The sequence below is a fragment of the Phocoena sinus genome, chromosome 3 (genome assembly GCF_008692025.1).
Source record: "Phocoena sinus isolate mPhoSin1 chromosome 3, mPhoSin1.pri, whole genome shotgun sequence".
Lineage (NCBI taxonomy): Eukaryota > Metazoa > Chordata > Mammalia > Artiodactyla > Phocoenidae > Phocoena > Phocoena sinus.
In genome coordinates, this window is record NC_045765.1 from 10562497 (window position 1) to 10624315 (window position 61819).

General features: G+C 42.1%; 2 protein-coding genes and 1 pseudogene across 4 annotated transcripts; 1 reads left to right on the forward strand and 2 right to left on the reverse strand.

Moving 5' to 3' along the window:
- The first annotated feature begins 3816 nt into the window (after positions 1-3816).
- ZNF317 (zinc finger protein 317) lies at positions 3817-33573 on the forward strand. 3 transcript variants are annotated; one of them, XM_032626127.1, is made up of 7 exons: positions 3828-4014; positions 22902-23027; positions 23613-23752; positions 24234-24360; positions 24934-25029; positions 25521-25603; positions 26094-33573. In XM_032626127.1, exons 2-7 carry the CDS (start codon positions 22997-22999, stop codon positions 27411-27413), a joined length of 1797 nt encoding a protein of 598 aa, XP_032482018.1. In that variant the 5' UTR covers positions 3828-4014; positions 22902-22996; the 3' UTR covers positions 27414-33573. The 3 variants fall into 3 exon arrangements, with proteins under 3 accessions (XP_032482020.1, XP_032482018.1, XP_032482021.1); XM_032626129.1 differs by lacking the exon at positions 22902-23027 and having other exon boundaries at positions 3817-4014; XM_032626130.1 differs by lacking the exon at positions 23613-23752 and having other exon boundaries at positions 3858-4014.
- Positions 33574-40566: 6993 nt separating this feature from the next.
- On the reverse strand, positions 40567-43560 carry LOC116750846 (olfactory receptor 7D2-like). Its single transcript, XM_032626131.1, is given in 2 exon segments — positions 40567-41976; positions 41978-43560. Coding segments are annotated over 2 exon segments (963 nt in total). The 5' UTR covers positions 42718-43560; the 3' UTR covers positions 40567-41753.
- A 13051-nt stretch (positions 43561-56611) lies between these two features.
- LOC116750847 lies at positions 56612-58068 on the reverse strand (annotated as a pseudogene).
- Positions 58069-61819: the final 3751 nt, after the last annotated feature.

Consider the following 61819-nt stretch of genomic DNA (forward strand, 5'->3'; position numbering starts at 1 on the left):
TCAGTTTTCTACTCTTTTTTTTTTTTAAATAAATTTATTTACTTATTTTTGGCTGCTTTGGGTCTTTGTTGCTGGGCATGGGCTTTCTCTAGTTGCGGCTAGCAGGGGCTACTCTTCGCTGTGGTGCTTGGGCCTCTCATTGCAGTGGTTTCTCTTGTTGTGGTGCATGGGCTCCAGGCATGTGGGCTTCAGCAGTTGTGGCTCACGGGCTTAGTTGCTCCGTGGCATGCGGGATCTTCCTGGACCAGGGCTCGAACCCGTGTCCCCCGCATTGGCAGGCAGATTCTTAACCACTGTGCCACCAGGGAAGTCCCAAGTTTTCTACTCTTGCACCAATCCCAAAGGAGAGAGGCTTGATTCTACTTACATAAAGTTCAAGAAACAGGCAAAACCCTTCTATGATGTGTAAGAGAGGAAAAATCCCAAAACTTTTCTTCTACATTTATAGGTTCTTGGCTGGGGCTCTGTAGCAAAAGTAACGAGAGAAAAGCATACAAATCTGTTTTACATGACCCTAAAACCTTCATAAGGAAATGACGACACACGAAAAAGTGGTTAAATCTGAGCACTTTTTTACGCTAGGTTTGATGCAGACTGGAAAGCCATAGAAAAATGTGATTGAACAAAAGGATATGAGCTAAGGGTAGTAAACTGAAGGAAATTTAGCAATCTTGTCCAGTTGGATTCCTTTATGTGTCCCTCCATCTTCAGAGATAAGGACACTCCTTTCCTCTTGTGTAGGAAGGACAGCTATCACAGGAGGGTCTTATGACCTGCTTCAGGGGAAGGTCAAAGAATCCTCCCTGAGTCATTTCTCTGATTCCCTCAGCTTAAAATATTCAATATGCTAAGGTGCCATATTTTAGGGTAGTTGTGTCCTGAATCATGTCAGATATTACTGTTTTTAAAATTTTTTTGGCTGTGCCACGCGGCATGCAGGATCTTAGTTCCACAACCAGGGATCAAACCCATGCCTCCTGCATTGGAAGTGCAGAGTCCTAACCACTGGACGGCCAGGGAATTCCCTTTTATTTAAAATTTTATTTTATTTTATTTTTTGGCCACAGATATTATAATAAGTTAAAATGATCTCAGTGGCCTTGGCTTGCAGTGGCTTGAAGCAGGATTTTGGTTCCCTGGCAAGAGATTGAAGTCAGGTTGTGGCAGTGAGAGCCCTGAATCCTAACTGCTAGACCATGAGGGACAGTGACAAGGCCCTGGCCTGTCGGCTTTGTAGAATTTCCACTAAGAGATGGAAAGTAGTGCAACAAGTAAAGTGTTTATTAGAAGGAAAAAGAGTATGTGTGAATAGACTCACATGCGAACTCAGAGAGAGAGTCACATCCTGCTGGTAGTTTGAATCACTTTTATAGGGCATCTTTCCCAGGTTTCCTTTGGCAAGTCACCTGGCTTAGCCTGGTTCTGAGTCCATATTTGGTTTATCTCAGGGTCCTCCGCTGTGTGCATGTGCATCTCTTAGCCAAGATGGATTCTAGCAAAGAGGCCTATGGGTAGGTTGATATCACCTACTATGAGGTGGCGCCCCCTCCCTTTTTGACCCCCAAGGAGCCTTTCTGTGCATGTGTAGTTGGGAAGGTCTCCTTGACCTGGAGAATGAGAAATATATGGTTTCTTTATCTTTTATCTGGGCAGGGCTCTGCTCCTCTCTGACCCTGCTATTTTCTTTGTCTTGGAGTATCTGTCCACAGGGGACAAACTCCAGCTGCTCAGCCTGGAGGCCATCTATCTCCTGCCTCAATAATAGGGTTTCCCTTAGAGGATGAGGAATTGTACTGACCAGGAGGGCCATGAAGGGAGCTTCTGTGTTATTGGTAATTTTCTTTTTGAAAAACCTGGGTAGTATGTGCATAGGCGTGTGCATTTTGTGGACATTTTTAATAATTTGCGCATAGGTATGTTCTCTTTAAAAATTTATTTGTGGACTTTCTGTATGTTTGTTGTAAAACAAAGAATGTTTCTCTCCATCCAAGTGCTACAAGGATTAAGTCATTAGCCACTGCAGTTGCTGATGGACAGTAGTGCCTCCTGAGAGGAATTCAGGATGAAAAACAAGATGAGGCACTCTGTGCTTTAGGAAAACAGGCCCTTTATTTTATTTATTTAAATTTATTTATTTATTTATTTTTGGCTGCGTTGGGTCTTTGTTGCTGCGCGCAGGCTTTCTCTAGTTGCAGCAAGCGGGGGCTACTCTCTGTTGTGGTGCGCAGGCTTCTCATTGCGGTGGCTTCTCTTGTTGCAGAGCACGGGCTCTAGGCACACAGGCTTCAGTAGTTGTGGCTTGTGGGCTCTAGAGCACAGACTCAGTAGTTGTGGTGCACGGGCTTAGTTGCTCCGCGACATGTGGAATCTTCCTGGACCAGGGCTCGAACCCGTGTCCCCTGCATTGGCAGGCAGATTCTTAACCACTGCGCCACCAGGGAAGCCTGAAAACAGGCCCTTTAGATAGTATATTTCAAGAAGAAATTTAATGAACCCAGATTCTTGGATCTTCCCATACATAGAAAAGCACTAAAATCATTAACTGAGATATCTGTTCCTTGTGAGTAGTAATAATCTTTTACCGAGATATTTGCTTAACTGCATGTATTCCCTAGCCAAAAATCATATATATACTGGCTTCTCCCCCTACCTCTTTGAAGCAGTCCCTTCAGAGCTACTGAAAGGCTATTGTTGCCGAACACAAGTTCTTGTGCCTAAAGCACAGTGAGACCAAACAAACCAAAACATTGGAGTTTGGAGCAGAGGCAGGTTTATTGCAGGGCCAAGCAAGGAGAATGGGTGGTTTATGCTTGAAAACTCTGAACTCTCTGGTGGTTTCCTGGGAGACGTTTTTATAGGCAAAATTTGGGGGTGAGGGCTGCAGGGTTTGTGACTTTCTTCTGATTGGTTGGTGGTGAGGTAACAGGGCGGTGTTACAGGAATCTTGTGCTCAGCCAGAAGTTACCATCGTTCACTTGGGTGGGGGCCTTATTGGGGACCTTAGTTCGTTCAGAAGAACTCAAAGATATTGTTATGTGTATCCCTTGAGGAGGACCAGGATCTTGCTTTAATCGCTGCACTATAGTTTCTTGACTATTCCTCCATTGTTTCTGCATTCCGTTTCCGTGATTAGCAGCTGTTTGAATCTGCCATTTGGAACTCAGGGAAAGTCTAGGAGGCTGAAGCCTTCATCCTACAAATAAGAAATGGGGGACCCAGAAAGGGTTTTTTGCCCAGGAGGGCCAGTTTCAAGTCCTGCTGTGACCTTTCATGACTCAGAAACAAGAAAAACATTTCTGGCAAAGCAATCAGATTCTGGATTGATGGTCAAGGTAGAGCTGAGCGTTGCCTGTTGGATCAATGGGACAAAGAAGGGTCCATGATGTTGCCAAGGTTTACAATGGACATGTGGAAAGATGGGGTTGTTATTATTTGAAGTTGATAAGGTGGAGTCAGGAGTTTGATTTGTGGACTTTAAATGTGTCTCTAAAAAACCCAAGTGGAGAGAGAATATCGCATTCTGTCTGGCATTCAGGGTACAGGTGTGGGACTGTGGATGGAATTTTGACTCTTGAGTGTATACACAGAACTTAAAGAGGTAAGATTCAGTGCTACCACAGGGATTATAAGACGAAAAGAGGCCTGAGAACTGAGTCCCGAGGCACTTGAACAATTAGAAGTTGGGGGGAAATTAGCGCCATCCGCAGTTTCCACCGAGGTACCCCCGCCATGCCCGTCTAAACTCCAGAACTACATTTCCCAGAACCCTTTCCGTCTGTGCTTCCTGGTTAGAGGCCGGTTATGAAGTCCCGCGACACTTAGAAGGCGGAAGTGAAGCGGAAGCCATTACTCTCCGGAGGCGATTGCTGCTGTACACATGGGCAGAGGAACGGTCCACCGCGGCCGCTTCCGAGCTGTTGGTCCCAGCGGCAGACCGTACCTTTCAATGAGTTTCTCGTCCCTTCGGCAGCAGCTTCCGTGACCTCTGCTCCCCGTGATTCTACCCTCCGTGATGTAAGACCCGCTTTCCTCACTTAACCCTTTACTCCCCGCTTTCCTGAGGACAAGAGAGGCCCATAAGGCAGGGAGGGGTATCGGGGGACAGGGACCTGGGACCGGGAAGCCAGGCAGCCAGGAAGAGTGTGTTTTAGATCCTGTGATAAGCGGTATGAAACGCTAGTGATGAAGTTTAGGACCACGTATTTAGCGATAAGGGGGAGGCACTGGTGATCTGGTCCAAAAAAACTGACATCTTGGGATGGGGACAGAAAAGCCCGGCCGAAGTGAATTCAGGACATTATTTTTTTGGCGAGGGGAGGTGTGTGTGTGTGTGTGTGTGTGTGTGTGTGTGTGTGTGTGTGTGTGTGTGTGTGTCAGGAATTGGAGACCGCAAGGATAAACTACCTACCTTTTGCTTTGTGGTCAGCTTTGTCTAACATTAATAGGAGCACACCTGGTTTTCTTTCTGTTACCATTTATCTTGAATAGTTTTTACACTTAAACTTTTCAGTTATTTATCTTTATTTACTTTAGTTGACTCTCGTGTAAATAGCCTATAACTAGATTTTAAAATGCATTTCAACATTGTTGTTTAATTTGAGAATTAGTCCATTAATATTTATTGTGATTACTAATATTTTGCGTTGATCTTTACCATCTTATTTGGTACTTCCTGTTTATTTTTTCCCTTCAAATAATTCTTTTGTCAGAATATAGGACATATATGTCCCACAAAAATATGAAAACACAGAAAATTAAAAGAAAAATAAAGTGAATCTGCAAACCAGGCCAAGAAAAATAAGTATTTGAAACTTCGGAAACCTGTATTCTCCTAAAATGCGTCTTTCTCTTTCCCCATGATTTTCTTCCTGGATTTTACTGCTTATATGTTTTCTCAAAAATGTATTTACTAATTTTGGTAGTTACTTGTAGGTGGACTTACACTAAAGTATTTTCAGAGACACTCTCTTTCCATATTGATGGAAGTACCCATTTTAATTCAGATATTTCCAAATATCTTGTAGAAGATTACATGCACCTACCTACCTATTCTTTTTCAGGTATTTTGTGACTCAAATTTTAGTCAGTTTACGAAGTTCCACATACCGGGGTTTTGTTTTCAAGTTGTGTTGAATATATATATATGGATTTTGAGAATATTGGCATCATTATGCCATTGAATTTTACAATTAATTAGTTATATCTTTTTTAAAATAAATTTATTTTTGGCTGCCTTGGGTCTTTGTTGCTGCGTGCGGGCTTTCTCTAGTTGCTGTGAGTGGGGGCTACTCTTCATTGTGGTGCACAGGCTTCTCATCGCAGTGGCTTCTCTTGTTGCGGAGCTCGGGCTCTAGGCCAGCGGGCTTCAGTAGTTGTGGCACGCGGGCTCAGTAGTTGTGGCTCACGGTCTTAGTTGCTCCACGGCATGTGGGATCTTTCCAGACCAGGGCTCGAACCTGTGTCCCCTGCATTGACAGGCAGATTCTCGACCACTGTGCCACCAGGGAAGTCCCAGTTATATCTTGTATAATGCCTTTCAATAAAGGTTTATGAGGATCAGCAAAAACGATTTAAGGGTTTGTTGTTGTTAGATTTATTCCTAGGAAAGTGTATACTTTCCTTTTGCATCACACACATTTTTTATCATTTACTTTCTTTGGTAGACAGGCTGAGGACTTTGAGTAGCATTGAATGGAGTTGGATAGCAATCTTGAAGCAGTCCTGTTTTCTTTCTGACTTTAAGGGAAGTTAACTTGAAAGTTTGCTGGAGGCTTTTTTTTTTTTTTTGAAAGCGTTTATTAGGTAAAAGAAGTCTCCTATTTCCTAATTTAAGAGTTTTTGTCATGGACAGCTGTAAGCTTTTAACAAGTGATTTCCCCCCCAGCAACTTCTTTGATATGTTGATGATTTCAATTACCTTTTGAAAACTGATAGGTCTGTGATAGGTTCTAGTTCTGTTTGTGCTTTGAATGAATAAGTGAAAACTAAGACTTTCTCATTTACCTGATAATGTGGTGAATTAAACCAATTGATTTTCTAATGTTACATTAAATTTGCTTTGGTAAAATAACTAAATTGGAAAGGATATGTACTATTTTATCATTTTTGGTTTCTGATTGCTAGTTTTTTTTTTTTTTTTTATCTTTTTATGATTTGCATCTATGTTTGAGTGAAATTGGCTTGTAATTTTCCTTTTCTGTTTCAGGTTTATTCCAGCCTCATAAAGTGGGGTGGGAGTGTTCCCTTTTTTTTTCTAAACTCTGGAATATTTTGCCTAAGAGTAGAATAACTTGTTCCTTAAAAGGGAGTTTTACCAGGAAAAACCATTGGGGTCTGAATTTTCTTTGCGGAAAATTTTAAAGCTTTTGTTTCAGTTCTATAAGAGTCATAGGGCATCCAAGTTCTCTATTTCATTATGGTAAGTAAAATTTCTTTAGGAATTTATTCATTCCATCTAAGGCTAAACCGTATAGTCAAAGTTGTTAATAATGTGCTTTTATTATATTTTTAATGCTGCTGCAAGTGTAGTGTTTTCTAGGTTTTCATTCTTGTATTTATATATTCTTTTTTTTTAAAAAATACATCCTGCCAGAATTCTGTCAATTTTGTTTTTCGTGAAGAACCACTTTATAACGTATATGTTTTCTATTTCATAACTTTCTGTTCTTTATAATTGTCTTCCTTTTACCTTTTTGGCATGTTTCTTTACAGTTTCTTACATTGGAACCTGCACATCCGAAAGGATTACAGTGGTAGTATTTTATTATACTTCAGTTCTAAATATTATCAAATATTATGACTTCTTTGGCATGTGAATTATTTAGGCCTTTTTCTTTTAATTTCCATTTCTGTGACTTTTTCGGGTTATCTTTTGGTTTTGTTTGCTAACTTGCTTGCACTATAAGTCAGAGATAGATGACATTTTCTGAGACACACATTGTGCCCCATGTGTGGTTGGAGTTTATAGTTAGGAAATACTGTTTCATCTTGTGCAATCTGCATATAGTTATTGAATTATCTGCTTGAACATATTATTGAGAGCTCTGGTAGTGGCTTTGTCCATCTCCTTAGAGTTCTGCCCCCCACCCCTGATATATATATATATATTTTTTAAATAAATTTATTTATTTAACTTTGGCTGCGTTGGGTCTTCCTTGCTGCACGCGGGCTTTCTCTAGTTGCAGTGAGCGGGGGTGGGGGGGGCTACTCTTTGTTGTGGTCCGCGGGCTTCTCATTGAGGTGGTTTCTCTTGTTGAGGAGCATGGGCCCTAGGCGTGCGGGCTTCAGTAGCTGTGGCTCGCGGGATCTAGAGTGCAGGCTCAGTAGTTGTGGCGCACAGGCTTAGTTGCTCCGCGGCACGTGGGATCTTCCCAGACCAGGGCTTGAACCCGTGTCTCCTGCATTGGCAGGCGGATTCTTAACCACTGCACCACCAGGGAAGTCCTACCACGGATATATTTTTGAGGCTATGTTATGAAATATATATAGCTTTTTCTTGGATTGTACCTCTTCTTTTTGTAATTCCTCAGTTTTCTCTATTAGCCTTTTTGCCTTAATTTATTCTGATATTAATATATTTAAACCAGGTTTTTTTAAAAAAGTATTTGCCTTGTATATCTTTTTAAAATTTCCATTCTTGCTATATCCTTTCTCTTGTAAACAACATATAACTGGATTGTTCTTACTCCATTTTGAGAATATACATATTTTAGTTGAAGCATTTTGTCCCTTAACATCCTCTTTTCTTTCCTCTAGCTTCCTTTGATTTGAGTACTTTTTTCATTCTACATTTTTCTCTGCATATTTTGAATTTATCTACATGTTTATATGCATATTGAATTTATTTATGTCTATTATTTTAGTGGTTATTTTGGAGTATTCTTATTCATGCTCATTCATGAACTTTAGATTTTTTTAATTAATTAATTTATTCATGGCTGCGTTCAGTCTTCGTTGCAGTGCGTGGGCTTCTCATTGCAGTGGCTTCTCGTTGCAGAGCACGGGCTCTAGGTGCACGTTTCATTAGTTGTGGCACGTGGGCTCAGTAGTTGTGGCTCACGGGCTCTAGAGCACAGGCTCTGTAGTTGTGGCACACGGGCTTAGTTGCTCTGCAGTATGTGAGATCTTCCCGGGCCAGGGCTTGAACCCATGTCCCCTGAATTGGCAGGCATATTCTTAACCACTGTGCCACCAGGGAAGTCCCTAGATTTTTGATATGTTATCACTCTCCTGATTTACATGGTTTTGTGATCATGCATTTTAATTCTATCTATTTTTAAACCTCAGAAGAGATTATCATTGTATACAGTCATTTTTAGTTTCATTTTACTCACACATTTTCCATTTTGTATGCTAACTTTGATTCTTGGACTCTTTGATATAAGTTCTTAACACTCTTTACTTTGGTTCCTTGATTTTTTCTTTCTCTCTAAAATAACGTATTTTAGAATTTCTCTTTTCTCTGAATGGCAAGCCCAAATATACCATTATTTTGCCATCTTAGTAGGCATTTTGGTTGCTAAAGGACTGTATATTTTATTCCAGAGCCATGAAGATGTTCCATTATCTTCTGGCTTCCATTGTTGCTGGCGAGGAGTCAGGTGTCAGGCTAATGTTTATTTCTTTAAAGCAGTGATTCTTAAAGTGTACTCTTCAGACGTACAACATCAGTATCACCTGGGAACTTATTAGAAATGCATATTCTTGCATCCCCAGTTTCTGATGAATCAGAAACTGGGGATGCGGCCTAGCAATGTGAGTTTTTTGGTTTGTTTTTATAAAATATGTTTTCAGTGTTTTTTTTTGTTTGTTTGTTTGTTTGTTTTTGCGGTACATGGGCCTCTCACTGTTGTGGCCTCTCCTGTTGCGGAGCACAGGCTCCGGACGCGCAGGCTCAGGGGCCATGGCTCACAGGCCTAGCCGCTCTGCGGCATGTGGGATCTTTCCAGACCGGAGCACGAACCCGTGTCCCCTGCATCGGCAGGCGGACTCTCAACCACTGCGCCACCAGGGGAGCCCTTCAGTGTGTTTTAACAAGCCCTCCAGGTGATTCAGATACATCTTGAAGTTTGGGAATCATTGCTTTAAAGGTAACCTATGCTTTTTCCCCTGGCTGCTGTTAAGATATTCTTTTTGCCATTGCTGTTTCTCTGGTTCAGTGTTGTTGTATCTGTGATCTGTTTTTATCTTAGTCTCTTTATATTTGCTTTTTGAAATGAGAAATCCATAGCTACTATATTTTGCAATAACTGCCTGTGCTCCTTCTCTCTCCCTTTGGAATTCTATTTAGAATCAGTTCAGCCCTTTTCCCTCTGTCCCCCATGGCTCTTTATACTTATCATCGTTTTATCTGTGTGCCCTCATGTTTATTCTCTAGAAGTGGTTTTTAAATTTAAGCCTGCATAAAAGTCACCTATAATGCTTGTTAAAACAGGTTCATCAGTCTACTCCAAAGAGTCTCATTCAGTTGGACTTGGATATGAGCTGGGCATCAGAATTATTAAAGCTCTCTAGATGATGTTTATGCAGCTGGCTGGGGGACCACACTTTGTGTGATACTCTAGAAAACAATTTTTTGGGGGCTGTGTGTAATCTGATAAAACTGTTTATCTAGTCCCTGCCATTTTACCTTTATTTCAGCAATTGTAATTGTCGTTTTAGAAATTACACATTTTTAAATTTCTGAGTATTTATCGCTAGCTTGTGAATGATTTTGAAAGATATGTCTTTTTTAAAAAATTAATTGATTAATTAAATTTATTTTTTGGCTGTGTTGGATCTTCATTGCTGCACCCGGGCTTTCTCTAGTTGCGGTGAGCGGAGGCTACTCTTCGTTGCGGTGCGCAGGCTTCTCACTGAGGTGGCTTCTCTTGTTGCGGAGCACGGGCTCTAGGCGCACAGGCTTCAGTAGTTGTGGAACGTGGGCTCAGTAGTTGTGGCTCGTGGGCTCTAGAGCGCAGGCTCAGTAGTTGTGGCGCACAGGCTTGGTTGCTCGGCGGCATGTGGGATCTTCCCGGACTGGGGCTCGAACCCGTGTCCGCTGCATTGGCAGGCGGATTCTTAACCACTGCACCACCAGGGAAGCCCTCTGTCTGTATTTTGTGTTGCACTTAAAATAGTTTTGAGTGGAAGGTTTGATCAGTATATCTAGATTGCCTGTTAATCTGCCCTTTTACCCCGGTACATTTCACCTGGTTGAGAGCTTACAGATAGTGAAGTACAGAGAGATATTAATTTACAAATGTAACACATTTCTGGAATGAGAAAAGTGGCATGCAGTGTTCTCACTGCTATTGTTACTTTGTCTATGTGTACAAGAGTAACACTGTTAAAAACAGTTCTAGCAGAGGCAGAAATATCACTCCATAAAAGTAACAAAAGAATCATTCTATCTTTAGTATTTACATCTGCAAATTCTGAATATCTTGGGGCAGTATTATAAAATTGAATGTGGGGATTTTAAATCAAATATTGGAAGAGTTATGGCCACAAAAGGAGAAGTCACAGTAGAACAATTTTAAAGGGTAAAATGTGTTTTGGACCAAAAAACTGATGTAGGAGGCAGATCTTCTGTAATTGTGGGGAGCAGGGGTGAGATTAGGGTGAGGTATGTGGGCGGAGGCATTAACCCTGCACTTGTATGATGCTGAAAGCACCTGTTTGAATTTTGTACTCCAGCAACCTCTCTTACCTCACCCTAGTGCTGATCCTGGCACAGAGAAAAACAGATCCCAATGAGAATGGGCTAAGATGTATTGAAATAGAAAAAGGGAACTGTTTTCACTGTGTTATAAAGGAAATTAAAAGAGAAATTAAACAATCTCAGTACCTCTTTGAAAATTCTCTCTCCATCGCATTTATCTGTGCTGATATCAGTCTGATCATCGTGGTTTTGTCTCATGTACTGTGTAGAAACAGGAGTCAAAACTTCTTTAATAGATCCCATAACTGTTCCTAGACTCCCCTGCTCCACTTCCAGTCACTTAGATGCTGAGGTAGTCCTGTTGCATCTGTATTCAGGGTCACTGAGTGTAGCTCAACAAGTGGTATAATTGCTCAGATGAGAAACACTCCAGAACCTTGCTCTGGCCTCTAGTTTGCATTGCCATGAGACTTTGAAAATATCCCCCAGGTTTGAAATTGATGTGAGTGCACTCTCTATCCAGGCTTGAACCGTTTGTTTACCTTGCCCCACATTGTGGGCAGTTCAGGAGCCAAGGTGTAGCTAAGCTTTATGGCTGTGTCCTAGCAGCTGGGTCAACATACATCTCATAGGACCTGAAGGGGAGCCCCCCCCACACATACACCAAGATCCATAGACCCCCTCCTTTGTGATCTTCCCAAGACCCCCAGGTTTGGGAGGGCCTTCTCAACATGAAGAGAAATGTAGATCAGCTTATTTGTCATCCATTCATTCTTTTGCTCACTATTATCCTGTTTGTGATCTGAGGTAACTGTTCCAGACACCTCAACAGTGAAAGAAACAAAGAAGTGGAAAATCTATCTGCCTGGAGCTTATTGTCTGGCTGGGCATAAGGGAAGAAAACTAAACAAGTAAAATACATAGTATGTGTGGGAGAGACAGTAATGCTTACTAGGTATTCTGTGTGCTGTCCTACACTTCCCAGGATCCCTGGAACTAGCAGGGGCATGTGACTAGTTCTGGGCAATGAGCTATGAGCACTTCAGGGCCAGAGCGTGTGTGTCAAGGTGCACAGTTCTCTAGGCACACCCTTCTAATCATCCATGGCCAGAATGACCACGGGTTTCAGTTGGCTCAGATACAAGAGGCATGCCCCTGTGTAACTGGTAAAGTTTCACCACCAGCCCAGGTTGAACAAGTAACGTGAGCCAGACATAAACTTCCGTTTCATCGAGTCATTGAGATTTGAAGTCTGTTTTTGCAGTAAAATAGAGCCTACCCTGACTTAACACGGTATATTAAGTGGAGGTTAGTGCTTTGAAGAAAAATAGAAGAAGGAGTGGGGTTTAGGGATAGACGGGCAGAGGTTTGCATTTTGACTAGAGTGGCCAGTAAATGCCATGTTGAGACACTTAAAGTTAACTAAAGATCCGAAGCAGGAGAGGGAGCAGGTACACTTGAATGTGGAGAAGCACATTTCCGTGTAGAGAACAGCAAGCGCAGAGATCCCAAGGTGGGAACATGCCTAGCACAGGCATAAGGCCCAGTGAGGAGGTTAGTGTGAGCAGGGTCACAGGGGGCCGGGAGCCAGGAGGGGTTGTGGATGAGGCAGCAGGAATGTAGGGCTTTGGCTGAGTGAGATGGGACGCCAGCAGGTTTTGAGCAACAGAGTGATGTGACCTACATTTTACTGGCAAAGTTCTACTTGCCATATAAACTAAAGGACAGAAACAGGGATACTTTAGGAAGCTATCGGAATGATCTAGGAGAGAGGTGGTGCCTTGCACCAAGGCAGTATTAGAGTAGGTGGTGAGGAGTGGCCAGATTTTGGGTAAGTTTTCAAGGTAAAGCCCATAGGATTTGCTGGTGATTTGGATCTAAAGTGTGAAAAAGGAGAGTCCAGGATGACTTCAAGGCTTTTTGCCTGGAGCTCCTGGAAGCATGGAGTTGCCATTGAGATGGGGAGGCTGGCAGGAGCTCAGTGTTAGGTGTTTACCTTGAGGTCTTATTAGATATTGCAGGGGAAATGTTCACGTGGCACTCATCTACCCATTTCTCTGGCTCATGCTGCCTGGGGCAAGTACCAAGTAGTGGAGAGTGGCATCCACTGTAAATTAACAGTTTACCGTTTAAATCGCCAACGGCCATTTTGTTTTATGATGAAAGTAATAGTGTTTTAGAGTGAACATTTATCGAGCACATACAGTCCCATAATCCAGTGTTATAACCTCCAGTTTCCAGATGAGAAAACAAGTTTAGTGAACCCATTCTTTTTTTTGTTTTTTATTTTTTTACGGTACGTGGGCCTCTCACTGTTGTGGCCTCTCCCGTTGCGGAGCACAGGCTCCGGACGCGCAGGCTCAGCGGCCATGGCTCACGGGCCCAGCCGCTCCTCAGCATGTGGGATCTTCCTGGACCGGGGCACGAACCCGTGTCGCCTGCATCGGCAGGCGGATTCTCAACCACTGCGCCACCAGGGAAGCCCCCATTCTTTTTTTTTAAATAAATAAATTTATTTATTTATGGCTGCGTTGTGTCTTCGTTGCTGCGCATGCAGGCTTTCTCTAGTTGCAGCGAGCGGGGGCTACTCCTTGTTGTGGTGCGCTTGCTTCTCATTGCCGTGGCTTCTCTTGTTGCGGAGCGCGGGCTCTAGGTGCTCGGGCTCAGTAATTGTGGTTTGTGGGCTCTAGAGCGCAGGCTCAGTAGTTGTGGCGCATGGGCTTAGTTGCTTCACGGCATGTGGGATCTTCCCAGACCAGGCCTCGAACCTGTGTACCCTGCATTGGCAGGTGGATTCTTAACCACTGCGCCGCCAGGGAAGTCCGTGAGCCCATTCTTGAATGGAGCCCCCATGGGCAAGAATGCTGGGCTTGCAGCAAGGTGGGGTCACCTGAGGTGGACAACAACCTTCATGGATGTGTAATCAGAACCTGGATGTCAGTACCCAAGGGAGGAGGGATTTCAGAGCGTGAACATGTGTGGGATGGGGGAAAGGAAGGCCCAGCAGAACCCTGGCCCTTAGGGATCCTGGCAAAGGAGGAAGGACCACGAGCAGGGGTCTCAAAAAGAGCATTGCCATTGAGATGGGAGAGAGGGAGGAGGACAACCTTGGGATATGATGCACAGTGGCCAAGAGCAGAGGTTCCCCGGGAAGAGGGAGAGAGGGGAGGTTGGTAGTGGGCAGGATCATGTATTGAGATCAAGCAAGACAAGAATCAGGAAAAAGCTGTTTCCTGATTTGGTGTCAGGGGGTTCACATGCAGAGGTCACCTTGAGAGGGGACATGTGTGGCTCTGGAATCAGGTTCATTAGCCCCTGTTTGACCTTCGTCACATGACCTAACCCTTCAGTAAGTACATGCCCCACTTTTTCCTCAGGATACTGCTTACCTCCTGGGGAAGTTGCGAGTATTAAATGAGAGTCCCTGGAAAGACTCAGGAGATACTTTGTACATAGTAAGCATGCTTATGTTGTTATTTGTAGCATTGGTATTGATGTTGGCAAGAAAAGTTGGGGGACAGAAACTTGAGCAGAAATTTGTAAATTGAGAATAGAGGAATAAGTGGGAGGTGAGGGTGGAGACCTTGTTCTTCAGTGACTCTGAACCTCTTTTTTTAACTTAACGAGTCTCTCAGTAATCTGATGTTGGAACCCAAATCCTCTACTTGAGAAAGGCAAAGGTTTGTTCCAAGTTCGACCTCAGGAGGCTTGCAATACCTCTTTATACCCAGAAGGTGGCAGCACCTGATCTCATTTGGAGGCAGGTTCCATGGTATCTAGAAATGAATGAAAGATGGTTAACATTTGTGTATTTCCTCACTGCAAAAGGGGAAAGAGAAGGGAGCTAATATTTGTTGAGAATCTACTACATCAGCTGATGTAGTATTCTTGAATCTCTGATAACCCTCACTGTTCTCACACAGGTGGTACTTATCAAATAAAACCATGCCCCCACTGCCACCTCCAAAGGGAGGAATGAGCTCAGGCTTTGCAGTTAAAGAAATTAGGGCCCAGGTCTCACCCCTGCTACCTTCTATGCAATTTTATGGCAGTTACTTAAACTCTCTGAGCCTGTTTGCGCACCTCTCATGGTGCTATAAGGCTCATCTGATTGGTTTTCTGTGGGGTTCAGGTAAACCCAACACTGGATCGTGCTTAACACGAGGTGGGACCTGGGTTCCCACCAGTGCAGTGCTGTTCACTCTCTTTGTAAACCTTTGAAAGAGAAATGCAACTACTTTTATTATTATTATTACTTCACCCAGTTTCATAAGTTGTTCCCAAGAGTATTACATTTTTCTAATTGTTTTATTACATCTGGTTTGTTCACATTTCTAGAAAATAGATAAGACGGGTGCTTGGTAACATTTAATTACAGCTCAAGGAATTAACCAGCTTGCCCCTTATTTTCCAGTTAACAAGCTATAAAATTGTGTTCTACAGTATTTTACATCCCTACTCAGTTTTTAATTTGAAAAGAACATAATTCATCACCTTGGCAAACAAGTGTTTTTTTCCTAGTGTATGATAAATATGTGTGTAGCTAAAGAGACTGCAGATAAAGCAGTTTTGGGAGCATTTTGGCAACACTTACTAAATGTTTAGTCATAAATGTTGACTAAACATTTCACTATCTAGAACTTTGTTCTAAGGAAAAACTTGAAAAAAACTGCAAAAATTTAGCTGCAAATATTTCTTCCAAGTGTTGTCTTTCTACTTGTGAAAAATTGGAAATATTCTAAACATTTTAACGTAAGATCATTTCAATAAATTGATGTGCCTATTTAGAAACACTTAGAAAATGAAGACCTTAAAATATCATAACATTAATGAAAATGAAAATTCATTATACAAATAGTATAGCTGATTCTAAATTTCATCTGCAAAAGAAAATATTCGAGAATATCCAATATTTTTGACAAAGAAAAACTGATGAGTGACACGTTGTCCTAGATACCAGAAGATACCAAAGTAATGTGATTTTTTTAAACTTTTATCATTTGAACTTGATTTTACTATTCATATATCCTTTTCTTCATTCAATATTTTAAAAATAATTTCTATGTGTGAGGTACTATGCTTGGCAAATGTATAACCGAATCACTTTGCTGTATGTCAGAAATTGCTAATATGTATAACAAGTCAGCATAAATTCAGATGAGATTTGATAATCACCTGTATGAAAAAACAAAACAAAACTGCTAAAGGATTAATTCAGCCAAACAGTAAATGACTGGGGTAACTATGACATATGGATTAGCAGTGATGGAGGTCAGGGCAAGATGCCCCAAAATATGCCACTTTGGCATATTGATTATTTTGAATTAAAGTTACATAAGAAACAGTTGGCGTGAGAAGGACACTCTGACCCTTTTTTGCTACCCTGAAAGTAGGAAATAAATCTCCCTTGTGAAAGGCACCTTCCCTGTACCAGAAGGCAAAGAGACATCCTTATCTCCAGAGATAGATATGAAGTTCAGGGCTGAGAAGGTTGTATAAACAAAATTTGTTACTTCTTTACCAATTTACTACCTCAGGCCCAAACTTTGTCATGTCAATTCTTCACAAATGTATTGTTTCTTTGTCTGAAAGGTGTAAAAGCTGCCTGCTTTGTTCACTTCTTTTAGTCTCATAGAGAACAATGTGACATTGACTGAGAACCAGACAACCTATCAGCGACATAGAGTCTAAACACCACCCCAGGCTTAACATGTATACAGGTAGCTTGGTCTCCAGGTAGCTTGGTCTCTTTAGGAGTCCAGAGGTGTTTGAGATTGTACTGTCTTGGTTTTGGTATCAGGGTAATGCTGGCCGTAAAGATTGTGTTAGAAAAATGTTACCTCTTCTACTTTTGGAAAAGTTTGAATAGGATTGGTGTTAATTCTTCTTTTAAGTGTTCGGTAGAATTCACCAGTGAAGTCATCTGGTCCTGGACTTCTCCTTGTTGGGAGAATTTGGTGACTGATTGCGCCTGTTTATTTGTTATGGGTCTGTTGATTTTCTATTTCTTCTCTAGTCCATTTTGGAAAAGTGTATGTTTCTGGGAATTTGTCCATTTTATCTAGATTACCTAATTTGTTGGTGTACAGTTGTTCATGGTATTCTATTTATTTTTATTTTTTAAAATACCTTTTCTATTTCTATAATGTTGTGGATTTTTTTTTTCTTTTTTTGGCCATGCCTCACGGCTTGCAGGATGTTCGATGACCAGGGATTGAACCCGGCCCTGGCAGTGAAAGCCTGGCGTCCTAACCACTAGGCCACTAGGGAACACCCTTTTAGAGTCTTTTTAATTTCTGTAAGGTTGGTAGTAATGTCCCCATTTTTACTTCTGATTTTAGTTATCTTGTTGATCTTTTGAAAAAACCAACTTTTGTTGATTCTAGTTTTTCTGCTCTCCATTTCATTTATCTCTGTTCTAATTCTTTTGCTGCCTTTAGGTTTAGTTTGTGCTTATCTTGTGGCTTAAGGTGTAAAGTTAGGTTGTTTGAGATCTTTCTTCTTTAATGTAGGTATTAACTGCTATAAATTTCCCTCTGAGCACTGCTTTCATTGCATCCCATCAATTTTGCTGTGTTACATTTCCGTTTTCATTTGTCTGAAAGTTTTTTCTAATTTCCCCAGTGATTTCTTCTTTGTCCTGTTGGTTGTGTGAGAATGTGTTGTTTCATTTCCATGTATTTGTAAATTTTCCAGTTTTCCCTCTATCATTGTTTTTTAGGTTCATTCCATTGTGGTTGGAGAATATATTTTGCTATTATTTGTCTTAAAATTGGTTGAGAATTGTGTTTGGCCTAATTTATGGTTTATCCTGGAAAACCCTAATTTTCTTTTTTTTCTTAAGTGTAGTTCATTGATTTTCACTGAGCTTGTCCACTTTTTTTTTTTTGTCCACTTTTTAATGTAGACATTTAACTGTATATATTTCATTCTAAGAATGATTTTAACCTCATTTCACAAGTTTTTATTTGTTGTATTTTCATGTAGTATAAAATATTTATTACATTTTCTTTGTTTCATCCTCTACATAAAATTATTTGTCTTTAACTTACAAATATTTGAGTATTTTCTAGATATCTTACTGTTATTAATTTCAAATCTAGTACATTTGCTGTCTTTTTAAATTTGAGACTTTTTTATGGTCCAGCATATATGATCCAGACTCTATTGCTGGGTGTTGAATTGGAGAAAGTTAAATGATTTGGAGACATGTGGTGTAAGAGGTAGAATTCATTGACTTTTTTTTTTCAAGAGTTTTAAAACATCTACTTATTTTATTATTGAAGTATAATTAATTTATCATTTTGTGTTTATTACTGCTGTACAGCAAAGTGATTCAGTTATACATGTATATACTTTATCATTGTTTTCCATTATGGTTTATCATAGGGTATTGAATATAGTTCTCTGTGTTATACAGTGGAACCTTGTTGTTTATCCATTCTGTATATAAAAGGTTACATTTGCTAACCCCAAACTCCCACTCTATCCCTCCCCCCAACCCCTCCCCCTTGGCAACCGCCAGTCTGTTCTCTGTTCATTGACCTTTTCTGCCCCCACCCCCCTTCATTTTCTATTTAATATCGGGTAGTGGATTAGGACCTGAGTACAGTGGTGCACTCTTCTAGTTTACTATATAGTTTAGGAAACAGTATAAAACAAGGAAATAAAAACAAGGGAGTAAAAACATAAAAATATATTGTGACAGGTTTTGTAGGAGAAAGAGAGTCAGCTAACAGAGAAAGCCAAGTTTTTTCATATGAAGATAATAAATTTTTAATGTGAAGAAGGTTGTGTGGATTTTTCTTTAGTTTGTAAGTGATTAGAGCCATGGAATGGAGCAGTTAAGTTGTAGCTTTTTTCCCCCCTCATCTTTATTGGAGTATAATTGCTTTACAATGTTGTGTTGGTTTCTGCTGTATAACAAAGTGAATCGGCTATATGCATACATATATTCCCATACCTCACCTCCCTCTTGTGAGCGGCCAGAGGGCTGGCTACTGATTCTCTTTGTTGAGCCCAGAAACACAGGCTCAACAGGCTTTTGTATGAGATGTTCTTTGGTGGCTGTTAGTAGGCAGTGAGAATATGATTTTGAATTCATATTGGACCTTGAGTGTTAGAGGTGAAAATTAAGGGAAGCCTTGGCAAAGCACAGAGTATGAAGAGCAATAGGGTAAGGGATGATTCTTGAGCAAATCCAGCCTTTAATGGTAGAAGGAGACCTTCTGAAAAAACCTTGACAGAGTATCAAGAGAAGTAGAGAGAGAACCAGGGAGAGAGTTATATAGAAGCCTAGAAAGAGAATGATTCTCGAAGAAAATAGACACCAAATTTTGCTGAGGATCTAAGACTGAAATGCACTTACTGGATTCCACTGACACAGGACACAGGAGTAATTGTATTTTCTGTGAAGATGGAGATGATGGTAATTGACATTAGGTACACTGAATTAGGGAGATAGTGTGGACTGTCTTTATAAGCTTTTGCTCTGGAGGGAGGACTAAGTGTAGCCGAGGCAGATCTGAAGAGGTTGGCTTTAGAAGGGAGGGAGGGCAGACATCTTACTGGTAATAGGAGTCATAGGTCAGTTGTGGGAGGAATTTTTGTGTAACTGGAGACATGAAAGTAAGAAAGACTCCACTTAACTTTTTTAAAGTAGAGTATAATTTACGTTCAAGAAAATGCACATATCTCAGATGATCAGTTTGATGAAATTTTTGACATGGTGTACATTGTATAGCCACTAACTGAAAAAAATAATAAAATATTTCAGTTGCCCCAGAAAGTTCCCTCTTGCTTCTCATTCTACCACCATATCATATTCCTGCAAGGAGGCAACCAACCTTTTTCCTTCTGTTGACTTAAATAAACACATTTTACTATCGACCTTAATAATTTGTGGAATTGGAGTTATAGAGCTTTTTTTTTGTCTCGCTTCTGTTGGTCAGCATTATAGAAGTTCATCCATGTTGTGTGTCTCAGTAGTTTCTTTTTGTTGATGAGTAGTATTCCACTCTGCATACCACAGTTTGCTTATTCATTCTTTTGTTGATGGATATTTAGATTGCTTACACTTTGGGGCTATTAAGAATCAGATTGCTATGACCATTTTTTTTTTTTTTTTTTTTTATGACCATTTTTATATGAATCTTTGTGGACATGTTTTAAAATTTTTCTCTTGGGTAAATATCTAGGAGTGGAATTGCTGAGTCAAATGATAGGTATACTTTTTAAGAAACTGGCGCATTGTTTTCCAAAGTGATTGAACCATTTCACACCCCCACCTTTAGTATGTGAGAGTTTTGGGTATGCTGTATCCTTGCCACCATTTAGTGTTTATAGTCTTGTAATTTTGGCTGCTCTGGTGGGTTAAAATATTATACCATTAGTTTTAATTTGCATCCATCTGATGACTAATGATTTTGAGTAACTTGTCATGCTTATTGTTCCTCACTCATTAAATTTTGTGAAGTGTCTAACTGTAGCCCTTGTTGAGTTTTTTTTAAATTTTTTATTATTATTGTTTTGTAAGAGTTCTTTATGTAGTCTGAATGTGAATTCTTTGTCATGTGTACGTACTGCAAATATCTTTTTTCCCCAATCTGTGGCTTGCCTATTTATTTTCTTTCTTTCTTTTTTTTTTTTAGTCTTTTTTTTTTGTTTTTTTGTTTTTTTTTTTGCGGTACGCGGCCTCTCCCGTTGCGGAGCACAAGCTCTGGACGCGCAGGCTCAGCGGCCATGGCTCACGGGCCCAGCCGCTCTGCGGCATGTGGGATCTTCCCGGACGGGGGCACGAACCCATGTCCCCTGCATCGGCAGGCAGACTCCCAACCACTGCGCCACCAGGGAAGCCCTTTCTTTCTTTTTTTTAAAAAAATAAACTTATTTATTTATTTATTTTTGGCTGTTTTGGGTCTTCGTTGCTCTGCGCGGGTTCTCTAGTTGCGGCGGTGTTGCCCAGGCTTCTCATTGTCATGGCTTCTCTTGTTGCGGAGCATGGGCTCTACATATGTAGGCTTCAGTAGTTGTGGCATGTGGGCTCAGTAGTGTGGCTTGTGGGCTGTAGAGCTCAGGCTCAGTAGTTGTGGCACACGGGCTTAGTTGCTCCGCAGCATGTGGGATCTTCCTGGACTAGGGCTAAAACCCAAGTTCCCTGCATTGGCAGGTGGATTCTTAACCACTGTGCCACCAGGGAAGCCCCTATTTTCTTAATAATGTCATTTGATGACTAAAAATTTTTAATTTTGGTAAAGTCTAATTATTGATTTTTTTAATGTTTAGTTCTATTTGTGTCTAGTCTAAAATGTTGTGTAACTCAATGTTGTTAAAGTGTTCTCTGGATTTTACTTTTTGGTGTCTGAGTTATCTCAAAAAGGTTTTTTTTAATTCAGTTTGTTGTGTATGCAGTGATAATGGAGGTCAAAGTTCCTTTTTGTCCACTAAGTTCTTGCAGCACTTGTTTTTTTCCTAATTTGAAGATCTAATTGGCTTTCTTAGGCGATTTATGAATTGGGCAGCATCCCATCTATCAACTATAGAAGGGTGCTGTCTCAGCACTATTTATTAAAAAGACCACTTTCCCTAATGAATTTCTTTATTCCCTTATTGAAAATCATTTGACTATGCACATGTAGGTCTATTTCTGTTTTGTTCCATTGACTTTTTTTTTTTTTTTCCCCCGGCACGCGGGCCTGTCACTGTGCGGCCTCTCCCGTTGTGGAGCTCAGGCTCTGGACACGCAGGCTAAGTGGCCATGGCTCAGGGGCCCAGCCGCTCCGCGGCATGTGGGATCCTCCCGGACCGGGGCACGAACCCGTGTCCCCTGCATTGGCAGGCGGACTCTCAACCACTGCGCCACCAGGGAAGCCCTCCATTGACCTTTTTGTCTATACTTATTCCAACAGCTCTTCATTACTGTAGTAAAGTTAGTAATAGGAATCTTCCAAGTTTATTTTTCTTTCTTAACATTCTTCTGGCTCTTCTAGATCTTCTGCATTTTGGTACCCATTTCAGATTTGGTTTGTCAATGTCTAGAACATAACCTGCTGAGATTTTGGTGATGACTGCGTTGTATCTGCAGATGAATTTGGGGAGAGTGAATACCTTAGTAATATTGACTCTTGCAGCCCATGAAAGTGATATAGCTCCTCACTTATTTAGGTTTTTTATTTCTTCCAGCACGGTTTCACAGCTTTTATTTGGTTTATTCCTATATGCTTTATATGTTTTATGCTGTTATAAATGAAAGTATTTTTTACGTTTCATTTTCCAGTTCTTTGCTGAGTTATGTTTTTTTAGTTGTGATTACTGTGAAATGAAATGCAAGATTATTTGCTGAAAGCAAGGGTCATGTAAGACAGTTTTGGGTTTAGAAAAACTGGTGAGATTTTTACATGGTTTTGGGGAGATTGGATTACCACTTATGCTTTTCTTTAGTATAGATGCTCCTTCAAGGTTAGTGACTGTGGTTTGAAAACTGCTAGTGTGACTGGGTGTGTGCAGACTGGTCTTTCCAAGTACCTTCAGGGAGGAAACAGATGGTTGGAATCATCCCAGACTGGTCTTCTGCTCGTTGGGGGTATACTAGGTAGAGGATTAAAGGAATTTGGACAGAAATTTGTAGAAGTGATGGAACATGATGGATCTCTCAGCTGAATAGGTGGGGCAGTGAAGAAGAATTTGCTGTTAGGGAGCAAGGTGGTAGAAGCCTGGGTGGCCTGGAATCCCCTCTAAGTGGTAGAGTTTATGTGAGAAGCATGTTGTGTAGGAGGTTTTGTCTAGAGAGCAAATTTCTGAATCATTGTGAAGTGAATCTGATTCTGGTGATGACAAGGCCTGGGCTGTGGCCCACAGGTGTGTATGTTGGTGTGGAGTGGGGGGCCAAAAGGCATTGGCGATCAGAACACATGGTCCAGATGGACCAGTCCTCATGGAAGCTGGAGCCATCCCAAGCCAGGAGGACTATGCCTTGAAGTTGAAGAAGTCTGGGGCCCAAGTGTTCAATGAGTGACAGAGTTTAACAGAATTGTGACTGGGGACAAATTACTTGAGAGAGTGAATCTGAATCTTACTTGAGGTAGGTCAGGGACCTCCACCACATTGCCTGGAGGTTTTACCTAAGCAGGGTTAAGGCCCAAGCTGAGATAGGCTGCTCCAAAGAGGAAACACTGAAAAACAAAAGTCAGAATTGTCCTGTTAGTGGGAGAGACAGAAAGCCTTTGGCTACACCTAGTAGTCTTTTTCTCATTTACTACAGATGCCTGCTCCAAGAGTCCCATGAGAGCGAGAGAGTAGCTTTCTGGTGCCAGTGCCCTGCTTTCATTCAGGCAGATTTACTATCATTCTCGGAGGATGGCAGCTGTTGGTCTGTCTCCCACATGTGGTAAGTTCTTCGGGTGATGAATGCCCTCAGAAATAAAGCTTCAGTGGCCAGTGGCCCCTGCCCCTTCACTGAGGGCAAGGATGTGCACAGCTAGTGGGAGGGCTGCCAGGTTAGAAGTGGAGGAGGATACATGAACTGAACGGGGGTGGGAGTGAGTGAAGTCCTGAGAGCTCCCCAGGTGACTGTGTCTGATTCAGGGTCTTTGTGAGTTTGGGTGAGGCAGGGAGTGTTTGTAGTTGCTGTGTAAGGAGGGATACTGGTCATTGGTAACCCTGCGGCATCCCATTTATTATTTTGATAAGTCTGGATGAAGTAACAGCTCTATCTCAGAGCTTCTATTTCTTTACCCATAAATTGAGAATATATATCATTATCTTTATGGCTATGTAGGCCCACCACCCTTTTTCCTGTCCTTGAGTAGAGCAGGGCTTCTCTGGCTTGTTGCACAACAGTGCGTGTGAGTGAGTGTGTGAGGGAATGTGAGATTGGGGCATGTGCACTGCACACATATCGTTAGTGTGAGACTGTTTCCTGATCTGCGAATGTCAGATGGGCTTTAATCCTCATGGGTCCTCTCTTCTCTAGCTATGTCCAACCAGGAGCCTGCCTATGTCCATGAGTCAGAAATTCCTCTTTCTTCAAAAGACCATTCCTGTCCCCAGGATGTGGAGCTGTTTGCATACAATGGCCTGGAGCCTCATACATCAACCAGTGTTGGTTCCCAGGTACACCAAGATCTCAAGGCCCCTGAGGGTGGAGGAGGCACTTCCCTAGAATGCCCACAACATCACATGTTAGGAGTCTTTTAGATCTTTATCGAGGCTGATCAATGCATGATCAGGGTGCAAGAGGAAGAGCGGGAGAAGTTGGTGAGGCTGTCCTGGTATCAGGGATGTTAGGGGGAATGACTTATATAACAGGTGTTTCTCTCATAGTATAGCTCAAAGCTCTCAGGCCAGGTTTGGAGTGGAAGTAGGTTTGATCCCATGTCAGAGTTGCGTTTGAAGCAATGAGATTATCTCATGAGATTTCTCATTGGAAGAGAAGACATCTGAGGAGTGACTTCTAGAGTAAATGTTTAGACCCCAGATGCCCGTATTGAAAATCCTGTGTTTAGAGTCTCTCCTGTGTAATCTTTAGCCTCAGCCATCTTTGAACACATACAGGCTGGGTTCTCACCGACCCCAAATTTGTGTGGTGTTTCAGAAATCAGTGACTTTCCAGGATGTTGCCGTGGACTTCACTGAGAAGGAGTGGCCCTTGCTGGATTCTTCTCAGAGAAAACTGTACAAAGATGTGATGCTGGAGAACTATAGCAACCTTGCCTCAGTGGGTAAGGCTGGCAGCATTTCTTCATTTATTCGTTCATGAATGAAATATTTTTGTTGTAAGTACTTGCTGTGACCCAGGAACTGTGGGGATTCAGAACACAGTTATGAACAAGCCGACCTGGTGCCTGCCTTGATGGTACCTTGGCTGTTGAGACCTGTCCATTGCATTGCCCTTGGAGGTTGTCAAGTGTGTCTGAGCTTGGGCATAGCTTTCTGAGTTAAGACGTCCTCAACCCTGGCAGTCCAGTGGTTAGAACTCTGAGCTTTCACTGCCAAGGGCACGGGTTCAACCCCTGGTCAGAGAAGTAAGATCCTACAAGCCATGCGCCACGGCCAAAAAGAAAAAAAAAAATCCTCATTCTTTTGAAGGGCAAAATGTGTGGGTATTTGTGGTTTTGTGTTTTATGAAAGCCTTTCACTGTGTTCCTTAGAAATGTGGCACCATCATTTTGCTGCTCCTAAGTCAGACTTGTCCATCTTCAGAGCACTGAAGACCAAAACACTGACCCCAGACTAATGGAAGGGGTTGTCCTCTGCACGATCCTCCCTCAACATGTGTCTTTCCCCGTGAGTAGGGTGTCAGGTGAGCAAACCCAGCCTCATCTCCCACTTGGAGCAAGAAGAGGAGCTGGGGACAGAGGAGCAGGAACTTCACCAAGGCCCTTGTCCCGGTAAGCACTAGGCAGACACAAGTGCTTTTGAGAATCTGCTCTCTCCAGTGATTGGGATGACAGAGATCCATGAGGAAACGTCACCCAGGGAAATCTGAAAATGCTCTTTCTCTTTCACTGTCCCTCCATCCTCTCACAATTCTTTTGGTCTCCATGTCCCTTCTTCTTTAAATTCGACATGTGTCCAAATGGGTTCTTTGTCCCATTCTTTCCTACTCAACATTCCTGATCTCACTCTTAATGTCTTTATTGATGTCATTCTTTGAAGAGGTGCTTCTTAGTGAGTCAGGTTAAATTTCTACCCTCGTCATTGCCAAATATCTCACATAACCAGATTTTTCAGTCATTTTTACTCATGTGTGTTCTCCCCTTTCATATTCCCTTTCCTTCTTTAGGGTTAATATTTGCAAAGAAAGCCACCTCTGTTTTTGTCACCATCATCCCACCATTTTCTTTCTCTAGCAAGTTAATATTTTCCCAATTTGTTTCAGATTGGGAGACTCCATCTAAAACCAAATGGTCAATTCTTATGGAAGATATTTTTGGGAAGGAAACATCTCATGGTGTGACAATGGTAAGATTTCCTTGGGATAATTCTGGATCTTCCATATTGAGAGAGGACAGGGGCAGCCTGAGTTAGAAAAGCAGCTCAAAACCAGGCAGGTCCCCAAGAGGAAACAGTGTCAGAGACACTGAATATTACCGATTTGGGGAAAGCCCTAAAACCTGACCCCAAACCTCTTCACTTAAAGTTCCAGTGAGTAAATATTTCTATAACTGTGGCTCAGATGTTGAGTGTTGGGCCTTAATTGAGTTTTAAACAGTTAACAAAGTATATGCAAAAAGCTTTGGGAAAGTTATACACATGGAGCCTCAGAGCATAGCATTCACTTGTTTTCTTTGATGGAGTCCAAATGAGGCAGGAGCAGTACTTTTGCACTGCAAATTATGACATCATTAGTCATAATGATGCGCTTCTATTTATGCCAGTTTATGTAGAGATAGTCTTAGGAATTTAATGAATATGGGAAATGCCTGAGTCAACCCTCCCTCTTCATCAACAGGAAAGCAGTCGGCTTGGAGAGAAATCCAGTGAATATGCTAACCTGTTTGACGTCTTCAGCATGGGTGCTCATCTTACTCAGCAAATGGGAAGGCACACTAGCAAGAGGCCTTATCACCGCCGGGACTGTGGGGTGACTTTCAAGAACAGATCCCATGTAACCCAACATGTGAACATTTACAATGGGAGGAAAATGCATGAATGTCATCAGTGCCAAAAAGCCTTCACCACGAGTGCTTCCCTTACACGACACAGGAGAATACATACTGGGGAGAAACCCTATGAGTGCAATGCCTGTGGGAAAGCTTTCAATGACCCCTCAGCTCTTAGGAGTCATGCAAGAACTCACCTCACAGAGAAGCCCTTTGACTGCAGTCAGTGTGGAAATGCATTCCGAACCCTCTCCTCACTGAAGATACACATGAGAGTTCACACTGGGGAGAGACCTTACAAGTGTGATGAATGTGGGAAGGCATATGGCAGGAGCTGCCATCTCATTGCACACAGAAGAACACACACTGGAGAGAGACCCTACGAATGTCACGACTGTGGGAAAGCTTTCCAGCATCCCTCACATCTCAAAGAGCACGTCAGGAACCACACTGGAGAGAAACCCTACGAATGCACACAGTGTGGAAAAGCCTTCCGATGGAAGTCCAACTTTAACTTGCACAAGAAGAACCACATGGTAGAGAAAACATACGAGTGTAAAGAGTGTGGGAAATCCTTTGGGGACCTCCTCTCACGGAGAAAACACATGAGAATTCACATTGTAAAGAAACCTGTTGAATGTAGACAGTGTGGAAAAGCCTTCAGAAACCAGTCCATCCTTAAGACACACATGAATTCCCACACTGGAGAGAAACCGTATGGGTGCGATCTCTGTGGGAAAGCCTTCAGTGCAAGCTCCAACCTAACTGCGCACAGAAAAATACACACTCAAGAGAGGCGCTACGAGTGTGCCACCTGCGGTAAGGTCTTTGGTGATTATTTATCGCGGAGGAGGCACATGAGCATTCATCTCGTAAAGAAGCATGTCGAATGCAGACAGTGTGGGAGAGCCTTCAGAAACCAGTCGACCCTTAAGACACACATGAGGAGTCACACAGGAGAGAAGCCTTACGAGTGTGATCACTGTGGGAAAGCCTTTAGCATCTGCTCGAACCTTAATGTGCACCGGAGGATACACACTGGGGAGAAGCCCTACGAGTGCCTGGTCTGCGGGAAAGCCTTCAGTGATCACTCGTCCCTCAGGAGTCACGTGAAGACGCACCGGGGAGAGAAGCTCTTCACATCATCAGTGTGGAAAAGGCTCCAGTGACACATCTCTTTAAAGAGAAACATGAGAGCTCAGACCTGGCAGGTGTAAGGAAGGCAGGAAGCCTTGATGAACTCATCTCACTGGGCACAAAAGAATATGTGTTAACTTGGGGGAAATCCAATTTGTGTAATAACTGTGGAAAGACTATCTCACTTTGGAGATAGTGTAAGAACTCAAGATAGTTGAGAAAACATGTGTTTGTGGTGTGAAGAAGCCGTCAGTGTATGTTTAGCTCTCAACAAATGAGAACTTAGGGGGAGAAACCCTAGTCTGATATTTAATGTCAAAATGACTTTAGCATCACCTTGTACCTCCTTGGCACAAGAGTAAGTCCACCAGGGAGGATCTCTGTAAATTCCAAGACTGGACAGACCTTTCCTGGTCTCACTGTATTCCTCATGAGAGAAATCACACTGAAGAGAAAAACCTATGAAATAAGGAACATGGGAAAGTCGGTAACGGGTGGGCAAACTATGGCCAGCTGTCTTTTTATACAGCTGGCAAGCTGAGAGTATTTGTTGCATTTTTAAGAAGAAAAATATGTGCCAGAGACCATGTGTGCGCGACAAAGTCTGAAATACTGTCTGTCCCTTTACAGAAAAAAATTGCGAGTCCTTGGTCTACAGCAGTGGTTCTCAACTGGGGATAACTTTGCTCCCCGGGAGACACTTGGCAATGTCTGGAGACATTTTTGGTTGTCAAAGCTGGGGAGGTGCCACTGGCATGTTTTGGGAAACATCAGGGATGCTGTTAAATATCCTGCAGTGGACAGGAGGCTTCCCCCAAGAGAGAGAAATTATGTGCCCCAAAATGTCAGTATTGTTGAGGTTGAGAAACCTTAGCCAACAATCCCTCCATTTTTTATGAAACATGTGGGTACTCACAGTAGGAGAAATTTCTATTTAAAACTTCAAAATTATAATCAGTGTAATTCTTTCAGGAAACACATGAGAACCCACACTGCAGACAATCCCTATGTGGAGATAATTTCATCCACAGCCCTGTCATTTGTGCATATGAGAATTCACTCCTCAGTGGGATTTCTTAGTAAATGTGGAATTGCACTTATCAGTCTTTCATCATGAAAGTGGACCCCAGCTCATGAATTTTTAAGTCTTTAATTTTAAGATTATGCTCTTCCAAATAACCCTCATGCCTCATCACAGAAGGTTTGTATATAGTATTTTTACTAGAATTTCTTTCTCGATATGTGTTCATTTCCTTTTGGACAACTTACTTGACTGATGGAATTTTTTAGAATAGTGTTACATGCTGTGTAACATGTGGGTATTTTTAGTACCTGTTTGTTACAAGTATCTAATTCAAATGCAGTTGTGATCAGAGCAGGATGTCTTCATCAGATTGATCCTTTGGAATGTTTTTGGCCTCCCATCCAGCCAAGAGTAACATATAGTTGCTCCTTCAGTATCTCATATTCTTTTATATCAAGAAAGTCCAAGTTTTGTCTGATTAGTAAGGTGTGCTATTTTTAAAAATCTCTTACAGGTTTTCCTGCAGCTAGTACAGTCCATGTCCACAGGCTGGCCATTGACAAATAAGCAGATATCACTGTATGGGCTGTAAAAAAGCTTTTGAAAAAGACTCATTCTTGTCTAGATTCTTCTCTACATTTTTTTTCCTTGCTCTTCTCATTACTTCTCACCTTGAAAAGAGATTCAGTATCTTGTGTTAAAGGTGCATCTTATGACCGTGAGGATGCAAGCCACAGGCTGAAGGGGGAGATAACCGCAGAAAAATCACAATGATCCTGGCTTCCCCCGTGGCTTCTTTGAGTGTCTGCGGTAGTCCTGGATTTGTTGTTTCCAGACTTCCTATTACATGAGAAAAAAGAAAACTGGTTATTGGTTTAAGCTACTTTGGATATTTGATTGTTTAATCTATTTAATAATTGTTTTATTGGTGGCAGGAGGGTTCCGCTGTACCCAGCTGGATGCTATCTAACCCATACATCTGGTCATTAGTGAGGTTGGAGAGCTGCTACATGTGTGGGTATAATCTACTTATACTTTTAATTGGTGGATATGGGTTTTAAAAATCCTTAAACCATGTTTTTAAATTGTATTTCAAATCCCTGATGTACTTAAACATTACTTCTTGACTTGTGTTGAAATAAGTGTATTAGTTTTCACAAAAGCTCTAAGAAGTAGGTACCACCAGTAACTCCTTTTTGCATATGGGCAGTCTGAGGCAAGGAAGTTTAAGGGTGCTTGTGTGAGGTCAGCTCATTAACAAGTAGTAGTGTCTGTGTTTTGAGTCCATACTGTCTTATGTCAGGCCCTGTTTGGTGCCCTGAATCTATAGCAGTGAGTCAGGATTTTTGCCTTCATGGTGATCACATTCTACTTGGGATTAAGGCACGTGATAAACAAATGAGTAAATATATTGTATATCAGATGGTGGTCAGTTCAGTGCTGGGAAATTTAAGCATGGTGATGATGAGAGGGATGCGGGGGTTCAGTGGAACTATTGGATGGATAGTGAAAGCCTTTCGTTTAAGGGGACATTTGAGTAGAGATGTAAATTCACTGCCAGTGTGCACCATGTTGTAATGTGGGGAAGAGCACCCTCGGCAGTTCAAAGGTCATGAAAAAGAATTTTGCTTGGGGCAGAGGGGCCAGTGTGACTGGAGTCAGGCAAGCTTGGGAGTTGCAGAAGGTGTTGAGGTCAGAGCTGGATTGAGGTCCTGTTCACTGCAGCATCTTGTGGGTTAACTGGAAGGACTTTGCCTTTCTTTCTCAGTGTGGAAAGTCAGTGGAGGATTTTGGACGGAGAAGTGACATCCATTCAATTTCTGTTTTTAGAGGAACATAGTGGCTTATGGGTTGATAGGCTAAATAGAGGGACAAGATGCAAACAGAAACCTGTTAGAAGGTCATTGCAAAGTTCAAGTTAAATGTAACAGGGTCCAGATTATTAGTAGTAGGGGTGTTTTGAGAGTCATGTTGAATGTGGCTGTAGTTTCTTTTGTATTTTCATCCCACAATTCGTTTAACTAGTGCTGATGTACAGTTAGTTGCTGGACTATTTCCACTTTTCCCAGTTAGGAACAATGCTGCTTTAAGAAATTGTGTACATGCCTTCTGGAGTGTTGCTGAGTTATTCCAGGAGTGTGAAATTGCTGGGTTGTAAAGTCTGTGCGTGTTCATTTTATCTTAATGCCACAGTTGTTTCTGCAGTGTTTGTGTAATGATACCTGTGGTAACATTTAAAACAGGTTTTACTGAAATGCAGAAAAGTGCTTAACTCATACAGCTAAATTATCACATGAACACATCCGTGTAAACAGGCAAGAAAAATGTTTTACTCTCATTTCTGATAACCCCTTCTCGGTTTGTCCACATAACAAACCTTTCCTTACCCCTCACAAGTGACTAATATTCTAACTCTGACAACATGGCTTGGATTTTTGTTTTTGAACCCTATGCAAATGGAGCCACACAGTATACGTTCTTTAGTGTCTGTCTTAATTTGCCCAGTATTTTTGTGAGGACCTCTAGATAGTAATACATTTTATTGGGTTCCATTGTTTGAATATTCCATTTATTTAAGCAGTTTGTGTTGATGGACATTTGTCTTTTCAGCTTGGGGCTATTGTAAATAATGCTGCTGTGAGCATATTTTAGTATTTCTGATAGTGCATAAGTGCATATATTTCTCTTGGGTGTATACCCTGGACTGAAATCACTGGATCACATGGGATGCATATTTCATAGATGCTGCCAGTTTTCCAAAGTGGTTGTACAAATTTGTTTTTCAACAGGCTATTTTATGGAGTTGGATCAGATGATACTAAAGTTGCCTGCCTTTTTCTTACTGATTTATATATTCCAGATGTGGGCCCTATGGCTGGATACGTTTTGCAAGTAATTTTTCCCACTCTGGCTTGTCTCTTCAGTGTTTTAATTGGTGTCTTCTGATGAAATGAGTTCTTAATTTTAATGTCACCTAATTTTTTTTTTTTTGGCAACACAGGACTGAAAAGCCATTTTATTTCCACAGTTGCATTCTTAGGATTAATAAAATTATTTTTGGAATTGATCTTGGAGGTAGGGGACCATAATATTAATAATACCTCACCATTTCCCACACAGACACAAAGCAAACGCACAACACAACACCAGACATACCGAATGTCATCTAATCTTTATGGGCATCATTCTTCTGTTCCTGTGTAAGAAGCATTTACCTACCCTGAAGGCAAGAAGATGTTTCACATTTTTTTCTATAGGTTTTATTGTTTTAGTATACACATTTAGATCTACCCCTTGGAATTGATTTTTTGTGTTATTGTGTGAGGGAGGATTAAGTTTTTTTTCTTTTCCATATTAACCCAGCATCATTTATTTTAAAAGTACATCTTTACCCTAGGGATTTTTCACCTTTGTCATATACTGAATTCCATATGTGTTGGGTCTAATTTTGGACTTTATTCTATTCTATTGGTCTGTTTGTTCACACACCATGCCGCAGTGTTTAAATTATAAATCAGAGGCTTTATAATAAGTTTCAATGTCTGGATGGACTAGTTCCCCCCTCATGGTTTTTCTTTTTAAGTGTTTTTCTAGGTATTCTTGTATGCATGTGTGTGTGGGGGGAGGGAGGTATATGTACTTGTCTATTATCTTGTCCAACTCCATAAAATTAGCTTGTTGGTATTTTTATTGGCTTTGCTTTGAATTTATAACTTATAAATTAGCTTGGGGGAATAAATATCTCTATAATGTTGTCATCTTATCCAAGAACAGGGGATGTCTTCCGATTAGTTCAAGTCTACTTTAGTGTATGTCAGGAATGTTTAAGAATTTGCTTTGTAAAAGTTTTCTACATTCTTGTTAGGTTTTCCCTAAGTATTTAATATTACATTGTAAATTAAATTTTCTCTACCATTATGTCTTCTCTTCACAGTTTCTGTATATGAGAGCTATTAATTTTGTATCTTGATTTTATAATTTGCTACTTCACTGAATTAATTCATTTTTTGAGTTCATTTTACTATTTATTTTCTGGGATTTTCCAGGTATACTACCATATCATCTGCAAACTGAGTGAGCTTTGCTTGTTTATCAGCTCTTATGCCTCTTATTGTTTTTGATTGTCTGATTGCATTGGCTAGTACCTCTAGTATGATAATAGAGGGCATTTTTGCCTTGTTCTAGAGGTAATGCCCCTATTGTTTTTCCATTCATTAAGATAAATGTTCTTTAGAACTAAGGTGTACAGTTGACCCTTGAACAACGTGGGGGTTAGGGACACCGACCCTCCACACAGAAAATCCATGTATAACTTTACTGTTTGCCCTCCATATCCATGGTTCCACATCCAAGGATTCAGTTGCAGATTGTATAGTATTGTAGTACATAATTTTTGAAGAAAAAAAAAAAAATCCATGTGTAAGTGGACCCATGCAGTTCAAACCTATGTTGTTCAGGGGTCAACTGTATATTTTATCATATTGACAAGGTATCCTGTGTTCTTGAATGTTTTACTATGAATGGGTATTGTATTTTGTGCAAGTTTTTCTGAAGATCAATGAGGAGGATTGTGATTCTCTTCCTCTGATTTATCAATATAGTATATGATATTAATAAATTTCTCAATACTCAACAGATTTTGTATCCCTAGAATGAATTTTATTGGCCATGGTATATTATTTTCTTAATGTGTTGTTGGATTCTGTTTGCTAGTATTTTGTTTAGAATTTTGCATTGGTATTCATGAATAATTGATGTGTGGTTTCTTAGTACTGTCTGTCTGGTTTGGGTATTAGTATTATGGCTGCTTCATGAGAGGAATTAGGAATTTTTGCCTCCTTTTCAATGCTCTGGAATAATTTGTACAGCATTAAGACTATGTGGTTTTTAGAAGATTTGGTAGAATTCTTTGTGGAACCATCAGGGTGGAGTGCTTTTTAGTGGTTTGTTTTCTTAGGAACTTTATTTCTTTAATGGAAATTAGTCTGTCTTAAGCTTTCTAACCTGAATGGAGTCAGCACTGGTAATCTGTATTTTCCTAGGAAATTGTTCATTTCATCTAACATAGAGGTCAGCAAAGTGGTTATATGATTTTAAAAATATTTTTTGATTCAATGGTCATCACCTCTTATTTTTTGTATATTTGCTTTCTCATTTTGTGCATCAAATAAGCTAGTGGTTTATTTGTTTTTTTGAAAAAAATGGAATTAATTTCTTCTTCTTATTTATTTATTTAGGCTGTACCGGGTCTTAGTTGCAGCATGCAGAATCTTTAGTTGTGACATGCGGACTTCTTAGTTGCGGCATGCAGGTGAGATCTTAGTTCCCTGACCAGGGATCGAACCTGGGCCCCCTGCATTGGGAGCGTGGAATCTTACCCACTGGACCACCAGGGAAGTCTCTTCCTCATTAATTTCTGCTTTTATTTCCACTACTTCCTTATGCTTTCTTTTCGTTTATTTTTCTTTTTCTAGGTTTTTTTTTCTTAACTAGTAATTAATTTATTCTTAATCTTTCATTTCATTCACAAGGGTTTTGTGCAGTGAATTTTCCTCTGCTCACTGATTTGAATGCATCCCATAGATTCTAATATGTAGTTTTGATTATCATCATTTCTTTACAGTTTTGTAATTTCAGTTTGTATTTTTACTTTCACTTAGGAGTTAATAAGGTTTTTAAATATCCAGGTACAGGGCTTCCCTGGTGGCGCAGTGGTTGAGAGTCTGCCTGCCGATGCAGGGGACACGGGTTCGTGCCCCGGTCCGGGAGGATCCCACGTGCCGCGGAGCGACTGGGCCCGTGAACCGTGGCCGCTGAGCCTGCGTGTCCAGAGCCTGTGCTCCGCAACGGGAGAGGCCACAGCAGTGAGAGGCCCGCGTACCACAAAAAAAAAAAAAAAAAAAAAAGTATCCAGGTACAAGAGCCCTTCTTCTTTTTGTTAGTAAAGTCTAGGTTTATTTTATGTTGATTATTCTGCAATTTGAATATAATATGCCTAGATCTAGGCTTTTTTTTTGTCCTTTTTTCTATTGATCCCGTTTGTATTGATGATCTCTTAGTTTCCTGTATCTGTGGTGGTTTGCTATCTGTCATTAATTTTGGAAAATTCTCATCCGTTATTACTTCAAATATTCTGTTCTTTTCTCTCATTCTTCTTCTGGTATTTCCATTATATGCATTTACACCTTTTGTAAATTGTCCTGCAGTTCTTGGATATTGTTTTTCTTTTCATATTTTTCTTTGCATTTCAGTTTTGAAAGTTTCACTGCTGTATCTTCAAGCTCACTGATCATTCTTTCTTCAGCCACATCCAGTCTATTGAGCCCATCCTTTGATAGCATTCTTCATTTCTGATATAGTGTTTTTTATTTTTAGCATTTCCTTTGATTCTTTTTTTTTTTTTTTTTTTTTTGCGGTACGCAGGCCTCTCACTGCTGTGGCCTCTCCCGCTGCGGAGCACAGGCTCCGGACGCACAGGCTCAGCGGCCATAGGCTCACGGGCCCAGCCGCTCCGCGGCATGTGGGATCCTCCCAGACCGGGGCGTGAACCCGCGTCCCCTGCATCGGCAGGCGGACTCCCAACCACTGCGCCACCAGGGAAGCCCTGATTCTTTTTTTTTTAATTTAAATTTTAATTTATTTATTTTTGGCTGCATTGGGTCTTCGTTGCTGTGCGCGGGCTTTCTCTAGTTACGGCGAGCAGGGGCTACTCTTCGTTGCGGTGCACGGGCTTCTCATTGCGGTGGCTTCTCTTGCTGTGGAGCACGGGCTCTAGGTGCGCGGGCTTCAGTAGTTGTGGCACGCAGGCTCAGTAGTTGCACAGGCTCTAGAGTGCAGGCTCAGTAGTTGTGGAGCATGGGCTTAGCTGTTCCACGGCATGTGGGATCTTCCCGGACCAGGGCTTGCACCCATGTCCCCTGCATTGGCAGGCAGATTCTTAACCACTGAGCCACCAGGGAACTCCTTGATTCTTTCTTAAAGTTTCCATTTCTCTGCTTACATTACCCATTTGTTCTTACATATTCCCTTTATCCATTAGAACCCATACCATATTAACCACAGTTAATTAAAATTCCCAGTCTGGTAATTCCAAAATCTCTGCCATAACTGAGTCTGGTTCTGATGCTTGCTTTCTTATTTTAGACTGTTTCTTTTCTTTTTTCCTTGCCTTTTACTACGGCTTGCAGTTTTTTTGTTGAAATCTTGACATAATGTGTTGGGTAAAGTGAACCGCAGTAGATAGTCCTTTAATGTGCTTAATATTTTTCTAGCTAGAAGATAGCCTATGTTTGCTGGTTGCTGTAGCTATTGTGTCGGAGGCTAAAGTATCCTCCAGTGTCCTTATTTTTATCTTCCCTGTCCTTGGGTTCTTCTAGAGACTCTTTTTTAAATTTTTATTTATTTACTTATTTTTGCAGCCTCTGAAATTTATTTGGGTTTGTTTAATTTTAATTTTTATCTTTTGGCCATGCTGTGCAGCTTATGGGATCTCAGTTCCCCAACCAGGGATTGAACCCCGGGCTGCAGGAGTGAAAGCCTGGAATCCTAACCACTAGGCCACCAGGGAACTCCCTAGAGACTCTTTAAATAGGAGCTTAAGACTAGCAATTCTTTAAACTGTAGTCCTTTGTTCTACACGAGCCCAGGAAAATCCTTTCCCTTCAGTTTAAGCTACGTGCGTTCCTTTATATTTGTCTTTAGCCCACTGCTACTTTTATGAATTCAGAATAAAAGCTGATTTTTTAAAAAAGTACTCATTTACGCTTTGAGAATCTAAGTAGATAAATAAATCTGCTTCCTAAAGACAAGTTCCAGCCTCAGGCCTTTGACAATTCTTCTGACTTAATATTTGTGATAACTAAAAAAGTTTCTCTACCTTACCCAAGAAGAAGGCAGATTTGAATATTGTAACATAGATTAACTGCCGTCTTCTACACACCACTGTAAGTTAGTCGTTCACCTGAGAAGACACAGGTGAAATAAGTCAACTTATCAGCTGGAAACTGGGACCATTTATTGAGTGCTGTCTGTTTAGCCTCACTTCATCTCTCAACTGCAGTACCTTTCATGCTGGCACTACCTGATCAGTTGGGCTTATAGTGCATTATGTCAGGGGGGCAGGTCACAGGGCTTCCATCTTCCGTTTGTCTTCCTGAAGTCCCTGCACCCTGTCCACTTGCAGTGCTCCATGCAGGTCTTTGGGTGCTTGGTGGGGGGCAGTTGCACATCTGTGAGTGAAGGTGGTGAGTGTTCTGCAGATCAGAAGTTTTCCTCAGCTCATTAGTGAAGAAATAGCAATTATTGACTGGCTCTTGCCTACATTTGAAAAAAAAAATGTACCCTAGAGGCCAAGCCCAAGGGGAGAAGAGCACTTTCTCTCAGCATTGAGTAAAATATGACTCTTTCTTTAATTAGGAGCCCTGGGAATCCAACACAGCTACTCCCTCAACCCAGTTCCTCCATCATGTCAAGTAACAGGGCAGAAGGAAACTGAATTCCCATCGCCACCTAAGTGGCTCAGAGCTCTTGCATCTCGTTGCACTGTTCTGCCAGTTCTTGGGACAGACGTGATACCTTACACAGTCTCTCTGGAGAGGACTTGTAATTATACTCCTACCCGGTCTTCTTGTCTCACTGTGGCTTTCAGTTGTTGGGGCCTCTCCAGCAGGAAGCAGCTCTGTCTTATGTAATGTTTGGGTAACTCCACTCCACTCAGGAGTTTTTCCTCTCTAGGCAACCAGTGAATATCAGTTAAGTGCCTTACACTGGACTAGGCTTTGGGAAGAAAGGCATGGTATTGTCCTTGAAGGAGTAAAGGTCTAGGAGGAGAGACAGATATAAACAACAAATGAGATAGTTAGTATGGCCTGGTAATCCATTAACGAGGCCCTGAGGAGGGATGCTGAACTTTGAGAGTTCAAGGAAAGCCATATTGAAGAGATGATGCAAGCTACGTGTAGAAGGCTTATTTATAGTGTTCAGGATCAGATTTGAATCAGCATGTCAATCTGAGTGCAAAGGCACAGAAAAACACATATAACACTCTCTGACATGTAAAAGGACAATCTTTGAAGTAGGAGATAAAGCTGAAGAGATAACATGGGACATTACATAACACTCACACACGTACATCAGGAATTTATCACTCTCAATTTAAATGTTAGTTGAAGTTGATGGAAATCCATTGGCATTTGATGCGATTTGCTGCGTAGGAAGAAAGGTAGCCTGTGCGTGCTCCTTAGTAGAATGGAATGGAGGGGGCCTGTTCATATTTGCTGCATAATAAACTACCTCAAACACCGTGGTTTAAAACAACCACCATTTACTTCGTTTACAATGCTGTTGCTTGACAATTTGGGCTGTTCTTAGCTGGGCTTACCATGTGCTTGCAGTTGGCTGCTGGTTTGGTTACTTGCCCTTCACTCCGGTCTCATCCCCCAGTAGTCTAGATGGGGCCCGTACACATGATGCCAGAGGGTTCCAGAAGAGCGCAAGCTCCACTCTGCAGGGTGCTTTTCAAGCCCCTGCATGTGTCATGTTGGCCTGCACCCCATTGCCCAGTGCAGTCACATGAGTCAGCCCAGTGTGGAAGGGTCCTCAGAATTACACAGAAGGGACAGGAAAGGGAAGAAATGGTGCCTATTTTTACAGTTGCCACAAGGCCAGTGTTTATATTGCAAGAATTTCAGATGAGGGAGAATAGCTTTATATAGATACAATTGACATAAAAGAAGCTGCACATTCTTAACATATACAATTTGATAAGTTTTGACCTATATGTACACTTGTGAAACCATTGTCACAGTCAAGGTGGTGATCCCCCAAAAGTTTCCTCATGTCCCTTTGTAATCCTTCCCCATCATTACCCAGGCAACCAATGAACAGATAAGATTCTTGTTCTCTGGCACTTCGGTCACTAAGATTTGTTCATCTGTTTGTTCAACAAATGTCCGTTGATGGTCTGTTCCAGACCTATGGCCTCCTTCTCCATGCAAGGACTCTTCTGTCTAGAGACCAGTATTTTAGGTCCGTTCTCTTTTGGGCCTTAGGAAAACTAGGGTCTAACCCTTACTTTTTTTTTCCCTTGATTTTCCTTTCATTGATTGTTCTGAGTCGTGGTAAATCAGTGGTCCTCATTCAAGAGTGATTTTGTCCCTAAGGGATATTTGGCAATATCTGGAGGTTTTTTTTCTTTTTCTTGGCTGCACTGTGCAGTTTTCAGGATCTTAGTTCCTTGACCAGGGGTCTAGTCCTAACCACTGGACCGCCAGGGAATTCCCTATTTTTTTGCTTTTTTTTTCTTAATTTATTTTTGGCTGCATTGGGTCTTTGTTGCTGCACGCAACTAGAGAAATCTAGTTGTGGTGAGTAGGGGCTACTCCTCGTTGTGGTGCACAGGCTTCTCATTGTGGTGGCTTCTGTTGTTGCAGAGCACAGCCTCTAGGCGTGCGGGCTTCAGTAGTTGTGGCGTGCAGGCTCAGTAGTTGTGGCACACCAGCTTAGTTGCTCCACGGCATGTGGGATATTCCCGGACCAGGGTTCGTACCCTTGTCCCCTGCATTGGCAGGCGGATTCTTAACCACTGCACCACCAGGGAAGCCCTTTTTACTTTTTTGAATGGGATGTAAGGGTGGCGGAAGGTGCTGGCATCTAGTGGATAAGGCCACAGATGCTGCTAAACATCCTACAATGCATAGGGCAGTACCCGTCCCCACCTCCAAGAATTATGTGGCCCCAAATTTTAACAGTACCGAGGTTGAAAAACCCTGTGGTAGAATAATAATTTCTATACCTGCAACTAATTGAAAGATGGAGGACAGTCAGATACTGTTCAGGCTTATTAGTATGGTCCTATGTTGGCTTCATCTTACTCCAGTGCCCCAGGTCACCAGGGCCAGAGGTCCCATAGAATGGTTGTAAGCTAAGACATTGCATTGAATAAAGTGATTTTTTTTTTTTTTCCAGTAGCAATCTTTTTTTTTTTTGCGGTACGCGGGCCTCTCACTGTTGTGGCCTCTCCCATCACGGAGCACAGGCTCCGGATGTGCAGGCTCAGCGGCCATGGCTCACGGGCCTAGCTGCTCCGTGGCATGTGGGATCTTCCCGGACCAGGGCACGAACCCGTGTCCCCTGCATCGGCAGGCGGACTCTCAACTACTGCGCCACCAGGGAAGCCCAGCAATCAGTTTTTATCTCACACTCAGACCTCTCCTGGAGAAGAATGCAGCTGGGCAGAGCTTTGTGGGGTGCAGGATCCTGCCAATAGATATACCTCTTTTGGGCACAAGATGGGAGCACAAATAAATAAATATTGTGTTCATGAATATGGTATCCACTGCTTTTTCAAAATGTGTACATTTGGTACTTAACACTGATTTTCTGTAATCACCCCAGCAGTTATTTACAAATGAAGAATCTGAGGCTGCTTAGAGACAGAGAGTAAATGATAAAGTTAGGATTCAAACATTGGAATCTGCCTGCGTCCAAATCTTGTATTCAACAAGAGGGTTCCTTGTTCCTCAAGTCAACCCAAGACAGGTTTTAATTCTTTGCTCTCATTTCAAGAGAATCTCCCCATGGAGCTGAACCACCAGTATAAATGATGCTCTGCCCTCCCAGTTCCCTGTTGTAGGGAGTCCTTGTTTGGGGCCATTTCCTGGTCCAATCCTTAGTCTCTAGATCCAGGAAGGTTCTCTCCTGGACTCTACAGATCTGATTTCCAGCACATGGTGCTCCTGGGGCAATTCAGAGGGCTGAGCCTTGCACAGGGCCCCCTCCTACATGATGTCCTCAGTGCCCTAAATCAGAGCTCTGGGGATTCATTCAGCCTCATCTAAATCCATAGCCTGATCAACCCTCTCTAGTCAGCTTTTCTACCTGTTCTGCTGATAATGGATCCCTTTGTACCTTCACGTGGTGAACATGGACCCAGACAGCTCTCGTGGATCTTTTGATGGATAACAATTATTGAGTGCTTGGGCTTCCCTGGTGGCGCAGTGGTTGAGAGTCCGCCTGCTGATGCAGGGGTCACGGTTTCGTGCCCCGGTCCGGGAAGATCCCACATGCCGCGGAGCGGCTGGGCCCATGAGCCATGGCCGCTGAGCCTGCACGTCCAGAGCCTGTGCTCCACAACGGGAGAGGCCACAACAGTGAGAGGCCCGCGTACCGCAAAACAAACAAACAAAAAAAACAATTACTGAGTGCTTATACTAGACACTGTTCTGGGCTCTCTTATGTGTACCATTTAATCCCCACCAAAACTCTTCAGGAAATATATTATGGGGCATAGAGGCACAGAGAAGTTAAATAACTTGCATGAGGTTGCACTTGTAGTGAATGATGGCAGTATTAACCCAGGGCCCTCTTAGCCTCTATGTTCTGCCATCCCTCAAAATATGATAAGTGCTATGGACACGAATGAATAGGAGGATGGTGGTCAGGGTGGGGTTCTCGGAAGAGCTGACAGTTTTGATCTGAAGCCCAACTTGTGAAAAGGAAACAGGTGTGTGAAGATCTGGGGAAGCATGGGCCAGCCAAGGAAGACAGCAAGTAGATTGCTTTGGACCTTTATTCCAGATCAAATGGATTGATGAAGACCAGAATTTCCCTTCTCTTAAAGTAGACACTACAATGATTTTCCTAAAGAAGTTTCTTATTAACTTTCTTATTATCCTTAGTATAGGTCAGTAGCCAACACCAAAGCAAGAATCAGTAAGTAAAATCTTATGGAGTGAGGGAGGTTGGTATGAGACGGTCCAAGTAATGGTTTTCAGACCAAGACCAGGGAAGAACATGGTCCAGTAGGCATGGAGCTAGAATAACCCGAGAGGGTTAAAAGATGAGCCAGTGTGTAAACTTTTGTTGTCACTTTTGTCCTCTCTTCTCCCCATCTGCATTCCTTGACTTGATTTCTCCTCCCATGATGCTTGTAGGAATCTATATCCTTGAAATAGTTCGTTTTCATGAGAAGTTTTGTTATTGGTTGGCCATTTTTTAAAAAACTTTTTATTGGAGTATAATTGATTTACAATGTTGTGTTGGTTTCAGGTGTACAGCAAAGTGAATTAGTTATACATATATCCACTCTTTTTTAGATTTTTTTCCTATATAGAGTTGGCCATTCTTTCTTGGTGGACAGTGAACATTCTGGTGTGCTGCTTCAAGTTTGTCTTTGGCTCAGGAATGTTTTCTTCTAGTATATCATAAATGGTATTTCTTTTCTATGTCTTCAGGTAACATATTCAGGAACACCAGTTATCAGCACTTGGGATCTCTGTTGCCTGCCCTTAACTTCCGTTATCTCACTGAGAGTACGTTCCTCTAGTGAAAAGTCTCCTCAGAGCCCCCTTCAGTTCCTCAGGCTGTAGATGAAGGGATTCAGTGTGGGGGTGACTACCGTGTACATCCCCGAGGCTACTGAATCCTTTCTGGAGGGATGGGCTGTTCCAGAAGTGAGGGAGACCCCAAGGCCTGCACCATAGAACAAGGAGATGGCTGAGAGGTGAGACCCACAGGTGGAAAAGACTTGATACTTCCCACCAGTAGATGAAATGCCCATTATGGAGGAGATAAGAATAAGAGAAAAGGATCCCAGTCAGGGGAATAACAGCCAGCAGGCCAGTTACAAAATACAGCAGGATATCATTAACAAGGGCGTCAGAGCAGGTGAGCTTGAGAATCTGAGCAAGTTCACAGAAAAAGTGGGGGATTTCTGCCTCTTTGCAGAAGGACACCCTCAAAACCAAGCTTTGCAACAAAGAATATGTCAGGCAGATCAACCAAGAAAGCAAAAGCAGGAGACCACAAAGGCGAGGGTTCATGATGACCATGTAGTATAGGGGGTGACAGATGGCCACGAACCGGTCATAGGCCATCACTGTCAGTGGCAAATTATCTAGCCCAGCAAAGATCATGAAAAAATACATCTGGGTAAGGCAGCCTTCATACGTGATGCCTTTGTTCTGCGTCTGGATGTTCACTAACATCTTGGGGACTGTGGTGGTGCTGAAACAGATGTCAGTGAAGGACAGGTTGGAGAGGAAGAAGTACATGGGGGAGTAGTGGTGGGAGTCTGAGATGATGGCCAGGATGGTGAGCAGGTTCCCTATAACACAGACCAGGTACATGGACAGGAACAGCCCAAAGAGGAGGGGCTGCAGGTCCATATCTTCCGAAAGGCTCAGAAGGATGAATTTTGAAATAGCTGTTTGGTTCCCTGTTTCCATATAACTTATGGAAATTGCCTGGAAAGAGGCAAGAATAATGTTCAAACAATGACAAAAACAGGAATGTGCCATACATTTGAAACTCATTCACTTACAAAGTCTTACATTTTATCTAGCATTTTCTAGACCAAGATCTCCTCAATAATACCCTCCCTTCCCTGCTTCGACCACTACTACCAGGAACACCTCTTTAAAAATGAATGTCCCACACCATGCAGGGGTGTCTTGCATCTTCCCTGACTCATGACTATTCCTTTGCTGTATAGTTCCTGCGAAAGTACCAGCCTCGGTAACAACTCCTTTCTGCCTTGCCATTGTGGTCTCTTCAAGTTCCAGGGAAACGTAGAGAGAAAGAGATCATTGGGAGTTGTAGAATTTAATGATGTTTTATTACCCTCATGCCATTTGCCTTGAAATAATATCTTGAAGCAGACCATTCTCTGTCTCAGGTTTGACTCGGAGAAGGATATCGTGCCAAGATTTTATAGATAATTCCTCCATTATCATATAGTAACTTCTCCATTACTCTCCCAATTTGTCCCTCTGTCGTTGTCGTAATGATCAGTGTAGCATAATACACCCCGATTCCAAAGACCAAATCAGAACTCCCACCATACATTCTAATGGTGCCCTGCGTGCTCGTGTTGCAGTTCTTTAAATTTCTTTACGTTGAGAGGACTATGCCTTTTCTGTTTTATGTTAATTTTGTAACCTAAGCACTTAGTACAGTACTTGGTATATAATAGGTGCTCTATAAATATTTGTTGAATGAATGACAGAAATTGTCAGGGTTTGTAGAGGCAATTCCCTATCATAAAATCTTTTTTTCAATTAATTAATTAATTTTTGGCTGCATTGGGTCTTCGTTTCTGCACACGGGCTTTCTCTAGTTGCAGCAAGTGGGGGCTGCTCTTCGTTGTGGTGCGTGTTCTCATTGCGGTGGCTTCTCGTTGCAGAGCACAGGCTCTAGGCACGCAGGCTTCAGTAGTTGTGGCACGTGGGCTCAGTAGCTATGGCTCGTGGGCTTAGTTGCTCCACGGCATGTGGGATCTTCCCAGACCAGGGATCGAACCATGTCCCCTGCATTGGCAAGCAGATTCTTAACCACTGCACCACCAGGGAAGTCCCTATCATAAAGTCTTTTAACCAAGAACAAAGAGACCACTTATCATGAAGCCTTTTCAATTGAAAATAAAGAGAATGAGAGCCTTCTACCTTTTATGTCCCTCCTTAAAATTAAAAAAAAAATGTCTTAATTTCTGTTTGAATATTACGTCTCTACCACTGGAGGGAATTTCTAAACTAAGAGACAGTTATCCTCAATTTCATATACATTTAAGAAAAAGTTCCTTCCTTTGAGTTGAAATGTGTCTTTTTATAACTTACATGGTTTTAGTTCCTCTCTCTGAAGATCATTTCTCTTGTCATTATAATATTTAGATATTTGTAGACATCTAAATGATTCTCTGCATCTCCTCATCTTCTATTTATTCCACAATTATTTGAGTGCCTACTGTATGCCAGGCAGTGGGTTAGAACTAAGTATAGAAAGGTAAGAGGCATGGGCTCTGCTTTCCTGTAGCGTTGAGTGTTATGGTAATGTTGCTGCCTTTGACTCCTCTGAGGTAATTATTCTGATTAAGACTCTTATGATCCATCCACTCAAGGAAAGTGATTAGTAGTATTACCTGGTCATACTTAAGGAATATTAACTTAGTTGAAAATTCAAGAAAGTTTGTAAAAGGAGATGAATGAGGGCAGGCAACTTTTAAAACAGTGCAATGGATATAAATACAGAAATATCAGTGGGACAGACTGGACAGTCATGAAACAGATATTAGCCAATATGAGAATTTAGTTTGTAATATAGATGTATCACAACCCATAAAAGATAAATGATATAATAAATGGTGTTTAGAAAACTAGAAAACATTTGAAAAATACCCCAAAATAAATACCTAATAGAAAAGAGAGTGGCAAAACTGAAATCAGAACACTATTAGAAATGAATACAAATAATGTATTTATATGACTTCATGAAGTGTTCAAGCTTCCTAAGTAGAAGAGCAGTGAAAGGAATCACAAAGGATTAGATGAGTAGTTTAAAAAACATTCAGTAGGGACTTCCCTGGTGGTCCAGAGGTTAAGAATCCACCTTCCAATGCAGGGGACACGGGTTTGATCCCTGGTCTGGGAACTAAGATCCCGCATGCCATGGGGCAACTAAGCCTGCGTGCCACAACTAGAGGGTAGCCTGCACACTGCAACGAAAGATCCCGAATGCTGCAATGAAGATCACACATGCTGCAACTAAGACCCGACGCAGCCAAATAAATAAATAAATACATTCAATAAATCATGTGTTTATCAATAATACCAAGTGACATGAGGTAGGGAGGATTTATAAGAAAATATAAAAGTGCAATAACAACATATTAGAAAGCTTGTAAAAACAGTAAGAAAAAAAAACAAGTAGAAAAAAATAAAAGGCTAAATACAAGTGTATAAAAACATGAAAAAAATGCTCAAGTTCCATAAATATATCAATGAAAACCAAAGTAAAGGAACAATTAGATGCTATTTTTGTAGACTTTAGTTTTAGAGTAGTTTTAGTTTACAGAAAAATTGAGCAGAAAGTGGAGTTCCAAAAAAAAAAAATAAATAAAAGTGGAGTTCCCATTTATTACTGCTCTCCCTGCTGGACCTTGGTTTTACCTATTATTAACATTTTGCATTGTTGTGATACATTTGTTATCATTAATGAACCATTATTCATACATTATTATTAACTAAAGTCCATAGTTTACTTTAGAGTTAACTCTTGCTGTTGTACTGTTTTATGTGTTTTGTCAAATACATATGATTATTTATCCACCATTATAGTATCCTACAGAGTACCCTAAAAATCCCCTGTGCTCCATGTAATCTTTCCCCTCTCCAACCACCGGCAACCACTGATCTTACTGTCTCTATAGTTTTGCCTTTTCTAGGATGGCATATGGTTTGAATCATGTAACCTTTTAAGACTGATTTCTTTTACTTACATATGCATTTACAGTTCTTCCATGTCCTTTGATGGCTTCATAGCTCACTCCCTACTATTCCTAAATAATATTTAATTGTCTGGATGTAACCACAGTTTGTTTACTGAAGAACATCTTGGCTCCTTCCAATTTTGGTCACTTATGAATAAAGCTACATAAAATTTGTATAAGTTTTTGTGTGGACATAAGTTTACAACTCACTTGGGTCAATACTAGGAACACAACTTATGGGTAATATGGCAAGACTGTGTTTCCATTTAAAGAAATAGCAAACAAAGCAAAACAAAACCAGCACCAGATTTAATGAGACTATCAAATGTTGGTCATAATAGGTGAAATGGCATGACTGTGTTTGAAAAGACACCTTTCGGCTAAGCTATTCTAGAGATCAAGTTAGTAAGTATTTGGAACCCTGCAAATGTATATATACACTGGGAGCCCTCTATTTTAATTCTAAGAAAATAGGTTATTAGATTGGTCCCAAAAGATTTAGGTATGAGACTGTTGCAACATTACTTCTTATGTTATGGTACTTTTATTTTATTGAACAGAATGGATGAATGAATGATTTTCTTTTTGGCCATGCCGTGTGGCATGTGGGATCTTAGTTCCCCAACCAGGAATCGAACCCATGCCCCCTGCATTGGGAGTGTAGAGTCTTAACCACTAGACCACCAGGGACATCCATTATGGTATTTTAGAATGTACTGTGGAGTATTGCTGTTACCGTACAGGCATACCCTTCACTTTACTGTGCTTCACAGATACTGCATTTTTTACGAATTGTTAACCTAGTCTATGGATGCCGTATTACCAACAACATTTGCTCACTTCATGTCTCTGTTACATTTTGATAATTCTCACAATGTCTCAAACTTTTTCTTTATTATACTTGTTATATTATACTTTACTTATGTTATACTTGTTTATTATCAGTGATCTTTGATGTTACTACTATTACTCACTGAAGGCTCCGATGACGGTTAGCATTTTTTAGCAATAAAGTATTTTTTAATTAAGGTTATACACACTGTTATTTTAGACATAATGCTATTGCACACTTAATATACTACAGTCTAATGTAAACAACTTACATGCACTGGGGAACCAAAAAAAATCCGTGTGACTCACTGTTGTGCTATTCGCTTTGTTGTGGTGGTCTGGAACCAAACTCACAATATCTCAGGGGTCGGCCTTGTATAATGTTTATAGAACATTACTGTTAGAGTACAGATCTTTCTTGACTTATAAAGGGGTTATGTCCTGATAAACCCATTGTAAATTGAAAATATCATTAAGTTGAAAACGCATCTAATACACCTAACCTACCCAACATCATAGCTTAGCCTAGCCTACCTTAAACGTGCTTGGAACACTTACATTAGCCTACAGTTGGGCAAAATCATCTAACACAAAACCCATTTTTAAATTGAAGTATAGTTAATTTACAATGTTGTGTTAGTTTCAAGTGTACAGCCAAGTGATTCAGTTATATCTATATGTAAAGAATATATTCTTTTCCATTAGAGGATATTACAAGATATTGAGTATAGTTCCCACAAAGCCTGTTTTATAATAAAATGTTGACTCACTCATGCAGTTTATGGAATACTGTACTGGAAGTGAACAACGGAATGGTTGTATGGGTAGAGAATGGTTGTAAGTGCATCATCGGTTGTTTACTCTCCTGATTGCTCTGGCTGACTGGGAGCTGCGGTGGCTGCCACTGTCCATCATGAGACCGCTGAATGCTAATCGCTTTCACTTCATTATAAAGTCAAAAATAGTAAAGTTAAACCACTGTAAGTCAGGGACTGTCTGAATACTGTTTGGAGTATTGCTGTTAGCGTATAATGTTTATAGAGTGGAGATTTTTGAACAAACAAAACGGGACGGTTGAGAACACTAACAGTCCATGTTATAATCGTAAGTGGGGAGAATAGGACAGAAAGCCATTCATTTAGAACAATAGCAATTTGGAGATGAACTCTGTGACTAGAAAGAAATTCACCAGAATGTCCACATTGATTATATCTATGGGATTATGGGTGGCTACTTTCTTTGGATTTTTTTTCTTCCTATTATACATTTTTTAAAAATTATTTTATTTTTTGGCTGCCCCACATGGCATGCCGGATCTTAGTTCTGCAACCAGGGATTGAACCCACGCTCCCTGCAGTGGAAGCACAGAGTCTTAACCACTGGACCACCAGGGAAGTCCCTACATTTTCTTAATTTTCCACAATGAGAATATATTATTGATACTTTGTGATCAGAAAAAGTTATTTATAGAGAACTATATTCATGTCTTGGAACAAATTTCAGGATGGTCTTTCCATTCTCCCTGTTCCCATGGGGTAGGTCAGGTATAGCCCCCTCAACAAAAGATAATTTATCATAAGCCATTATTCTAGGCTGAGAGGGAATAGTGGTTGGAAGAGGAAAGAAAAGGGAAAGCAGGAGTAAAATAAAAATATAAAGATGAAAATAAGGTGAAGGGACTTCCCTGGTGGCACAATGGTTAAGAATCCGACTGCCAACGCAGGAGACACGGGTTTGTGCCCCGGTCCGGGAAGATCCCGCATGCCGCAGAGCGGCTGGGCCCGTGAGCCATGGCCGCTGAGCCTGCGCTCTAGAGCTTGCAAGCCACAACTACTGAGCCCACGTGCCACAACTACTGAAGGCTGCACGCCCAGAGCCCGTGTTCCGCAACAAGAGAAGCCACTGCAATGAGAAGCCCATACACCACAACGAAGAGTAGCCCCTGCTCGCCGCAACTAGAGAAAGCCCGTGCACAGCAACGAAGACCCAACGCAGCCAAAAATAAATGTTTTTAAAAAAAGAAAAGATGAAGAAACTATATAATAAGTCAGGATTCTCCAGAGAAACAGAACCAGCAGGGGATGTGTGTGTGTCTGTGTGTGTGTTAAAGAGATTATTATAAGGAATTAACTCACACAATTATGGAGGCTGACAAGTCCCAAGGTCTGCAGTTGGCAGGCTAGAGACCCAGGAGAACTAAGGTATAGTTGTCTGAGCCCAAAGGCCTAGGAACCAGGAGAGCTGATGGTATAGTTCCAGTCTGAAAGCTGGCAGGTTTGAGACCCAGGAAGATATTTTAGTTCCAGCCTGAAAGCTGGAAAAAAAAGAAAAAGAAGTTACAGGCTGAAGGCCATCAGGGAGAAGGAATTCTCTCTTACTCAGCCTTTTTGTTCTATTCATGCCTTCAACTGATCAGATGAGGCCCACCCACATTAGGGAGGGCAATCTGCTTTCCTCAGTTTACAGATTCAAATGTTAATCTCATCCAGAAACATCATGGACACACCCTGAGTAATGTTTGACCAAATATTTACCATCACAGAATTGTATAGGTTATAATTGGTGTGTTCATTTCAAAGGTAACAGCCTGCAGAACTAAAAGATCTCCACCTGGCTGCAATGACAATGAGGGATTGCAAACTGGGTAACATCCAGTAATGGGAGGCAGACATTGCTGATGACTCTAGCAGAGAATTGGAGATATTTGCTTTGACTTTGAATACTTGGTGGTGGTGGTAGTGATATGTATACAGAATAAAAGATCTGTATGGGAGGAATATAATCAGACTACGTGACAGATGCAGGTTTATTGCTTCAGGACTCCGTGGATCATAGGCAGACAAGCGAGAGGAACTTTGTCAGTGGGAACATCTGAGACTCAGACATGCAGTAGGATATGAAGCAAGGACTGAGTGGGGAAGGCTATTGCTCCAATACTGATTAATAAAGCACATGGGCATACGAAGATTGCTGTTTAGGGAGAGTCTGACTGCCTTTGGTATCCAGATGTCAACAGAAACGGCCACTGGACAGTTTGTTCACTCACCAATGCTGCTTTAATTCAGGTCCGCATAACCTCTCCACTGGGCTGCAGACTGGCCTCCTTCTAAGTTCATCCTGCAGGGGATGTCAGAATAGTTCAGTGTCTTTGTATGCATTTAAAAAATCATTCAGTGGCTCTATATCCTCCAGGAGAAAGCCCAAATCCCAGTGTCCTCCACGATCTGGTCCCTGTCTTATTACTCCAGGTTTGTCTCCCACACTCCCACCCTCATCATGTATTCCAATCCATCCTTTGAATTAAGGGGAAAATTACCCAAAACTTTTCAATAAGGCAAAAGGATAGCTACATTTCTTTTCAATATCATGCTGAAGTATTGTCTGATAGGCCTGCCTACTTCTCTCATTTTGGGGGCAATTGTTCCTTTGTTCCGTACCTAGACTGTGAAGTTAGTGTTAACTCATAGGAGATTAATAAATTGCAAGCAGTTTCTGTCCGGTGGAATGCAAATTATTTCTGTTCATCTAAAAATATTACCCCAAAGGTTATGTTTTATTGCCCTGTGAGACTTCTCTGATAGAAAAGATAACTCCAAGGGCTAAGGTTTTATTTTTCTGTATTTTTGTATCTAACTTGAAAAACTAAATCCATCATTCCTGACAAAATAAATCCTGTTCCTCAAATGCTCTGCAAACTAGCTTTACTCACCTGGCTCCCTCATTAATAAATGTCCTTGACATACGCTCACTATATATTTGTAGGAGAGTCACATTTTTATCTATTGGAATATAATACTTTGACATTAGATACTCAACTACTCGACATCTTATAATTCTAGGAACATCCTGTACAATTTCATAGCTCTGGACCTTTGCACTTACCAGTCGCTCTCACTGGATGAGTCCTCTCTCACCTGGAAAAGTCCTATGCTCCCTTCCATACTCGGTCCTGAAATCTTCATTGCCATCCCCAGGCAGTGATGAACACACTCTCTTTGGACCTCCCCGTACCTTGTGGAAACTGGACCACACCTGGGACAAGCTATCACACTGCATGCACGTGTTTCATTTCTTGGTTTTGCATCCTCCCAGGAGAGCAATACATTATACTTCCCTCTTTATGTGCAGTACCTAGCTTAGTGTTAGGCATAGGGGAGAAGCTCTGTAGATGGAGAAATGTCCCCCTGAAGAAAAAAATGGGGGGAAGGATATTCAAGTGGGTGTAGAGTGGGTTATGAGGGGGAAGCCCAGAATTGAGGGACAACGAAAGGAGAGCTGACCTAGAGATAGAGGTAAAAGAACATAAGAGTGTAGACTGGGGCTTGGAGAGCTCTTTCCAGGGCTGGGGACTTTTTCTTGGTTTTGGTGGGCTTTTCTTCCCCCTACATCCCTGCCTTTATGCCAGGAAAGCATGCAAGGAAAAGATTTGCCTCCTTCTTACCTCTTTGCCACAGCAGTTTCTAAGCAACACGAGGTCCTCACAATGGAATTTCTGAAGGTCTGGGCTCTATGATCTTTGCTTCTCCCGATGGAGGACAAATGACAGAGATCAGAGACAAAGAGCTGAGTCTGGGACTCAGGGCCAGACTGATACCTGGTATGGCACAAGGGCGTTTCCTCCTGGTATGGGATAGGTGAGCCAGAGGAGAAGAAAATAAGAGGATTATCTGGGGCTGAATCCCCTCACTTCCCATTAAATAATTTGCTGTTTTGACTGTTTCTAGAGAGTTTCCCCCTCGAGGGTCAGGGGAGTGACCTGCTCTGCCACGTCTACCCACTGGGAGCAGCGTTGGAGCCACCTGTGGGATCTGCCCTCACCTCATCTCCACATCCTCCAGCCCCACACCTCAGCCCTCATTACACCCTTTTCTTCCCAAACCACTTCTCCTCTTGGTTGTGGCCTCCAGGGTACCCAGCTTCCCTTAGGGAACATCTTACTGCATCTCCATTTTTTTTACAAGTCTAGATTAAGAAATATCTTTTGTCAAGTCTTGCTCTAGATCCCTGGGACACCTGTGGACCTTGCTTTGGAACAAATATCAAAGCAGTGGAGAGGAGGGCAAGCTTTCCAAAGAGTCACCTGAGTGACAAGGCAATGCCCAGGCCCTAATGGGCATGAGGTACCTTGGCCGTGAGTGTTGGAATGAGCCTGAGGTCAGGAGTACCTGAATGATGGGGATGTCAGGACCTTCACAGAGTCCTTTGCTAATCTGCTTTGCAGTCAGCCTAGCAGATGTCCCCTTGTTCATTCAACATGTAAGCCCTTTTTGAGCACCTTACATTTTTGATCGAGTGATAAACAGGTCAGATAAGGACCCTCCCCTCATGGGATTTCCTTCTAGTTGTGGGTGAGGTTATGCAAAGGGACAAAGGATAAATAAACAGGTAAAGATAATGATGCATATGATTAAAATAAAATAGGGCTATGTGCTGGAGCAAGCCTGGGGGCTTCTCAGAGGAGGTGACATTTGGATATAAGACAGAAATGTTGAGAAAAGGCCAACCAAGCAGAAGGGGAGTGGAAAAGTATACCTCGCACTCGTGGGAGAGGAAATCACGCATGCAAAGGCCCTGAAGCAGGAACTGGTTTGACATATTTGAATCACAGGCCTGTGTTTCAGAAGGCAACGTGGAAAATAGTGTGAGATGGGTGTGGTCAAAAGTCAGGGTCCTGGTCATTCAGGGCTTTATAGACCCATGTGAGGAATTAGGGTTTTAATGTAAGAGAGATGGGAAGCCACTGGAAGGCTTTGTAGCAAAAATGATGTGATGTGATGTCCTTTTCTGATTTCTAAGTTTGCTCTAGCTGCTGTGTTGAGATTGGGCTGTAAGCGGGCCAGACTGTAGAAGCCATGGTGGGCTTCTAGGTCCATTCCTAGATGTGGCCGGAGTGGGAGAACGGGAACAGCTCCCTGGGCTTAAAATGATCTTTTCATTGTTGATTCCTGACTTAACGGCATTGTGATTAGAAAATGTTCCTTATGATACTGCTGCTTTTTTCTTTTTCTTTTGATTTTTTATTTTTGGCTGTGTTGTGTCTTTGTTGCTGCGCACAGGCTTTCTCTAGTTGTGGCGAGCAGGGGCTATACTTCATTGTGGTGTGCTGGCTTCTTGCTGTGGCTTCTCTTGGTGTGGAGTCTGGTCTCTAGGGGTGGGAGCTTCACTAGTTGTGGCACGCAGGCTCGGTAGCTGTGGCGCACAAGATTCATTGCTCCGCGGCATGTGAGATCTTCCCGGACCAGGGCTTGAAACCATGTCCCCTGCATTGGCAGGCAGATTCTTAACCAATACGCCACTAGGGAAGTCCCAGTACAGCTTCTTTGGTACTTGTTGAGATTTGCTTTCTCCCTGGTATATGATCAGTCTTCCTACCTTTGCACGTACGCTCCAGAAGCACAGGCAGCGCCCTAGTTCCATGTGTGTCCCCTTGATCACGCTCAGCAGCTGTTCATCGAGGCTTCTGTGAATTTGCTCATCTCTATAAGACTCGTTGGTTACGACACGCAGGACATTCAGGCATTTTGTCCCTCTCAGTTTCCATCGGTTTTCGTGTCTGTCTTTTGAGGCCATGAGAGGAACACAGTCTGGGTCCTATCCCTTCCCCTGGAACCACGTCTCCAGACAGCGTGTCCCTGATGCTGTCAGCCCCCAAGGCTGCCCCCAGATTCCCCACCAGCACAGCCTCCTCCAACCCTACCACACTCCCGTCCTCACACTTAGGGGTGTTGCTCATAACTGCTTTTAGAGAGAACTTATTTCATTTCACTTACAATCATTGCATGGTGTTCACCTTGCTTTTCCTTTTCTTTGTACTATGAACACATGAGCTCTACCCTTGGAACATTTGAAGTACACAGCGCAGTGTTAACCACAGGTGCCTCTAGAACTGATGTTTTCCAGTCATACACACGTCTTTATTTTTAGCTTGAACTTTCTTTTTTATTGATATATAGTTGATTCACAATATTATATTCATTTCAGGTGTACAGCATAGTGATTCACAATTTTTAAAAGTTATCTGTCACGCATTTTTTGTTTTGTTTTGTTTTGTTTTGCGGTACGCGGGCCTCTCACTGTCGCGGCCTACTCCCGCTGCGGAGCACAGGCTTCGGACGCGCAGGCCCAGCGGCCATGGCTCAGGGGCCCAGCCGCTCCGCGGCACGTGGGATCCTCCCGGACCGGGGCACGAACCCGTGTCCCCTGCATCGGCAGGTGGACTCTCAACCACTGAGCCACCAGGGAAGCCCATGTCACGCATTTTTAAACTTATTTTCATTTTGGAGCTTCTGCTATGTGTCCAGGAGCTGTGCAGGGCACAGAGACTAGAACAGATGCCACCCTGCCCACGTGAACTTCAGGAAACAGTGGGAATCAGTAAAATGTTTTCAGGTGCTTCACTGTGTTAAGTGCTCAAGAGAAAACTGGAGCAGGGGAGTGGGGCAGGTCAAGTGGGCGGGGCTCTCCGTCCTTCCCTCCGGGGAGGAGGCTTAGACGCCCAGGGGTGGGACAGGATGGACGGGGGCGTGGCTTGTGGGGTCTCCAGGCTAGGGTGGCTGCTGTGCTGGGGCCAGGATTCAAGGGCTGGAAGCAGGAGAGGGCCGGTTGAGCAGGGTCAGGGCCCTGGGGGTGCCGGCCCTCGTCCCTGCCCCTGGGGAGTGAGGGCCTGGGCTGTCGCTGCCTGTCCCGTCCCTGTGGGTCGGGGGCTGCGCAGGGGGAGGGCTGTGGGCGCATAACCGGCCGAGTCCACAGTCATTTACAATTCTGTCTTGTTTCCTGTCCTCTAGGCCCCACCTGACACCCTGACTGCGGGGCAGAAGCTGACAGCGAGTGGTGGGTTCACGTCTCCGGTCCCCAGCCACCTCGACCGCTGGGACTGGTCAGGGGCGCCTGGTACGGAGGGTCCACCCAGTCCCGCTGGCTTGGGCTCCGGCCCTTCCTGTCAGGAGGACGGAAGGCAGGGGTGACGGATGGGAAAGTCTGCTGATTCCTGCCCTTCCGGGCAGTCCTGGAGCCCGTGCCCCCGCCCCTCAGTCTGTACCCCCAGCCACTCCTAGACGGAGTTGGGGGGCAAATCTGGGGAGCACCCATCTGCTCCAGCTCCTCTGGGTGCAGAGGAGGAGTGGGACGCCCCCCACCCCACCCCAGGCACGCACAGGCCTCCTCGGGAGCCAGAGCTGGAGGGGGACACCTGCGCCAGGTGACGTGGTGGAACCAGGCCGACAGCACAGGGAGGCTGGTGTGATGCCCACGCAGGGCCTTATTCACGTAGCTCTGCTTTGGTGGTGTCTTAGTTCTGAGAGGTTACAGACCCCCGAGGGCCCTCCTTGCAGGAACTTGACCACGTGCCCAGCCTGCCGACCCCTCACCACGACCGGGTGTGGGGAGGTGTCAGAGACCACACGGGGTGCCGTGCCCTGAGGACGTGCGCGACCTGAGTCGGTGACATGGAGGAGCCCCGAGAAGATGTCGTGCCGGCTGTTTCGGGACTTAGAGGAGCTGATTCGAAAGTTCACATGCAGAGCAACTAAGCGAGAACTGCTGGGAAAACCCTGTAAACGCGTGGAAGAGGGACTAGGCACGCCAGCTACAAGACACAGATAAAGGTTACACTAATGCTCCCGTAATTACCAAAAGCCTTTCCAAGTCAGACAAAATCCTGGATTCCACTTTAAAAACTGGCTGATTTCAACCACATGAAAATCAAGTCAGAAACTCATGAGTTCCATGAGTAAGGAACTTTAATAAAAGCTTGATGGAAAGCAGCGACAAGTACAACCGTATCTAAATGTAAAACTGTCATTCTGCAAAAGACACAGTTAAGAGAATGAAAAAGCTACAGACTGGGAGAAAAGATTTGCTAATCGTATACCTAATGAAAGACTCGTGCAGAATAAGAAGCAAAGTGCTGGCGAGGACGTGGAGCAACAGGAACTCCCGTCCGGCACCGGTGGGGATGCATATGGCGCAGCCACCGTGGGAGACAGCTTGACCGTTTCTTACAAAACCGCACACATGTGCTCACCATGTGCTCAGCAATCATGCTCCTTCGGATTTACCCAAAGGACTTGAAAACATACATCCACGTAAAGCCTGCGTGCAACCTTCACTGCTCTGCTCATGACCGTTAACAACTGGAAGCAACCAAGATGATCTTCAAAGAGGGAACGGAAAGACCGCGGGATTCCATGAAACGGACTACGATTCAGGGGCACAAGGGAACCAGCTATTGATTCACTCAAAGCACGGGTGAGTCTTAGACTTGTTTTGCTAAGTGAAAGAATCCAGACCCACGTATGACTCCATTCACAGGACGTTCTGGAAAAGGCGTAACCCCGGGAGGATAAGGAGCAGTGGCTGCCGGGGCTGCGAGGCTGGGGGCTGACGCTGGAGCGCGGATGCGGCGGCCCCACCCTGTGTGAAAACCCACGGGCCGTGCATCCCAGAGACTGAGCTGTTCTGTGTGCAAACTGAAAAAATAAAGAAAATCAAAGCTCATCACATGGTACACCTGGGATCTATGCGTTTCCTTACATGTACACTTTACCCATGAAAAATGTTTCACACTGAGGTGTCCTGAAGAGTTCACTGCTTTTTTGCCTTATTTCTTAAACACGCCTGTTTTGTCATGAGAGTTTGTCAGACAATATGAAACCAAGAGCATTAGCATGAAACAAGCACCCCTGTGTGCCCTTCCCCAGGCAGCAAGCCCATTCCACGTGCTGGCAGCCTACTCCGTGTATGACACCGTGAGTAGCCCTGCGCCCAGGCCCTGCCCCTTCCAGGGGGTTCTACGCGATGGTAAGGATGCAGGCGCACAGGGTGACAGAGATGATGTAGGGGGCTCCCCAATCTTAGACTGAGCAGAAAGGCTGGGGTGCAGACTCCACTTTCCAGGACAGAAACAGAGCCTAACTCCTCGGTTGAGCGAGACCCGCACTTGACGCATTTAAACTTATATGGGGCTGTATGTCAGTGATCTCATAAAACCAAGAAATATTTATTTAAAAGATAAAAAATTAAAATGTAAAAAATGACCAATGAAAGAGGACAACCAACAGTTGTTTTTCCTTTAGAAGTCTTTATTAAATCATAAGTGTACAATAGCTTCTTAAGTCTACACAGACACTTCAGTTTTTTAAAGGAATACATTGTAACATTATGTCTCATTACACCATGGTCCTGGGTAACAGCTTTTCAAAACTTTGTGAGAAAATTCTTGAAAATTGTTTCATATGTCACCCGACACAAATTTCAACATTATCAAAGAAGGTATGCTTCTACACTCTTACAAATACCAGTAGAAAGAAACAATTAGAAAGCTAAGAAACTGTCTCAGAAGCATTTTTTTCCACAATCTTTCCTCCATAGTAAGGTAATGTTCTTAAATAATCCAACCCGTTCACAAATGGCTCTCCGCATCTGCTCCGATGTCTTCTGCCATATCACTGCATATTTCTGACTGAGGGAAGAGTTTCCATGACCTGAAGATGTTCTGCTGCCTCTGGGCTTTCACGCTTGCCCACAGCAAATAGAAGCTCAGTATCGGATGGTCCCTCCATAACGCCCACTTCCTCCACTGCCTCCTGGACCATACTTTCCTCCATGGTGTAATCCTTGTTCCCGCAGCAAAAGTTTCCACCCTTTGCTAAGTTTAGTTAGAAGGTTGCTGGTTATGATTTCTGAAAATCATTGTCATTTCCACTTGCACACTTTCCTCCTCCATAGATGCCATACCAACCCCCGGAGCCTCCACCCTGGTTGCCAGATCCAGGTCCTCCACCACACCTACTAGAGCCATGACCAAGCCCACAGACCACTCCTGAATCCATCAGATCGTCCTCCAAATTTCCTTCCTCGTCCTGGCCCTGCTCCAGCATTTCTACCACCATCAGGAGAGTCTCCAAAACCAACGTTGCCTCCTCTTCCACCTCTAGAACTGTGGATTTCCTGCATTTTAGGTCAAGACAAGGCCTTTCTTACTTCTGCATGATGACCATTGATGCTATGGTCTTTCTGCAACACGAGCTTACCCACAGGATCATGGTCATCAAAAGTAACAAATCCAAAGCCTCTTTTCTTTCCAGACTCCCTATCAGTAATTCTCTCAATGGCATCGATTTTTCCATATTTCTCAAAGTAATCTCTAAGATGATGCACCTCAGTATCTCCTTCAATTCCACCAACAAACAGCTTCTTCATGGTGACAAGAGCCCCCGGCTTTCCATAGTCCTCTCTTGGGACAGCACGTTTGGCGGCAACCGTTTTCCCATCAATGGAATGAGGTCTGGCAGCCATGGCAACATCCACCTCAGCCATGTATGAAAACGTGACAAAACCAAATCTTCCTGGTTTTTGGCTGGCAGGATGCCTTATTAACACACAGTCTGTAAGGTTTCCCCGTTGCTTGTAGTAGTTCCTCAGACTTTCTTCCGTGGTTTCAGAGCTTAAGCCACCAATAAAGAGTTTACAGAATTGTTCCTTTTCTTTCTTATTCCTCTCCAAAGGAACCGATGTTGAAGTTCTCTTCATCGCAGGCTTACTCGCTTGAGCCATTTTCCCGAAGCTGAGGGGGATGAGGGAGACCTCCGAAGACTATCGTGAACCGGAGGGTCCCGGCCCTGCGCTGAGAACAGAACCTCTGCTGCTCCAGCAACAACACCTGTAGGAGCACCTCCACCGGGGACCTGGTGATGCCGCTACTGCTCTGGAGCCGCTGCCACCCTTGAACCAATCTTGAGCAACTTTCCGTTTTTCTGCAAAACGTCATTTTGAACCGAGCGACCTTTCCTGATCCAGTAATCAAACTTCTTATTACGTTTCCTCTACATGGATTTGTTCCGAACTTTTAATTTTCTCTGCTTTGTTATCTATTTTTGATACAGTTTTCCTCACTAAATTGGATATTCAATGAGGAGATCACTAATGTGGACTTTAAAGTTTTACGCCAAAATGCTTACCTATTGCTGTGCCCTTACAATGGAGTTCAGATATCTTTTTCGAAAGAAACTATTCAGACTACAAAAAGGATTTTTCTAAATTTTACAAATAAATTCACTTAACTACAATCGTGTAGTGATATAATCTCCTTTGTGGTAGACTGCAATCAATTGTCATTAGGATTCCAAATCCTTTCTCTGTCTAATCCATAAGACTCTATAATCTAAATAATATGTTTAAAGTTTACATTTATCAGTACACCTTTCCTCTTAAGTCTCTTATCTGTCCTCAAAGATAGTTTTTAAAGGGGAAATCCGTTCATTCCTTTTCTTCTACCATAATTATTAATACTATCCTTTTCATTACTCAAGATATCCCAGTTTTCAGGGAAAATTACTTGATCCTCCTAATGATAGAGCACCTAATATACACGAAGTTGTGTACAAAAGGCCAGGGTTCAGGGCTTCCCTGGTGGCGCAGTGGTTGAGAGTCCGCCTGCCGATGCAGGGGACACGGGTTCGTGCCCCGGTCTGGGAAGATCCCACATGCCGTGGAGCTGCTGGGCCCGTGAGCCATGGCCGCTGAGCCTGCACGTCCGGAGCCTGTGCTCCACGATGGGAGAGGCCACAGCAGTGAGAGGCCCACGAACCACAAAAAAAAAAAAAAAAAAAAAAAGGCCAGGGTTCAGAATTTCACTCAACAAAGTCATTGCCCCAGTTTATTTGGATCTTGGTGAGAGGAGAGGGGTAATATACTAATGAATGTCTAATCTAGTGTTAGGTATAAGAAGTGTTGTGATAAAATAGTAAGGTCCACATTGAGACAGAGAATGAGGGAAATATGGGGGAAGTGAAATAAGAAGGGATAAAGGGAGGAAGAAATTAAGTAAAATTACTGATGATGAAAAGCTTAGGGAAAGCCTAACTGAGGACATATTTGAGCAGAAAACTTAATTTTTAAAAAAAGAAAGAAAAAAAAAGATCAAGCACAGTGTGGGTAAAGAATTTTTCAGAGAACAACAGAGCAGAGACAAATATACTTCCACTTCCTAGTGATGGCAATATATTTTTTTAAATCTCTCCTGTTATTCCAAAAAAGCTTCAAATACAAAAATATACAAAATCTTGAATGTTTTGTAATATTAATACTTAGGATATAACTTTCAATAACAACTTCTTTTAAGCACTAACTTAAATAGGTTTTACCAAAAAAAAAACGCAAATGAACATTCTTGCCTCAATACAGATGGCACACTCTCACCAGAACAGGCTGATTTGTGAAAGAGGTCGATGCTGGTTCCCCCAGTTCCAAGAGCTGTCCTGTGACCCACTCCTGAGATGCAGACAGCCTGTAGCTTGCAGACAAAAGCAATGACTTCTGCCTCTGATTGCCCTTTTATAGAGCGAATGGGTAATCCAGTCCGTGGGTAATTCAGAGACACACCCTATCTCATATCAAAGGGATATGAGAGATTCCTCAATCTTTATACACGAATGCAAAAATATGGGGTTATTAACACTGTCAGAAAGTATCCTAGGTGAAAAAATGTAATACATCTGTATATGGGGTGGTATTTGCAGTTTCTATCAATGTATTAACATTTCCTTTTTCTCCCACCATGGACACAGTCAACAAAAATAGGAATGGAAGTTCTATATACAAAGCTTTCCAGAAACAGATGTTTTAATAGCAAAAAAAAAAAAAAAAAAAGAGAATGTTTAGCAATAATAGAATATCCAAAATGTATGTTGACAAGTCTGTAATGTCTATATCACACAGCCATTCTAAAAAAAAAAAAATAATGTTTTGTGCATTTACCTTTCAACTAATTCCTGGTAAATTTGGCATGAATTCAACTACTTTACTCTTTCTTTACCATTTGACCTAAATAATCTCTTTACTTCCTTTACTTCATTGACTAGGGTTTGACTCTTTTATTAATCCATTTTTTCTCTTGAAACTTGTTAGTCGAAATTATATACACATCATTGTGTAGTTATATTAGTGATTAAATGATGAATCCTTCCCTTAATAATCTAATACAGATAATTACTTTCAGCACCTTTCCCAAATGCTAATACCATAGAACACTTTCAATACCATTTTAATTTTCCTGAATTTCTATTACTGTTGTCTTGCATTTTAATGCCACAAGTATTTTAATGTCCATGAGATGTATCTAGAATTGCTTTATAAAACAAAAATTATTCATATTTATTTGTAAATGATCCTTTCTTTCCTCTTCATTTCTTCCTGAATTCCTGGTTTTCAGTCTGGGATTATTTTCCTGTGGACTTAATAACTCACTCTAGTATTTTGTCTAATACAATGCTGCTAACAATGAAGTGTTTCATTTTACATTTTCTAAGACATCTTTATTTGGGGCAATATTGATGCTGGGTATAGAATTCTGGTTTGTCAGGAGTTTTTTGGCACTTCAAAAATGGTGCCCTGTGGATATCAAATTTTTATTTATGTTTAGACATCACCAGTTAGCCTTTTTTGTGCTTGTTTGTTCTCTGTATTCTCTCAAATCTTTTACATTAATGTTGTTTTTTAGACCATAGTGTAGCACATCAATTCTTGTGTATTTACTAGACTCAGGGAATGTTGAGTCAGTTGCCTCCATCAGTTTGAGGCATGCTCATGTATTGTCACCTCTGTTATCTGTTCCTCCCCCACTTTCTCTCTATTCCCCTTTTAATCACATCCCACTTCTCTTTTAGCTCTGTTCTTAGTTTTCCTATATTGTTCATTCTTGGCTTTTGCTGGCATATTTGCTCTTGAACTGTCTTGCAGTTTAGTAATCTGGTCTATCGCTGGAATCAATACCTTCTTAATTACTAAATTCTTAATTTTAGTTCTAACAAAAACACTATACCCAGCTTTAAGTTTTGAAAAAGTTTTGAAAAAGAAAATATATTCCCTTTAATACAATAAAACTCAAATACATAGGGGAAAACTGTAACTTAGATCATATTAAGATATATTAGGAATCAGTATTTATCAAAATTCACAAGAAGGACATGGGGGTGGAAACCCTGTGTGGGGAGAGAGATAAGTGTTACATACATCTGGTAATATACATGAAGTCAAATAACGTAAATACAGTAGTTCTGTCAAATGAAACACACTACTGAAAACCCCCTGGAAAAATAGGTCAAACTCTATAATAAGTACTCCATAAAAGAGGGTAAACTAATACTCTGTGTGAATGTTCTCTTACAACTGTAAATCATATGAAATCTCCATAGAGATCAAATAAAACAGGGTTAAAGTTAACTTTTAAATTGACATGTGCTGTAAGCATAAAACACTACATTTCAAGGCTCAGAAAGAAGAAAGGGATATAACATATCTTGTTCTTCGTTCTGATGTGGAGTACA

Excerpts from the sequence above, each read along its gene's own strand:
- ZNF317 (XM_032626127.1), top strand. The coding sequence starts at position 22,997 with ATGGCAGCTGTTGGTCTGTCTCCCACATGTG. Across the intron at positions 23,028-23,612 it reads TGGTCTGTCTCCCACATGTG|CTATGTCCAACCAGGAGCCT; the intron begins GTAAGTTCTTCG and ends TCTCTTCTCTAG. Across the intron at positions 25,030-25,520 it reads TCACCAAGGCCCTTGTCCCG|ATTGGGAGACTCCATCTAAA; the intron begins GTAAGCACTAGG and ends AATTTGTTTCAG.